This window comes from Glycine max, chromosome 20 (genome assembly GCF_000004515.6).
Source record: "Glycine max cultivar Williams 82 chromosome 20, Glycine_max_v4.0, whole genome shotgun sequence".
NCBI lineage: Eukaryota > Viridiplantae > Streptophyta > Magnoliopsida > Fabales > Fabaceae > Glycine > Glycine max.
In genome coordinates this window covers 18,989,340-19,061,428 of record NC_038256.2, presented here as the reverse complement: position 1 = coordinate 19,061,428, position 72,089 = coordinate 18,989,340, and the positions used below count along the sequence as shown (strand labels likewise).

At 37.2% G+C, this 72,089-nt stretch overlaps 3 protein-coding genes and 1 pseudogene across 3 annotated transcripts; 2 read left to right on the top strand and 2 right to left on the bottom strand.

The window, feature by feature from the left end:
- Positions 1-15,444: 15,444 nt before the first annotated feature.
- Positions 15,445-16,910, bottom strand: LOC100305459 (disease resistance protein). The gene is made up of 2 exons (NM_001248755.1): positions 15,891-16,910; positions 15,445-15,780 (listed from the first exon to the last, which is right to left on the bottom strand). The coding sequence occupies exons 1-2, from the start codon at positions 16,908-16,910 to the stop codon at positions 15,445-15,447; spliced, it is 1,356 nt and encodes a 451-aa protein (NP_001235684.1).
- A 6,510-nt stretch (positions 16,911-23,420) lies between these two features.
- LOC100805444 (uncharacterized) lies at positions 23,421-34,962 on the top strand (annotated as a pseudogene).
- Positions 34,963-37,536: 2,574 nt separating this feature from the next.
- LOC100806502 (uncharacterized) lies at positions 37,537-39,301 on the top strand. Its single transcript, XM_003556724.5, has one exon. It carries the CDS (start codon positions 38,129-38,131, stop codon positions 39,074-39,076), a length of 948 nt encoding a protein of 315 aa, XP_003556772.1. The 5' UTR covers positions 37,537-38,128; the 3' UTR covers positions 39,077-39,301.
- An 87-nt stretch (positions 39,302-39,388) lies between these two features.
- Positions 39,389-46,026, bottom strand: LOC100807040 (endoglucanase 12). The gene is made up of 5 exons (XM_003556725.4): positions 45,192-46,026; positions 41,658-41,965; positions 40,555-41,152; positions 40,300-40,472; positions 39,389-39,975 (listed from the first exon to the last, which is right to left on the bottom strand). Exons 1-5 carry the CDS (start codon positions 45,592-45,594, stop codon positions 39,565-39,567), a joined length of 1,893 nt encoding a protein of 630 aa, XP_003556773.1. The 5' UTR covers positions 45,595-46,026; the 3' UTR covers positions 39,389-39,564.
- Between the last annotated feature and the right edge of the window lie 26,063 nt (positions 46,027-72,089).

Here is a 72,089-nt window from a genome sequence, read left to right as displayed (position 1 = left end):
GGAGTCTCACAATAGCATTCACTCACGAAGAAATAGAGAGATATAGCAAAAAAGGCACATTCTCGAAAAACTAACTACCACAGCATGATCCTATCCTCGCTTGTTTAGTCCTCAACCCTCCACTTCACTTTCTCTATGGATCCAAGTTCACCATCGTCAGATTCTGGCACTGGCAATCCATCCTCCAGCAAAGGAAATTTTAGAAAGAGAAAGAAGACAAAAACGGAGAGAGAGAGAGAGAGAGTGAGAAGAAGAAAGAACGAGAGAATAACAACGAAGTTGAAAAGTCTCAAGGGGACTACACTATCTTGCAAGACTCAAGCTTGTGAGATCGACTTGGGATAACTTAATGTATGCATCAGTAATATTAGAAAATGATTTATATATATCAATCTTATTAGGATACTAAGGATATAAACGATGAAATCCAATCATATGTTTTCTTGAATTAATTTAAGTCATTATTATTGTTTCCATAATTTATGTATTTCCGACGCATTGAATTCTGTTATTTTCGTATTTTTGTTATTTCCGTTATTTTCACTATTCTTTTACTTTAAGTTGTCTTTAGTTAGTTAAGTCAAAACCAATGAAATTCGATTAAATTTGTACATAACTATTGAACTAATAATCTTTATCCGAATGAATTAAGTAAACTCAAGTCCTTGTGGAGACGAACTCTTTTATAAATATCAAACCTACAATGACAATTGATACGCTTGCTGATTCAGACCGTACCCAAATCAAATAAACATTAAAAATGCAGTATCTAGGAAGTGATCCTAGGTCGTCTCCCAATGAGCAATGATCAACCAAATGTTCATAACATATAGTAATAAAACAGTAACGAATTTTGGGGGGGGGGGGGTTGTTTGTTATTATAAATTAAACCGCAAGCAAATTTGAATTAGAAAATAACATAATTAAAACATGTTGTTTTCCCTTGATTCACAAGCAAGTCTCTTATCTTAGGTTATGAGAATTTATCCTTAATTAGTTCAACCACTTAATCCAACCCTAAATTAAATTACTAAGCAAAAATTAATGTAAGGCTGTCATTATGTGATTAAGCAACACATACACCAATTAATCATGAACGAAACTGATCATTAAGCATGAACGTAAATTAAGCGCAGAGTCAATTAATCAAACACTAAGCATGCATGGATTAATAGCAACAAATACAAAGTAATTGGTGAAGAGGAAAAACTAATCAGAATTCAATAGTAATAACAAAACCTCAAAGATAGCTATGCTTGATCCTCAAGAGAAAACAATGTTGGAGACTTAGCCTTCCATTAATCAGTAGAAAATGAAATTGCTATTGAAATTTTATTCTACGTGAACAGTGCGCATAAACAGTAAAAACTGGAATTCTAAAATCCTAGAATTATTCTCCTTTTCGAAAAAACCTCCTAAACTAAAACCCTGGTGCTGTTATATAGGTCCTTAGCCCCAAAGCTTATAAATCTATTTTAAGTCCAAGCCCATAAACGAAATAAAATAAAATCTGGACAAGATAAGATAAGATTGGATGAAATAAAATCTAGATGAAATAAAATCTGGATAAGATAAGATTTGATAAAATAAAATTGTCTGCTCTCTTCAAGTCCAAGCTCAATTTTGGATTCAAGCCCAATTGCTTATAATTCTCCTGAAATTAAATTTTAAACACAAAATTAGTCAAGTAGGCCCAAATGATAAAATTGCATAATTAATTTGACAATTAAGGCTAATCAGTAATTAAAATTGTGACAAAAAGGGTTAAAAAATAGGAGAAAATAATGACACATCAAATCCCCCCACACTTAGCCTTTTGCACTCCTGGGAAAAATCACAAAGCAAAGCAAGGAACAAATACAAAGACATTAAAGAGAAACAAACAAACACAAAAACATTTACATATTTCTCAATGAATCTCAAGGAATGGGTAACATCCAACACATAAAAAGTTAAAGAATCAAGACAGTCATGAAAATCATCCAAGCATCTCAAACATGGCAAGATAGTCAATCAACTCAAGAATTGAATGAAAAGTGATAAAGCCTCACAAGATATGCATTCTATCTCTCAAGTGTCTAGACTACTGGTTACTCTCAGAGAACCCATGAAAACAAGCACCACATAGACTTGGCAAGACTCTAAAATTGACAACCACACCACAAACACATGCATATGAGGATCAAAAGGTCTTTTAAGGTTGCAATGGGGCCAAGGACAAGGTAGAGGAAAGTATGGGATAAGTAGCTAAAACCCAAAGGAATATAGGAGCAATGGGGAATAAGTGGAAACTAAGTAAAAGTAGTAAACCCCAAAACCAAAATTAAAAATTAAACATAAAAAGTAAACCCAAAACAAAATCAACCAAGTCCTCAAACCAATCCAAGTCTTCAAACCAAGGCTTGTAATGAGCTCAAAACAAAGAAAGGGGAGCATAGGCTCAAAGGGGCTATCAAAGGAATTAATTCAGGGTAGACTCATTTGGCTAGAGGCTTATAAGAATAAAATGCAATGTTGTACACAAACATAAAACCAAAATAACAAAATTAACCTAGAACCTAACAAACTTAAACTAGAAAACCTAATAAAATTAAACTAGAATACCCAACAAAATCAAAGAACAATCTTCTCCCCCCCCCCCCCCTCACACTTAAACAACACTTTGTCCTCAATGTAGCACAATCAAAGGATGAAGAACAATCAAAGCAATCAATAAATTTGGACAAGTGCAATAAAAGTAAAGAAGGAGACAGAAAAAGAAAACTCCCTAAGTCATGGCGGAAGAAAAGTAGGGTGAAGTAAGGAGGTCTCCTCCACCACTACATCTACTAAGGAGGGATTTGTGAGGAATGGTTTCAGCCGGTGTCCATTGACCAATCCACTTTGACCTCAACTTACCACTCATGAGTTCGAGCCTAGAGTTATACAATAAAACTTTTTGTCCAACCACAAAGTCCTTCTTAGCTATCAAGCTATCATGGAACTTCTTGGTCTTCTCCTTGTAGAATTTGTAATTCTCATAGGCTTCTAAATGGATCTCATCTAGCTCACTTAGTTGCAACTTCCTTTCCTCTCCAGCCTGGTCCATAGAGAAGTTGCAAGTCTTTACAACCCAGTAGGCTTTGTGCTCTATCTCTACAGGAAGATGACATGCCTTGCCAAAGACAACTCGATAAGGAGACATTCCTATGGGTGCTTTGTAGGCAATCCTATGCACCCAAAGAGCATCATCTAGCCTGGTGCTCCAATCCTTTCTATTCGACTGCATAATCTTCTACAAGATCCTTTTTATCTCCCTGTTTGAAATCTCAACCTGCCCATTAGTTTGGGGGTGGTATGGTGTGGAAATTCTGTGCACGACCCGATACTTTTTGAGCAAGGCATATATGGATCTGTTACAAAAATGGGTGCCTTGATCACTAATGATGGCCCTAGGGACTCTAAACCTGCAAAACATATTAGATCTAACAAAATCCACAACAACCTTAGCATCGTTAGTTCTGGTGGGTTTGGCTTCCACCCATTTTGAAACATAATCAACAACAAGGAGAATATAAACAAAACCAAAAGAGACAAGGAAATGCCCCATAAATCTATACCCCAGACATCAAACACCCCATTAATTCAAGGTAGGCTCATTTGGCTAGAGGCTTATAAGAAAAAAATGCCTAAATCATCTCCCAACATGCATATGAAGCAAGAAGTATCAATAAGAGTCAAGCCAAGGCTATTGTGCAAGCAATCAATGTGGCAAAACACACCAAATAAAATAGATGATGATGGCTCAAATTCTCACCAAGGGTAAATCTATCACTTCTAATTCGAACTTTCAAAACTAACTTGACATGCAGAGAAAAACAAGGATTTCAATTCACAAAATGCCACGAAACTCCTATTTCAAAAACAATTACCCATTACCTGTACATAACCTATAATTCAAAGAGAAACATGCAATATTGTACACAAAACATAAAACCAAAATAACAAAATTAACCTAGAAAACCTAACAAAATTAAACTAGAAAACCCAACAAAATTAAAGAACAATCCCCCCCCCCCCACAGTTAAACAACACATTGTCCTCAATGTAGCACAATCATAAGATCAAGAGCAATCTAAACAATTCAATAAATTTGGACAAGTGCAATAAAAGTAAAGAAGGAGACAGAAAAAGAAAACTCCCTAAGTCATGGCGGAAGAGAAGTAGGGTGAAGTAAGAAGGTCTCCTCCACCACTACATCCACTAACGAGGAATCTGTGAGGAATGGTTTCAGTCGGTGTCCGTGGACCTTGAAGCTCTTATCTGTGGATTCACTTTTGATCTCAACTGTACCATAAGGAAAGACATTAGTCACCACAAAAGGACCAATCCACTTTGACCTCAACTTACCATTCATGAGTCCGAGCCTAGAGTTATACAATAAAACTTCCTGTCCAACCACGAAGTCCTTCTTAGCTATCAAATTATCATGGAACTTCTTGGTCTTTTCCTTGTAGAATTTTGAATCCTCATAGGCTTCTAAACGGATCTCATCTAGCTCACTTAGTTGCAACTTCCTTTCCTCTCCAGCCTGATCAATAGAGAAGTTACAGGTCTTTACAGCCCAGTAGGCTTTGTGCTCTATCTCTACAGGAAGATGACATGCCTTGCCAAAGACAACCCGATAAGGGGACATTCTTATGGGTGCTTTATAGGTAGTCCTATGCGCCCAAAGAGCATCATCCAACCTAGTGCTCCAATCCTTTTTGTTCAGCTGCACAATCTTCTCCAAGATCTTTTTTATCTCCCTGTTTGAAATCTCAGCCTGCCCATTAGTTTAGGGGTGGTAAGGTGTGAAAATTCTATGCATGACCCCATACTTTTTGAGCAAGGCATACATGGATCTGTTACAAAAATGGGTGCCTTGATCACTAATGATGGCCCTAGGGACTCTAAACCTGCAAAACATATTAGATCTAACAAAATCCACAACAACCTTAGCATCGTTAGTTCTGGTGGGTTTGGCTTCCACCCATTTTGAAACATAATCAACAACAAGGAGAATATAAACAAAACCAAAAGAGACAAGGAAATGCCCCATAAATCTATACCCCAGACATCAAACACCTCATAGAATAACATGGGTTGTTGAGGCATTTTCTGTCTCCATGAAAGTGAGCCTCTTGCTCTCTGACAAGGCTCACAAGTGCTACAAATTCTCCACGCATCCTTGAAGATGGTGGGCCAATAGAAACCACAGTCAAGCACCTTGCGAGCTGTCCTCTGTATGCCAAGATGGCCACTTGGTGTGTAAGAATGATAGAATTGCAGGACCGAGTCGATCTCATGGTCTAGAATGCATCTCCTAATAACCTGGTCACTGCACAACTTCTATAAATAAGGGTTATCCCAAATATAATGCTGAGCATCACTCTTAATTTTATCATTTTGAGCTTTAGATGCCAAGGGAGGAAAAATAGAAGCAACCAAATAATTCACAATATTAGCAAACCAGGGAGTGGGGAAGGAATCAGAAATACTATACAAAATGTACAAATGGTCATCTAAAAAATCATCCCGAATGGGTGAGGTCAATCCTACTCAGATGGTCAGCTACGAGGTTCTATGCACCGCTCCGATCACGAATCTCCAAATCAAACTCTTGGAGCCAAAGCATCCACCTGATCAATCTAGACTTTGATTTAGCCTTCTTCAACAGGTACTTTAGAGCTGCATGGTCAGTATAAACAATAACAAGAGTACCAAGTAAATATGAACGAAATTTCTCAAGAGCAAAAACTATTGCTAATAGCTCCTTCTCTGTGGTAGTGTAATTTGCTTGAGCAGCATCCAAAGTTCTGGAAGCGTAGTAGATCACCCGAGGCAGCTTATCAATCTTTTGAGCAAGGACAGCCCCCAATGCGTAATTGGATGCATCGCACATTAGCTTAAATGGGGCTGTCCAATCAGGTGCCTGAATGATAGGGGTGGTAGTCACTGCACGCTTGAGGCAATCAAAAGAGCCACTTTGCTAAAATCCTTGATAAAGCGCCTATAAAACTCTACATGACCAAGAAAAGAACGAACCTCTAGCATGCAAGAGGGGTAAGGCAATTGTGAAATAACATCTATTTTTGCAGGGTCTACCTCTATGCCCTACTGGAAATGATATGCCCTAAAACTATACCTTGTTCTACCATGAAGTGACATTTTTCAAAATTCAGCACAAGGTTAGTTTCAATGCATCTATTAAGAACTCTATCCAGACTATCCAAACATTGATCAAAAGAGGATCCATAAACACCTCTATGCAACTTTCTAAAAAATCACTGAAAATGCTAAGCATACACCACTGGAAGGTACCAGGGGCGTTGCATAGGCCAAAGGGCATCCTCCTATAGGCAAAAGTGCCAAAGGGACAGGTGAATATGGTCTTTTCTTGATCCTCAGGAGCAATATGAATTTGTAAATAACCAAAAAAACCATCAAGAAAATAGTAATGGGACTTACCTGCCAAGCGCTCAAGCATTTGATCAATGAATGGCAGGGGAAAATGATATTTTCTGGTTACCTGGTTCAGCCTCCTATAATCAATGCAGACTCGGTAGCTGTTCTACACTCTTGTGGGGATAAGCTCATCCCTTTCATTCTTAATCATCGTGAGACCTGTCTTCTTAGGGTCCACTTGGACTAGACTCACCCACTGGCTGTCGGAATTACTAGAAGAAGGTCCAACTGCATGAAAATTTTTGTTAGGAAGCTTTCTCTTTTGTGCAACTATCTCATCCTGTTTTTTAGGTGTAGAATGAAGCTTGACAGGTTCAGGTGTAGGTGCTGCTACTGGTGGAGGCACTTGAATTTGGTTGCCGGACCTCAAGGTGATGGCACTCATATTTTTCGGATTCTGCACAGTTTGTGAAGGCAATTTGTCAGAATTTTGGGACTGAGCTTGGTTCAACTGAGTAGCCATATGCCCCATCTGATTTGTCAGAATCTGAATAGAGGCTCTTGTCTCTTGCTGAAATTGCATATTCTGGATGGTCATTTGCCTCACTAAATCTTCTAAGGAAGGTTGAGGAGGGGCCTCAATTGGTTGTTGCCTTTGTTGTTGTTGTTGTTGCTGCTGCTGCTGCTGCATTGGAGGAGGAACATATGGCTTGCTTGGACCAACAACATTCTGGAAAGGAGGGACATGTTGTTGTTGTTGTGGAGGACTTGCCCATCTCAGATTTGGACGATTCCTCCAACCTGGATTGTATCTGTTGCTCGAAAGGTCATAATTATTCTGTTGTTGTTGATTTTGCTGCTGAGGGGGTCTATTATAAATGTTTGTAGCATAAGCTTTAGATTGCTCATGGACTTCAGATTGCTGCAAAGTAGGACAGAGATCTGTATGGTGATCTGCAGAAGAACATAGACCACAAACTCTTGCAACAGGTGTAAATTTCTGATTCATGGCAAGCTGAGTTACTAAGTTGACCAAGGCATCAAGTTTTCCCTCAAGCTTTTTATTTTCAGTAGATGAAGATGAATCCGTGGCCACCTCATGGACTCCTCTAAGGACAATAGCATCATTTCTTGCACTGAATTGTTGGGATTTAGAAGCCATCTTCTCAATCAAATTCCTAGCCTCAGCAGGGGTCATATCTCCAAGAGCTCCACCATTGGCAGCATCAATCATACTCCTCTCCATGTTGCTAAGTCCCTCATAGAAATATTGAAGAAGGAGTTGCTCAGAAATCTGATGGTGAGGACAGCTTGCACACAATTTCTTGAATCTTTCCCAGTACTCATACAAGCTTTCTCCACTAAGTTGCCTGATGCCTAAAATGTCTTTTCTGATGGAAGTGGTCCTAGATGCAAGGAATAATTTCTCCAAGAACACCCTCTTAAGGTCATCCCAGCTGAAAATGGACCTGGGAGCAAGGTAGTATAACCAATCTTTTGCCACTCCCTCTAGAGAATGAGGAAAAGCCTTTAGAAAGATATGATCTTCCTGGACATCAGGGGGCTTCATGGTGGAACAAACAATATGGAACTCCTTAAGATGCTTATGAGGATCTTCACCTGCAAGACCATGAAACTTGGGCAACAAATGTATTAGTCCAGTCTTAAGAACATATGGAACACCCTCATCAGGATATTGAATGCACAAGCTTTCATAAGTGAAATTAGGTGCATCCATCTCTCTTAGAGTCTTCTCACGAGGTGGAGGTTGAGCCATGTTCTCAGTATGAAAATTAATAGCCGAATGCTCAAAATCAGAATATTCAGAATCACCAGCAACAAAATGCTCAAAATGCTCAGGATGCTCAAAATGCTCAAAATGATCAGGATGCACACTATGCCTAACTAATCTATGAAAGGTTCTATCTATTTCAGGATCAAAGGGTTGTAAATCATCTAGATTTCCCCTAGTAATGCACTATATGCAACAAATAATGTGTTTCTCAACAAGCACCTAACAAGGGGGTAAAACTACAACTATACTCAAACAATATCCAAATTAGCTGAAATTTTGTGAGGAACACCCTAAAATCATGAAAATATAGCACAAAAAATTTCAAACAAAAATTCAAAGTCTAACTATGAAAACTACCTAAGGAAAATTTAGAAAAATAAGACAATAATACTTGAAAATAAAAAAAACTTAGTAAACGTCTGATTTTTAAAGTTTAAAAAGGCAATGGACCTTCAGTCAGTTGCCACGGCATGGGAAATTTTCTTCTACCCCAAATGCATATATAATAATAGTCATTCTGATACTCGGAGCAAAAGTTATGTCCGTTTTAAGTTTTGCTAAAAACAAGTTTCCAAATTTTGTCTCTCAAATTCAGCCACACCAAGTGCTCCTGGTATTTTTCACACAAAATATGAATCAAAAGAAACTACCACACAAAAAATCAGCCAAAAATAACAACTCTAACTATCAAAACAAAAATCGCCAATTAAATTTCAAAATCAGTCGCTAGTTCAATCGCTAAACACTGTTTACAGCAAACACAAAACTGAATCAGTCGCTAGTTAGCCACTAATCATTGTTCACAGTAAACACAAAACTAAAACATTTGCTAAACAAGGGATGCAACTGAAATGCAAAACAGAACGCTACACAAAACAAAACAACACACACTCACAACCTAAACGATAGAGCGACCCACAAAAAAAAAACTAAACACTATTATGAACCTTTGGCCCACTGTTCCCCGGCAACGGCGCCAAATTTGATCGAGGCTGTACCCGAATCAAATAAACATTAAAAATGAAGTATCTAGGAAGTGATCCTAGGTCATCTCCCAACGAGCAATGGTCAACCAAACGTTCATAATAGATAATAATAAAATAGTAACGAATTGGGGGGGGGGGGGGGCGGGGGGCGGGTTTGTTTGTTTTTGTAAATTAAACCGCAAGCAAATTTGAATTAGAAAATAACAGAATTAAAACATGTTGTTTTCCCTTGATTCAAAAGAAAGTCTCTTATCCTAGGTTATGAGAATTTATCCTTAATAAGTTCAACCACTTAATCCAACCCTAAATTAAATTACTAATCGAAAATTAATATAAGGCTGTCATTATGTGATTAAGCAACACATACACCAATTAATCATGAACGAAACTAATCATTAAGCATGAACGTAAATTAAGCACAGAGATAATTAATCAAGCACTAAGCATGCATGGATTAATAGTAACAAATACAGAGTAATTGGTGAAGAGGAAAAACTGATCAGAATTCAATAGTAATAACAAAACCTCAAAGAGTGTTGTGTTTAATCCTCAAGAGAAAACAATACTGTAGACTTAGCCTTTCATTAATCAGTAGAAAATGAAATTGCTATTGAAATTTTATTCTACGTGAACAGTGCGCATAAACAGTAAAAATTGGAATTCTAAAATCCTAGAATTATTCTCCTCTTCGAAAAAACCTCCTAAACTAAAACCCTGGTGCTGTTATATAGGTCCTGAGCCCCAAATCTTACAAATCTATTTTAAGTCCAAGCCCATAAACGAAATAAAATAAAATCTGGACAAGATAAGATAAGATTGGATGAAATAAAATCTAGATAAGATAAGATTTGATAAAATAAAATTGTCTGCTCTCTTCAAGTCCAAACCCAATTCCGGATTCAAGCCCAATTGCTTATAATTCTCTTGAAATTAAATTAAAAACACAAAATTAGTCAAGTAGGCCCAAATGATAAAACTGCATAATTAATTTGAGAATTAAGGCTAATCAGTAATTAAAATAGTGACAAAAATGGTTAAAAAAATAGGAAAAAATAATGACACATCACTTGCCAAAAGTCTTAACATTCACCCATGAGTTTTATTTTTCATTTAGTTTTATATTAATAAATTTAGATATGAATATCAATGTATAAAACAAAACTTAAATTTATGTAGGTGAAGAAAAATCTCCAATTAATAAGAAAGTATGTATTAAAATAGGCAGCAACACCAACATATCAACCGAAGTAAAATGAATTTCAAAATAAAATAAAAAATTCCAAGTAATATCCCATTGTTTAATATAGTGAATTGAAACATACATTTTACAGATAAGCAGAGATCCGATTTTTAGTGTATCTTTTGCCTACTTTTTGTTTCGTTCGTTTTCAAGTATTATCATATTTCTTCTGGTAAAGAAGATAAATATTTCCTATAACAAAAGAAACATGAACAAAAAAGATAACAAAATTTAAAGCAGTTAGATATATAGTAGGGTTTTCATATGTTGCATATCGCAATCAACCTTGTAACTTCTCATCTATTGTCACACCCCCAATAAAAGACTATTTTATCTTATCTTCTTTTAGTAAAGCAAAGAGTGTTATGGACTTGTGGTTTTCTGTTCAGTACCATAAAAACTAAAGTTATAGTGATCATCCCCGCAATGAAGTTTAAAAAATGAGATCATTGATTTCCCCCATGTGAAACAATCAAAACATCAAAATTTGTTTGGTCTAAGACATAACTTGTTCAACTCAACCTCCCAAAATACTTTCTCTATACAAAAGAAAAGAGAATACATAAACAAGGAAGATATATAGTAGAATAAATACTTTGATCTTGCAGGCCCCAAAAAATCATACAAAATCTCATGGTAGTTAGTTATTCTTCAAACCTTCCATGATATTTTCAATGCCGAAAGGTCTGCCATCCAAGCAGTGTCCAGAGATCACATGATAGAATCATAGAGGTTCAAAGTTAAAGGCAAATATAAAATACATACACACAAAAGAACACACAACTAATATGGTAGTTGTTTAAAGTTAAAAGGAAAATATAAAATACACCTCATATGTCGATAACTCACAAATTTAACATGCATTTGAGGAAAATTATCCAATTAAAAGATCCTCAGCAAAAAATAAACTGAAAAAAATGGTTAAGATATCAATTAGATGTTTTGACTATATCACTCCTCTTGTTCCAATCATACTTGTGTAAGTTGGACATTGGGGCCAATTTTCCTTGGTTAGGGATAATACAAATATCAAATCATGTTTAGAACCCATTAGATAATTAAAGAATATTAAAATAAAATCCCAACCACAAATACTTCCTTGTATTGCAGAAATATCATTCTTCATTGCTTTACTAATATGAACAAATCCACCATTTGCAAGTCACTTACCTACCAAAACATGTTGTAATTAATGTACAAAATGCCAATCACAACTTATCATATGCTCTGCCAAATGAATCAGTCACCCCAACTGTTGCTCAAAGATTTTTCGCAGTCTTCTCCATGAATTCATTCACCTGTCTCAACAGTTAAGGATTAATGCTTTTGAATTGCCCTGAAGGCCACTCTTTCTTCAGGTCAAAAAAATTTGTCTGCTATGTCCACAGATAAAGAAAACGAAAAACAGGAGTGCATACTGACATAATATTTATAAATATAGTTTCGTTGCTTAATCATTCAAATTATAAAAATCAATTTCTGTAAGCTAAAAGCCTCATACCTCCAAAATTAGCAACTTCTCCTCTGGAGTTCTTTTTTACAGTTCTTGCCGTAATTGTATTCAAAATGTTGTATTAAAAATTGTTGCACGGGAGAAATAGGCATGATCAGGGTTGCTGATCCAAAGCAAACAAAGTAACACTGAATCACAGTTGAAACTTTTTTTTTTTGTTAACTGTTGAAACTTTGGGGCTTATGACAACATTCTAATGAGAAAGGCATCATCCAATATAGGTCTTGTGTAGAAACTCCTCAACAAATGTAGTAGCTGAGAGAAAACAGAAACACATAGCCCTAATGTTTCAATGCCATTTGCCAAAAAAAGAAGCCTCTTGGTGCTATGAAGTAAACGATGCCATCTACTCAACAAGGGAGGCATAAATTGGACTCTCGAGCAAGTGTTTTCCTTGGATATAAACATGGAGTCCAAGGCTACATACTGTTGGACATATCTTCTAGAGAAATATTCCTTTCAAGGAATGCTATTTTTTGTGGAGAATCCTTTCCCTTCATACAACACCATCTAACAGTCACATCTTCAAATAACAAACCGATTACTCTCTTTCCCTTTTGGATATCAATTTAGATCCTCCATTAGCTTCCCCAAATCATAGCTCAGCACTGCCTCAACCAGAAACCAACACTGCCAGTAACTCCTCCACACCAAATATCCCCATCACCACACCAACTTCTCAACCAATTCCTTTTCAACCACCCACTAGAAAATCCACCAGCACATTTTAATGACTACATATGCAACATCACTACTAAATCAATACAACGAGTCATTCATCTAATACTGTAATACATGGATCATATCCAAAGTGTCCAATTATATTACTAATTCAAGATAAACCATATAATAAAATGTAGGGAGCAAATTTGCAGGAATGGAGTTTTGCGGGTATTTTTTTTGTGTTTTATTGGAATCAATATTCTTTGCAGGAAAAACGAAAGGAAGAAAGCAAACATCAGAAGGAAGAAACTAAATTTCAATCTTAAAACTCAAAATTAGGTATTGACATTTGTTTTTAGGATGTTATCAATTTGATTTTAAAATTAGGATAATATTAGTATTTTAATTTTGTTTTACACTTTAACTCGATCTATAGTTAGAGAGAGCTATGGAATAAAAGTTTCCCCTATATAATATATAAACACAAAGGTCCATTGGCCTTTTTTCGCATCGTCTCTTGTCCTCTCTACTAACTCCTCCAACTGTTTAATCAATCTCATCATCCTCCTCCTCATCTTCAATGTTGAACCCTAAGGTAACTTCATTGTTTGGATTTAAGTACACAGGAAAGCCCTCCAATACAGAAAACTAGTCCATTAGATGAGAGAACCTCATGCCTAAACAGTTATTCTACTCAATGTGAGAATCCTAACACTGTCATCTCCTTTAAGGGGCGACATTCACAATGGCTTTGCTGACGCAGATCTGATGGTAGCCCTTTTTACCTTTGACGACTTTACTCATCAATCAGTATTTGGTTAATACCTTAATCCAGCAGCCTATAATTAAGTAACCCTTTCCTTAATCAAAGCGCCAATTTGGTAAGAAGTAGCAGCATAGTCAGCTAAGAAAAGCTAAAAGATAACTAGGTTGATAAAGAAGCTAAGATATTTTCATTATGAATCTGTCAAACACAATATAAAGCTACTTTAATTTCAATGGTCAGATAATCTGAGCCTTACACGTATGTACTCTAGCAATTATTGAAAACTAAGAAAACAAAAAGGCTGCTTAGCAAATGACATCATTGAACCATTGTGGTGGATGGAGGTTGCTGCAGCAACGCTCGGCTAGTTTAGAAGGAGGAACAGGGATCATTAGACGGGAATTGGATATATTTCATGTTACTTTCACTCTTGTACACATAAACTCCCCATGAACATAGAGGCAACTTTGTGTCACAGTAAACCTGTATGGTCTTCCAATCATTACCAACTCCAACACCTACATCCTCCCATTCTTCCAAACTGAACAAACCTCGTAGGTCACACAAGAACACATGATTCTCAGGGACAGGGACATTACGAAACTTTCTCCTTTCATCCTCAATCAACAAGTGAATGCCAACATTTATACTTCTATTAGCTTTGTCAATGGCATTCACTTCCCCAAATACAAACGCTATAGCAACCGCAGGGAACTTCCCACGAGCCTTGAAATCCGGAAACCGTCCCTTGTTAACATAGTGGAACCATTTTGGAATCTCCCTTTTTGGCATCATGACTTCTAATTCATTCTTTTCTTTTTTTACCTGCGACACATCCCACAAACAAAAAACAAAATCTTAATTATTGTCTTTTAATTGTGTTTTCTTTTGTTAACAATGAAATAAAATGGGAGGAATGAATGGAAATGAAATTGTGGAACTACACCGGTCAACAGAAAATATATCTTAATGACTATGATATTTATGTGATCATTTTTCGTCAGAAAACATTTGCTCGTTATCAGCTAAAGTAGTGCTAGTAAACCTGAATCCATAAGGCGTTTGATGAAAATTGATTTAAGGATCGACATTCTCTTGCATCTACTTTCTGAACACTTGATGGCAGTATTGAAGGCATTCCTTTAAGGTCCGTACAATAACTCACGTCAAGACTTGTCAAGTTAGTAAATTTCCCAATGCTCAATGTGAGATCAGAAAATCTGTTCCGCGATACATTCAAGTCTTTCAAGTTAGGAAAAATGGCAACAATAGTCTTAAGATCATAGTCTGTCAGCCCAGTATTGTCGAAATGTAATGTCTCTAGTTTTGCGCACGTTGAAGGACTTCCTATAAACATTCTCAATGACCTTGGAAGGAAAGCACATTCTGCAAGTTTTAATGTGACCAAATTTGGCAACTTAAATAAGCTACTTGGTAAATATCGGAGTTCCTCACAACCTGTCATCTCAAGATAGGTAAGGCCATTAAGTTCCTTGATGGAATCTGGAAGCTTCTGAATAGCTGTATATGACATAACAATCTCTAATGGCTTATCCATCTTTCCTTCGATATCTGGAAAGTGTGCGAGTGTTGTGCAAAGAACAAAGGAAAGGGATTCAAGAGATGGCAAATAGATTGTTGGCACAAAACTATGGAGTTGTGTGCAATTTGAAGCACTAAGAGAAACAAGGTTAGCGAGATGTCCAACTGATTTATGAATGCTAACCAGGTTCTCGCATCCATCAAGTATCAATTTTCTTAAATTCATGGCTCTAGACACATCAGGAAATTCAGAAACCTTATCACAACCGGAGATATTCATGTAAGTCAAATGGTCAAACTGCAAAACATACATAAAATCAGATAATCAATTAACAACAGTACATCAAAATCATGTCAATTAATTGTTTTCAGATTAAGGTAATTAGCAAAATATAAACTTTTTATATACAGTTGGCTTGGCTCACATGATAAGGTAAATTAACACTAATAAAAATAGAGTCAGGAAAAGTGTAACATAGACACAAAAATTGACGTGAAAAAAAGTAAGAGGTGTTACGTGATAAGATCAAGCAATTTAAACCTTTTCATAAAATCATGAAAAATAAAAAGCAACTGTACCTGAAATGGCTTTTCCAGTAAGAGTTGAGGACTTCCATTGAAGGCACTGATTTTAGTGGGATTAAATTCTGATGGCAAAGACTTTGAAGGGTAGTTCTTCCAATCAAGTAGCCTTAAGTTTTTTGGGAGATAACGAGGCTCATGTGAAAAGCTTGTGTTACGAACGATAAGAATTCGAAGATTCTTCATCTTCTCAAATACAGTATCAATACAATTAATTTCTTTTCTATGAGGGGGGTCGAGCATTATTCCTTCAATTTCGCTACTTCCCTTTAAATCAATTATAACTGGCATTAATTAAGTATTCATAATTTCAACAAAAACTAAAATGCTTAAGGATGATAAAAATCAAGAAACAAAGTTGACAACAATATTCTTACATTATCATCTTCTAATACTTGAAGAACATCTTCATGGTGCCATAATCTGCTGCGTTCGCCAATTTTATTGTATGCTTTCTCCTTAACTATCTCTCTACCCATGTCTTGTATTAGATCATGCATCCACAGGCAATCATAGTCAACAGTTAAAAGTGATTTATTAACTAATGTTGTAATACCATCTCCTGAGCTGAAATCAGATGCATCTAGTACAGTTTTTACATAATCCAATCGTTGCCCTTTGAAAAAACATGCAACATCAAGAAAAATAGACTTTTCATGGCGGAACAGGCTATCATAGCTTATTCTAAGAACTTTTTGAACATTTCCATGTGGACTTTTTTCATATCTATCCAATGCGTCCTTCCATACATCCACATTTTTTTTAAACAAATGAGAGCCTAGTACTTCTAAGGCCAATGGAAGGCCTTTGCAACAACTCATTGCTCGATTGGACAGATCTTTATAGTTTGATTCAGGACAACTTTTTCGAAAGGCATAATGACAAAAGAGCTCTAGAGACTCTTTCTCATCTAGCATTTTCACTTCATATCTCTTTTCAACCTCACCAAGATCTAGCAAATGTTTATCTCTCGTTGTTATGATGATCCTGCTCCCAGGACCAAACCAAGCACATTTCCCTGCCAAATTATTCAACTGTTTAATGTCATCAACATTGTCAAGAACTATTAGAACTCTTTTAAAACCAAGTCTCCTTTCTATTTTTGCGGTTCCTTCTTCAATATTTCTCCAGTGGATTTTGTCGTCCTCAAGTATCTCTGATAAAAGCTTTTCTTGCAGATGTTTTAAGTCTGTCTTAGGATTTGAGGTTTCTCCAACGTTGAGAAAACTTGTACCGTCAAACTGCTTGTAAATGGAGTCATACAAAGCTTTTGCAAGTGTAGTTTTGCCAATTCCACCAGTTCCATGAATCCCTAACAGGCAAGTGATATCACGAGACTCAAGATCTAGAAGTAATTTCAATTCTTTAACTCGATACTCTCGTCCGACTATAAACATTTCTCTAGATAAATCTTTAGAAGATACTATTTTGAAAATGTCAGTAGCAAGATCATCAATAAACTTGGATTCGTCCCTCCTGAAAAAACAATGCTCTTTAAATTAAGCAACAAATTGATTTTGCCAAATTATATTTTGTGTATATTGATCAGGGTTGGGTAGTAAAATATACAGAACAAATCTGGTCCAATCCAGCTCACTTAGGATATGTTTGGGTACCCATTTGGGGACTTGAAACATACTATTGAAACTCCAAACTTAGTTTAGTACCATGTTTGAATTTCTCAAAAATTAATTCTACGACCTACTTCTAGCTGGGGACAAATTTGAGTTTGGATCATAATCGGCAAAGTGTTACATCCCTAGCAGAAAATATGTTTGGAAATAAAATTTCTGGCCTATAATAACACAGTTATTCATAGACAGAATACCCAAAAGTAAAAGTAAAATAGAAAGGAGGAAAAAAATTACTAACCTGCAGAAGTAGTTATTATATATCGGACATTTTCATGACATTCAGAAGTACACTGAAGTTAAAAGATGTTCACATGAGGTTCAAACTTCATTTTGCGTAAAACAAAAATGATGAGGAAAAGTGTATATAAAGCCAAAGACACGCCACAAATCGAAATATGAACAATCATCCTTGGCCATAAATTAACAAGAAGCAAACAGCGAAAATTAATAACAACATATATATTTTACCATTTTTACCTACCCTTCTTCCAAATATTTTCCTTTCAAGTTGGCTATTTCATTCAAGGTTGACCTCCATTTGTGCACCTTCTCCAAGTCTATTCCAGGACTTGTTTCATGCTTAGTCATGGCCACACCATAACTTCCTTTCTGATGCCTCACATCCGAGGGATTCACTTTGTAGAAGATGGGCCAAACGAGCTGGTTTTTTGACTCCATACACTCGTGGATCTTGACAAGTTCATCGAGGCACCATGAAGAATCTGCATAATTTTCAGACAAGACAACAACTGAAATCCTTGCTTCTTCAATGGCTTTATGAAGAGTAGGGCCAATTTTGTCTCCATTCTTCAGCTCTTTATTATCCATAAAGGTGTCAATTCCCTTCAGCCACAAAGCATCATAGAGTTTACAAGTAAATGTGTGACGGGTATCTTCACCCCTAAAACTAAGGAAAACATCAAACGTACACTTGGTTTCAGACACTGCACCATGATTTTCCATGATTGTAAAAGCACTGGAGTGCAGACAGAGTATTTGGTCTATGAGCTTTCACTGAATGACTCACGCACATCACAAACAAGCATCACAAATGTCCTACAATATAAGGAAAAAAAATAATATGTTGTGTTGTTTTTACTCCATTTTTATATCTTTGTATAAGTTAATAAAACAAGTAAAATAGAAAACCAGATCTTATGAGGAGCAGTACTTGTATGAATATATATTATAAATTTTCTAGTACCATGTTGAATTCTTAAGGATAAAAAAGAAAGTCTTTTTGAGTGCATAATTCTCATTTGAATGAAACACGTCTAGATCATAATCATGAAAAATATAAAAAGAATAAAACTCACGCGTTTGTACAACTACTAAAACAGTTTAAAATAATGAAAACGTGTATGCATGTGCCATTAATGTTCATGTATCTCTCCCTCTGACACGTTTGGTCAAATTCAAAGCCAGCTAAACTAATAATAATACTAATTAAAACGAGACAGGTTATATGACTTTGTACAACTAATAAAACAGTATAAAATAATGAACTACGCCTTATGAGAGTGCATGACCTGCTGATTTGAATAAAACATGTACAAGTCTAGATCATATTCATAATAAATAAATATAAAAAGAATAAAACTCATCATACTTTATGCCTTTCTACAACTACTAAAACTGTTTAAAACAGTTTATGTATCCCTCTCTCTGCCACGTTTGGCATATTTAAACCCAGATATTTTGAGTAAATTAAGCTTGTAATATTTTACACTAATTATTACATCATTAAAAGTATTATAAAAATATATTTTTTGCAGTCTAACGGCCTTAAATTATTATAACCATATATTAGGTTGATTATATTATTTATTTTAAAGTTTGTCAAATGATCTATCAATAATAAAATAAGCAAATCATTTATGTTTTATATATTTTAAAAGTATAAATGAAAGTAAATCAACGAATGTGTTTTATTAAGTGTAACTTGTTTCTTTTTTTTTTATCAGAAGTGTTAGAATAATCTGACGCATATGAATTAAGGGCCTAAACTTGATTTAATAAAATAAAGGGACCTATTGAGAAACATGGGAAGTTAATAAACTTTCGATAACTAACTTGTGGAAGTTTGTTAAACTTATGGGACGTTAATAAACTTCCGATAACTAACTTGATGGAAGTTGGCTAATAAAAGGCAAATGGTTCTGTTTCTGCCATAAGCGTTTTTCTCTAATTACCATCAAGAACGTGAGAGGAAAATAAAAGAAAGGAAAAAGATAGATTGGAACAAAGAAGATTAAAGAACTTATGTCTTTCATGGATCAAGATAAGTTCTACTTATTTTCAAACTGTATGAGGGAATCGTAGATTTTAAGATCCTTACAATATGTAATAGATTCATTGAACATAAATGTATGGAATCTATAACTAACATGTGGTATTAGAGCCATAGGTTATTAAATTTATTATTCTCCATGAATGATGTTTCTTCCACACATTGTATGAATTTGATTCCAATTGGAAAATTATTCAAACCATTTTGTTTTCTGTTGTGCATATTATAATTGTTTTCGAGTTTGGAATGCCCTGAATCCAATTTTTTGAATGTCTTGAATTGAAATTCAATATCCCTCTCTTACGCCAATTTCAATTCAAAATTGGATCAAGTAATTTGGATTAAATGTATGATAGATTTGTAATCACCAAAGTGGTCAAATCTTTATGCTTTGTTTAATTCCAAATTAGTGACAATTTTATTTTAATTACCCATAGAATGAATGCTAAATTATAGATTATTGGTTTATGGATTAATTGAAGTTCATTATTATAAGACATTTATGGATCACCCAAAGATTGATTAGATGTTCTTATAATTTATGGATATGATTGTTGGTAGTAAGTATGCATTATTAGTTTTATTTATATATCCAAAGATAATAAGTATTTCTAACTAATGCATATGCCTTACCAAATAATGTTAAAATTATTAGCATCGGTATGTTTTTTGTGTATTAATGTATCACCCAAAGGAGAACATTAGTATACATAGAATGTTTGTTTGTTATTTGAATTTGTATTGTATGTTTAACTCATGACTCAAAGTATCAATGTTGAGCATGTGTTAATTGCCGTATCCCTTCCTGTATCTTTGCATTCTCTTGGTATGTCTATTCCGGTTTTTAATTGGTTAAATTTCTCTGATTGGAGCGAACAAGTCCAATTTCACGTAGGTGTGTTGGATCTTGATTTGTCTCTTCAAGTTGAAAAAACCTGCTGTTATTACTGATGCTAGTATGAATGAAGAGAAAACCCATTATAAGTGTGACACCCTCTACCCCGACATATATATAAATAAATAAAATGTATAAAAAATATATTGGTAAACAAAATCATATGGATAAAAGATTCACATTCACTTCAATTACCAAATAAAACTTATTAAAAACAAATTCGACTCAAAATAAGGCCGTCAAAATTTATAAAAATATTTTGTTAAATCAGTGAGGTGAAATAAAATAGACTAACATCATAAAATTAATATAAAAACTTATATCTCAATATCACATCTTATCAGAGCGTTATGTCCCGACGTCCTTCAGCACAATATTCCTTAAAGCAGTTCACCTAGTCATCTGCTCCCCCGAACACAAAGTTCAAGATCATCACAGGATCCAAACACAAACAGTAAACCAAGAGTGAGTTATCACATTCCTAACTAATAGAGAAATAAGACAATTAGATATATATATATATATATATATATATATATATATATATATATATATATATATATATCATAAACCAAATAAATCTTACTTACACGTAATTCCACCACTTTGTCATTCAAAGTTCACTTTTCATCCATCAATCACACTTCAACAGGCTCAAAATAGAAGTATGTTATTGTATTGTCATGCAATGTTTTTTAATTTACACTGAACATTTGTTACCTTGCTATCGATTTTCATTCTTCTTTTTTTGCGCAAGGATGGGGATGTTGATTTAAATGTCTCTCCTCAAACACTAGATAGGCTATTGGGTTGTTTCCTTGCATTCAAAGTGAAGGTGCAACCAAGGTTCAGGAATTTTGTTGTTCTTAAATATTCAGATGAATCAGACTTGATCAATGTTGTGCTAGATATGATTCCCGATAGTGAGGTTGTGTTTTGTCAAATCTATTTTAGTTATTGTGAGTGTATGCATATATTCCATTTGTTTTTTAACTGTCGATTCATATATCATCTAGCCATGTTGCAAGATCGAGAATTCAATACTTGAGTCGACCGATCCTACAGTGCTTGAATCTGTGAGCTAACATTGTCTTTCTTTGTTTTTCTTGGTTTATGTTGCAATGATGGCAACAAAATTTAGTTGACTCATCAATCAATATTTGATGCAGCAATCTCTGTCTATTACCACTGATCATGATCGGTCAATGCTTGGCTCAAGTGAGCCTACAAAGTTTGAATCTGTAAGTTGGGGTTGTCGTTGTGTGTTTTTGCTGGTGTATTTTTGGATGATGTCAACATAATTTAGCTTACTGATCAATTAATATTTTATGCAGCAATCAGTGTCTGTTACCGGGGATCATGACCCTCTTCCCAGGATTCCATTAACACCAACTAAGCGTGTATCTTCTGATGAGTTGAATAATGAGCAAAAAAACTTTCAGATTTCACCTGCTAAAGTTTCCTCGAACAAGCTAGCCAAACATTCTTAACCTGAATGAATTATGTTGTTGAAATGTTGCCTTGGATGTTTTTTGATGATCGTATGGTCAAATTGTAATATTTACCCGTCGCAGTTTTTGTGGTTTTTAAACTCTTTGCATGGAGGACGTTGTTGGAACATTAATTTTCGTTAAATAGATTTTGTAGTTGCAAACAAAACTGGTAAATGTTAACGAGTTAAGATAACTGATAAAGACAGATTGAATGCAAGGATTATTTCGGTTCAATACAAGAATGCTGATAAATGTTAACAAGTCCAGATAACTCATGAATTAAGGTTTTTTTTTGGAGGGAATTGCACATGAACTAAAATATAAGCTGACATTTACTAATTAAAAACTCAGTTTTTTGACTACTCAAATATTGATGGTAAGTCATTAGAATCAGTAAAATAGGAAATTGCTATTGCACAACTAATTTGGAAATTTAGTATAATCAGTGCTAAGTGAGGACAGATTCAAGGCAAGGATTATTTCGATTCTATTAGAGATGAGAATAGCAAATATGACACATTGATCAATCAAAGAGAGATTGGACAGCGTTCGATATCAAAGTTTTCTCTACCCTGCATCTTTAGTTGTAGTTTTGTGTTGTAATTTCAATTTGATGCTCAATTTTTTTTTATAATAATAACTGTCGAAATGTCTAATCATATTTAATATAGCAAAAGCAGATTTGATATTTGTCATCTGTTGCTTTATGTCAATTAAGATTTGTTTATTAAAATTTACGCATGAATCTTTAGCTGTAATTTTGAATGCCAAAATAAATCTGTTCATTAATTATGAAATCCATTATATAAAAACGTCAAATCACATTTAATCCCCCAAACCGGCATTTTATATTTGGCATCTCTTGGTTGATGTCAATTAACATTTGTTTATTAATTTACAAAATATTCCATCCTTTGTTGTAAATTGCGTTCTAAATTCTTAACCTCTAAAAATGCAGATCAATCACATAGTCAATTCTATATCCAGAACTTACTCCTCTATATACAATATCTTTACATCTGAGTCTGATCATTCCTCCATGACTGATTTTTGAAACTACTTAAATTCAACTTGCATGTTTAATTTTGTTTTTATTACACAATTGAACATTTGGAATTAATTTGATGTATAATTTGATCTCTGTGTATTTCAAATCTTTGTTGTGGTGAATTGATATACCAAACAACTTCATTGATATCAACTGCAAACATGCAAAAGAATGCACATGCAAATGCATGTACCTCAGGTAAAGCCAGAATGTATAGAAAAGGTATCCTGCAAAAAAGAAAAGAAAAGGCTCAGCCTGACAGATCACATGAGGCAAGTATAGATTCCACTCTGAAAGATATACAATGTCATGGTGAGTAATTATAAATAAGATGTTTTCTTTTATAAATACATTAATTTGTTCGACTTGACTTAACTTGTCTCTATTTTTAAGTCATGACAACTGATTCATTAGAAGATATAAATTATGAATCTCCACAAGGTATGATGATAGAAAATCCTTACTCACTTTTTTGCCTAAATTTTAATTATATCTTGATATCTAACGTAAATTGTTACAACATCTGATTCTAATTCTTTCTCTGACGATGAAAATTGCGAATCCAATACTAATGAAGCTGCAATCGATACTAAAGGTAATAATTATAGCTCTGATATAACGTTAACGATATCAACTGATATCCTTTAAATTAAATTCCACTATCTCATTAGACAATTTCAGGCTATTCTGACTTGGGTGATCAGGCCATGGAATGTAGACATTGCAATGCAAAAATGTGGTATGATGAAAGAATTTCAAAAGATAGAAATACAACAAGTCCAAAATTCACCTTATGTTGTGGAGATGGGAAAGTTGAGCTTCCGTTATTACAAAGTCCACCGAAATATCTTGAACGACTTCTGTTTGATGGTAAAGCAAGTGATAGTAAAAATTATCAGTGTAACATACGAACATACAACATGATGTTTGCCTTTATGTCTGCTGGTATTAAGCTAGACAAATCAATTAATGAAAGTAGAGGACCTCCTACAATTAGAATTCAGGGTCAACCATGCCATCGAATAGGCAGCTTATTACCAATGCCTGGAAAGCAACCAAACTTTTCATAATTGTATATCTTTGATACGCAAAATGAAGTTGAAAATAGAATTAATACAATGAGGTAGTACTTCTTTTGTTTCTTTTATTATCAAATATGAAGTATTCTAATTCGGAAAGCATGTTTTGTGACACCAATGGATGTGTTTTTATATTGTTTTTTCCAGTCAACATGTTGGAATTCAACCAAAGATTGTTTCAACTTTAAGTCAAATGTTGGATGAGTACAATATCCATGCAAAAAGTTTTAGAATGGCCAAGGACAGATTGGCAGATACTCAAGTCGATAATGTAAAATTGAGATTGATAGCTACACGTGAGAAAGATGGTCGTACATACAATCTCCCAAATGATTCTGAAGTTGCTGCTCTGATTGTTGGTGATTTTGATGCAGACTCAAGAAGGGATATTATTGTTGAAACTCAAAATGGAGAATTACAAAGAATCCATGAATTACACTCTAGCTATCTAGGACTCCAATACCCTTTACTCTTCCCTTATGGTGAAGATGGATATAGACCTGATATACTTCACCGTTGTGCACCTAGCAGCAGAAAAAGGAAAAGAAATCGTCTAACGATGAGACAGTGGTTTGCTTATAGACTACAGTCCAGATCAAATGAAGCACAAACTTTGTTGCATTCTAGAAAACTATTTCAACAATTCATTGTTAAAGCATACACGATGGTTGAGTCTGAAAGACTTAGCTACATTAGGAACAATAAAAAAAACTTAGAGTTGACAAGTATTGTAGTTTACAAACATCATTGGATGCTGGAAGCAGTAAAGGCTCTTCTAAAGGAAAAAGAGTGATTTTGCCGTCAACCTTTGTTGGTAGTCCACGCTATATGGACCAACTTTATTTTGATGGTATGACAATATGGAGCCATGTGGGTTTTCCAAATCTTTTTATTACTTTAACCTGTAATCCAAATTGGCCTGAAATCCGTAGAGTGCTTGCACCTTTTGATGAGAATCATGAAACTGGCCAAATACAGGCTAAAGGCCCAAGTGGAGAAGGACGAAGGCCCAAGTGGAGAAGGACAAAGCCCCCGAGTGGAGAAGGATGAAGGCCCAAGTGGAGAAGGATGAAGGCCCAGAGGCAGAGACACTATCAAGACTATTAATTGTTGCTGAAGGCCCAAACTAATTTGAAGGCCCAAGTTAAATAAGTTTTTAGTTATAATTTATTTTTATTGTAATTTTGGCCCAAACTGTTTAAAAGGCCCATGTCTATTTTTATCTTTTTGTTTAGCTACACTATAAGTATGGGTTTTTGTTTTGAATAAAAAAACTTTTGGGCATTTTCATAAAATTGGGTGAGAGTTTCTCTCTGGGTTCCTTGTTGAACCAATTATCAGACTTATCAAGGTAATCCTTGTGGCGTCTACCCTGACTTATCTTCCTTCACCGGAAGTGGCGTCTACCCTGACTTATCTTCCTTCATTGGAAGTGGCGTCTACCCTGACTTATCTTCCTTCACCGGAAGTGGCGTTATCCAAACCTTCGTAGCCTGTATCAAACGATCCGCCCCGTAAGATTCTCATCAAAAACTTTTGGCATTTGATAAAATTTGGTGAGAGTTTCTCTCTGGGTTCCTTGTTGAACCAATTATCATACTTATCAAGGTAATCCTTGTGGCGTCTACCTTGACTTATCTTCCTTCACTGGAAGTGGCGTCTACCCGGACTTATCTTCCTTCACCGGAAGTGGCGTCTACCCTGACTTATCTTCCTTCACCGGAAGTGGCGTCATCCAAATATCCGTAGCCTGTATCAAGCGATCCGCCCCGTAAGGTTCACATCATCTGGTATCAGAGCTTCGGCTCTTGATACAGGTTCTATCTTTTCCTATTATTTTTCTTTGTAATTTGTCCAGGTTCGTGTTTTGTCCTTGTTCTGTTATTTGTTTTCTTGTTTGCGTCTTGTTGCGTTCTTGTTTGTGTCTTTGTTTCGTTCTTGTTCTTGTCACGTTTGTGTTCTTGTTGTTGTTCTTGTTTCTAGTGTCTTTCAGACTTTGTGTCAAAAAAAAAATTGTTTGGGTTCTGTTTCAAGTAAAAAAAAAAAAAAAGTTGCAGAAATTTTGAAAAAAAAAAAGAGAAGAAAAGAAGAAAGAGAAAAAAGAGAAAGTGGGTGTTTCATCTTTCAACACGAAATTGAGGCAGTTAGAGGCTTTTTTTTGGCAGAAAATCGTGTACCAAATCCCCTTATCTAGATTCTCCTCTGAATTCTGAGCGTTTTGATATATAGTGGGCCTCAAACGGACAACCGTAGCAAAAGTTATGAGCATTTGAAGTTTACTTGTCATATCTGTTATCTTATCTGTTATCCTATCTGTTATCTTATTTGTTATCATATCTGTTATCCAAATTAAATCTAATTTGTTATCCAAATCTGATCTATTATCCAAATCAAATCAAATCAATTTTTTTATCCAAATCAGATTTGTTATCCAAATCTAATCTGTTATCCAAATCAAATCCAATCTGTTATCCAAATCAAGTCCAAGTTGTTATCCCAAATCAAATCTGTTACTCTGATAATTATATTGTCTTTCCTTTTATTTTATATTACCTTGTGTGTCTAATTCGATCCATCCAGGAACTTAAGAGGGAGTGAGTGGTAAAAGGCAAGAGTGAAAACATCACACAAAAGCCTATATTGAGAGCATCAAACACGAGTGAACTACCATCAAAGAGAGAAACACGTGAGTAGAGTGTGGTGAGGTTCTGAATTTTATTTTTTTTAATTTACTGCAAAATTCTTTGTTCCTTAATCATGGCAAGAGCTGGTGACAATGGTGGTGTATATCATCAACTGGATGAATCTCAACGCTTATTTCTGGACGCGTGGACTACACAAATGCAACGTTTGTTGAACCGTAACAAAGAAAAGCCCTACAGACGAATAGCCAAATCTTCCTCATTTACTCTTAAACCTCTATCCCCTAGAGAAGTGTGTGATGACCAAATCAGAATGAGAGAAAAGAGAGAACAAGAGAAAGAAAATAGTGAGGCACCACAAAGGAATATGAAAAAGAGTGATACACCCGAGGAAAAGAGTGATACACATGAGAGAAAATTTAATTATTTTGCAGAGGCGAGTGAAGTGAGGAAAGTGTTACCTGCTCATGAACCACTCAATCTACAGTATTGCAAAGACAGTAAAATTTCTACTGATAATTCTAATGAGTTTACTATTTCTATTTCTCCTAGTGTTCAACCATTATTGCAGGAATTTAAAAATGTCTTTCCTAAGGAGATTCCTCATGGACTACCACCTTCAAGAGGCATAGAACATCAAGTTGATGTCCTCCCCAGAGCTTCATTGCCTAACAGGCCAACTTACAAAAGCAATCCCCAAGAGACTCAACGTAAGGATGCACATGCCAAAGTTGAGTATGTGAAAAGATTGTATGACCAAGTGAAGGTGCAAATTGCAAAGAAGAATGAAAGCTATGTCAAGCAAGCCCACAAGAAAAGGAAGGAAGTGGTACTTGAACCCGGTGATGATCCTGAACATTTGAGGACAAATGTTTTCCAAGAAGGAGGGAATGATGAGAATCATGAAACTGGCCAAATACAGGCTAAAGGCCCAAGTGGAGAAGGACGAAGGCCCAAGTGGAGAAGGACAAAGCCCCCGAGTGGAGAAGGATGAAGGCCCAAGTGGAGAAGGATGAAGGCCCAGAGGCAGAGACACTATCAAGACTATTAATTGTTGCTGAAGGCCCAAACTAATTTGAAGGCCCAAGTTAAATAAGTTTTTAGTTATAATTTATTTTTATTGTAATTTTGGCCCAAACTGTTTAAAAGGCCCATGTCTATTTTTATCTTTTTGTTTAGCTACACTATAAGTATGGGTTTTTGTTTTGAATAAAAAAACTTTTGGGCATTTTCATAAAATTGGGTGAGAGTTTCTCTCTGGGTTCCTTGTTGAACCAATTATCAGACTTATCAAGGTAATCCTTGTGGCGTCTACCCTGACTTATCTTCCTTCACCGGAAGTGGCGTCTACCCTGACTTATCTTCCTTCATTGGAAGTGGCGTCTACCCTGACTTATCTTCCTTCACCGGAAGTGGCGTCATCCAAACCTTCGTAGCCTGTATCAAATGATCCGCCCCGTAAGATTCTCATCAAAAACTTTTGGCATTTGATAAAATTTGGTGAGAGTTTCTCTCTGGGTTCCTTGTTGAACCAATTATCATACTTATCAAGGTAATCCTTGTGGCGTCTACCTTGACTTATCTTCCTTCACTGGAAGTGGCGTCTACCCGGACTTATCTTCCTTCACCGGAAGTGGCGTCTACCCTGACTTATCTTCCTTCACCGGAAGTGGCGTCATCCAAATATCCGTAGCCTGTATCAAGCGATCCGCCCCGTCAGGTTCACATCACCTTTGAATCTAAAACCAACAGATAGACCGGATCTTATGTCACGTGTTTTCAGATTGAAGTATGAGCAGATGTTTTTTGACTTAACAAAAAAATACCTGCTTGGAAAAGTAGTCGCATGTGAGTTTGCCATTAATATGCTTTTTAAAGTTACACATTTGTTTATTGTTTTTCATTTTTCCTTTATATAATACAACTATACAGAATTTCTATATTACTGTTCCACTATTAATACAATCAGCTAACAATTGCAGATATGCACACAATTGAATTTCAAAAAAGAGGACTTCCTCATGTGCATTTATTGCTATTCTTACATCCAGATAATAAATATCCATCTTCAGATGACATTGATCACATAATATCAGCAGAAATTCCTTCGCATGAAAATGACTCTGAACTCTATAAATTAGTCCAAAATCATATGGTACATGGACCATGTGGAATTCTCCAACCTAAGTCTCCATGTATGAAAAAAGGCAAGTGTAGCTGTTTTTACCCTAAAATGTTTCACCCTCAAACTGTTTTAGATTCAAATGGCTATCCAATCTATCGTAGAAGAAATGATGGCCGTACCATTTCAAAGAATGGAGTTATTATTGATAATAGATATATAGTACCTTACAATGCAAAATTGCTGAGGAAATACCAAGCACATATAAATATTGAATGGTGTAATCAAAATACTTCCATTAAATATCTATTTAAATATATAAAGAAAGGTTATGACAGAGTCACTGCTGTTGTTATTCATGATGCTAATGGTACACTTGAGAATGCTATCAATCAAAATGATGAGATTAAAGAATATGTGGATTGCAGGTAATATTAATTCAACATGTATACTTAAGTTACTCATTGTTTCTTTAATTATGAATTTTTTATGTCAGATATATTTCTCCATGTGAAGCTACTTGGAGAATTTTTGGTTTTCCAATACATGCTAGAAAGCCTGTTGTGGAGAGATTACATTTTCATCTGCCAGGACAACACAGTGTTCTTTATGAAGATGATGATGATATAGATGATATCCTGTCAAAGCCAAGTATTTCAGATTCAAAATTCTTAGCCTGAATGAATAGCAACAAATGTTTTTCAGAGGGTAGAAATCTGACTTATTCACAATTTGTTTCCAAATTTGTCTACAACCAAAAGGCTAGATCATGGAACCTTAGAAAGAAAGGCAATACAATTGGCAGGTTAATATGGGTTCCACCAACCACTAGTGAATTATTTTATCTAAGAATGATGCTCATTGCATGCAAAGGAGCTACTTCATTTGAGGATATTAGAACAATTGAAAATGTTCTATAGCCTACATATAGAGAAGCATGCTTTGCAAAGGGTTTTTTGCAAGATGACAGAGAATTTGTGGAAGCAATCAAAGAAGCTAAGGACTGGGGTACAACTAATTATTTGAGGAAATTATTTGTGTTAATGCTATTATCAGGTGTCATTACTAAACCTGAAGAACTTTGGAGTCAGACATGGAATTGGTTGGCTGAAGACATTGCATATCATTATAAAAAAACAACTCTGAACACAGGTTAGTTTTAATCAGTTTGTAATTTTCTATATTGAATAACATCATAGATATGCATTGTTTAACTATCTCCTTTATCATTTGTTAGAATTACTCATTGATGATGAGCAACTTAAAAATTTAACATTACTGGAAATTGAAAAACTTCTGCATGCAAACCAAAAATCACTCAGAGACTATCCTACAATGCCATATCCTGAGGGTGGAAATCCTGCATCATGTCTAGAGAATAGCTTGATATTGTCTGAACTTAATTACAACAACGATGAGGCTAGATCAGAATTCGAAATCTTTTTCTATGGATGATAGGTAATCTACCAATTCATATATTATAAATTGCATTTAACAAAGTTAAATTCCATCTGTATTTTCTAATTTTCCATCTGCTAATTCTTCATTTCTATCAAATCTCAACTTATTTTTTATTCTAGACGAACAAAAACAAATTTATCACAAAATTATGGAAGCTGCCAACAACAATGAAGGTGACATGTTTTTTCTATATGGATATGGATGTACAGGAAAAATATACATATGGAGAACATTAGCAAGTTCACTGAGATCAAAAAATCAAATTATGATTATGGTTGCTTCTAGCGGCATAGCTTCTTTGTTATTGCCAGGAGGTAGGACTGCTCATTCCAAATTTAAGATACCTGTGCCAATTTTCGAAGACTCAACATGCAATATACTTCAAGGAAGTCAGCTAGCAGAATTGTTAAATCAGACAAATATGATAATTTGGGATGAAACACCCATGGCACACAAATTTTGCTTTGAAAGCACTTGATCAAACTTTAAGAGACATTATTAAAGAAAAAAAAATCCCAATAAAACTTTTGGAGGCAAAGTTATTGTATTTGATGGAGATTTCTGACAAATTCTGCCAGTCATTCCAAGAGGAAGTCGTTAAGACATTATAAATGCAACAATCAATTCATCATATCTGTGGCCTTCCTGTGAAGTCTTAACACTCACCAAAAACATGCGTTTACAAGGAAATGCCCAATTAATTGATGATCAAGAAACTACTAAATTTGCAAAGTGGATTCTAGATATTGGAGATGGAGTTATTGGGAATCAAAATGATGGATATGCTACCATTGAAATTCCTGAGTACCTACTGATTACTGAATATAATGACCCCATTGATGCTATAGTCAAATCAACATTTCCAGATTTATATCAACATCACAGTAATCCTGAATTCTTCAAATCTAGAGCAATATTAGCTTCCACCAATGAAACAGTTGAAGAGGTCAATGATTATATACTTTCCTTGATTCCAAGTATTTATGCACATCTGCAATTTACAAAAACTAAGGTTTACTCAGTATTTATTCTTTATTTAACTTTGCATGCTACCTCAAATAAATATAATAGGTGAATAAATGGAATACTTAAGCTCTGATTATATAGAAAAGTCAGAAACCATTGGCAGTTGGCATTTCCAATCAATCACAACTGAATTTCTCAATTCACTAAACACATCTGGTCTGCCAAATCATCGTATCAAGCTAAAAATCGATAGTCCTATAATGTTGCTAAGAAACTTAGACCAAACGCAAGGACTTTGTAATGGTACTAGATTAATAGTTACTAGACTAGCCAAACATGTCATTGCAGCTGAAATCATTTCTGGCAAAAATCTTGGCGATAATGTTTACATCCCAAGAATGTCAATGTCACCTTCACAATCACCATGACCTTTCAAGCTTTTAAGAAGACAATTTCCAATCATGCTATCTTATGCAATGACGATTAACAAGTCTCAGGGCCAATCACTTTTTATGGTTGGACTTTATTTGCCAAAACCAGTCTTTAGCCATGGGCAATTATACGTTGCATTATCAAGGGTCAATTCAAGGCAAGGATTAAAAGTTCTTATTCATGATAAAGACCAAAAAAATATGACTTCTACTACTAATGTAGTCTTCAAAGAGGTTTTCAAAAATCTTACAAGGTAACTCTAAATTTTCAAACAACAAATTGTACTATCTATTGGCAACAATTCCAAACTGTTATCTTACTTATATACATTCTAACATACAGCCAAATATGATATCATATATTACAATGTTAAATTTTACATTGTCAGGTATGCAATCTTAATCACCACATTAATATCTTCCATTTATAATTTCATTAACTTAATGTTATATTACTTAGCAGTTTATCACAACTTAACATTTGCTTTGACATTTACATGTACAAATTTTCTTTATTTCTCTGCGAAATATAGAAATTTAAATTGTTGAAGTTCAATGATGAAATATCTAGCGTTCATATGCTACTGCTTATATGATAATTATGCTTTAAACAATATTTTTAAAAAATCGTTCAAACCAATCGTCCAAATGTAGCACATCATGCTGCATATACTGCATTCGTTCAAACCAACATCATTCTTATTTTACACAAAAAAACTACATTTAAAAAATCCAGTTATCCAAGATGACATAATCACCTTTAAATAATTCCCATATATATCCTTCAGACATGATATCATAAAAAAAGACCATATCATACCCCTTCTGCAATACATTAAAAACGAAATGCTAACAAGCAATTCTAGAAGTTGGCCCAATGCTCATATCTTGGCCCAAGATAAATTTACACAGTTACTGCCCTACAATACCAACGGTCTTAGGCTTCTAATTCGAACAAAAACTCTTCATCTACTTCGTACCTCTTCAATTCACAATTATTGATATCACATTTAATCACAACCGTGTGTCATTGGAAAGAAGCAAATATTAAATACCACACTAAAGGTCTATCATCTACTTTCTTCTGCAAATCCTTTTTCATTTCTCTGTCCAAACTCTACTTTCACGCCATGCACAAAATGAGCACCACATCTTCAATCGCATCAACTGAGGTAAATCATTTCTACTCTTCTCTTCACGACACCTACCTTTTTGTTGTGTTTATTGTCATTTTCATGGGTTTTTGGTTTGTGGTTTTTCTGCTATGTGTCTGATGCACGTGGTTTGGGGGTTTTGTGCAACGCCGTTGATTTTTGTTGTGTCATTTTCCTTTCTTTCTTTTTCAAGTTTGAAAACAAAATTGGATTTGAAGGTGTCAGGCCCTCCTTGGTCGTTTCTTTTCTAACTTTTATGTGCATGGCTTGGTCGTTTCTTTTCTAACTTTTATGTGCATGACTATCATTTTCGTTTTTGTTTTCCACTTTCCTTTTGTTTTGTGGTTGTCGTTGTTCTGTTTTTTCGTTTAATGTCTTTGCCTTTGATTTGGTTTCGGTTTGTATGTGCATTAGTCCTTTCCGCTGTTTTTCTTTTTTGGTGTTTTGTTTACAAACCTTTATATTGTGCATCCCTGTCATTTTACAATTTTCCTTTGGTTGACAAGTTTCTTTTGACATTTGATTTTATATCCCTGTGATTGCAGATGAAAAATGGCATCATCTGACCACCACTGATCATGCAATTTATCGCTGCCTTCAACAATGACAAGGTCATCTTTTTTCTCAATTCTTCCATTACTATTATTGTTACATATACATGCATTTATATTTCCCACTTTTTTTTCCAGAATACCATACAACTTCCAGCCTTCTATCATACACAATGGGCACCAAACTATCCTGAGTTTGTTCATCTCAGATACAATAGAGCCATTTATGAAATACAAGTCAGACAACACAAAGACAAAGTGTATTTAGCAGATGGACTCCAAAACTTCCGGAAAGATTTGAAAATCTATGAGTCAACCACCATCAACTTTTTTGCATGTGACCATCACTCTGTTTTTGACATACATTTCATACCACCACTGGAGCGGCAAACTTGCGGCAGGCAGAGACATTCATCCAGAAAGCACATCTGGACTCTTCAACTTACTCAAGAAATGCTGGATGATCCTGAACCCTTGCTAACCTGACTTTCATATCTTAATCTCTTTAAACACATTTTTACCATTTTAACAATTTTACTTTTTCCAAATTACAGAAACTCCCCCATTGTACAGAAGTTCCTCTTAGAGCTTGCGGCAACCACATGACAGTCTTAAGGCGGCATGGCCCCCCACTGCAATGGAAAGTTGAAACGATGAATCCTGCTATTGGTAGAAAAGGTGTTGTCCAACCATGGTATGATTTTCTTGAAGAAATGGATTTTGATGATGGAGATGAAATCTCTATTTATTATAGGTATTATGAAAAAATTTGGGATATCATAATTAGGAGGCAGCATGATTGGGAAGATAGTGACAGCAACTAGGCTGTCTTTATCATTTTGCTATTAATATTTTGCTGGTGCAACAAACAATGCTTATGTTTTGCTGTTAATTGTCCATGAACAACTAGATTAATGTTTTGCTATTAATTTCCATTTCCCTATTAATCAGCTTTATCATTTTGGTGTTCATGAACAAGTAAAAAACGCTAACGAAACAACAGTATTACACTAAAAATATAGTGTAGAATGAAATATATAATCATCTTCCTCAAATGTAATTACACCAATTAGTTTTAATATTTTAAATAAATGTTTATTTTTTGTTTTTTTAAATAGCCAGCTGCAATCATGAAGGAGGAGTACATTCCAACTATGTCAGCATTCGCTACCTCTATCATCCTCGGCTGACTAAAATTATATTCATGAACCAAAAATTAAAAAAAAAAAAAGATATGGGGGACTTGCGAAAAAAGCTGAGGAGGAGCCTATATATATTGTAAGCAAAGCTCCCCAAAGCCCTCCCTGAGTGGTCTCGGAATAAACCCCCACACGCTGCTGGACCTGGATGACAAGAGATGGCAAAATTCTTAAGAACTACAAACTCCTGAATGGAGGACTTCATAGTGCTCTTAGTGTAATTTTCTGTCATCGTTATGGCAGCAGATATAAGGGAAATAGCACTCAAGGGAGAAATTTTGTTACTTTGAAACCTGGCTTGATTTCAAGCATCCCAGACTGCCCGGATAGTATTGATGATACCTGCAACGATAACATCTTGCAACTGCTTGCTGGATGTGGAGTCACTGCAACGAAGCAAATAGGAGAAAGAGTTCAAGTCCAAAGAACATTGAATTTTCTCCGCAAGCCAACTCCAGAGGCTTTTAGCAAAATCACACTCTAGGAATAAATGAGGCGAAGTTTCAGAGTTAGCATGACACGAGCTGCATTGGGAGGCCGTGTTGCAGCCACGGGAAGTTAGGATCTCATATGTGGGCATGCTGCCATGCAACAACCTCTAGAGCAAAAAAGAGACTTTGAGGGGGGATTAATATAATGCTGCATTCCAGATTTTGTTACACCAAGGGAGAACAGTTCTGGTGTTTCTCATGAAATCAAAAGCAAGTTTAAAAGATAGAGTTCCTTTGTCTGATTCATGTCAAACCAACTCATCTTTTCTAGGAATGTGAGGAATGACCAGATTCAGAATTTCCGCTGCTAGGCTCGGGAAAGCCTCAGCTAGAGCTGAAGGGATGCACCAATGACCTTCTAAAATGAAGTCCCCAAAGGCTTTAAGAGAGACTTCGAATGTTGGGAGCTATGTCTAAAGTTTCTGTTATGATTTGGGATAACAATTTGTCACACTAAAAATTAATAAGCATGCCATCTCCTAGCAACCGAGAAGAATGTTGTTTGACCAAGCCCATCTTGTATTTGATACTGACCATATAGAGGATTTAACATAATGTTTATTTTTATTTCCATATTTAATATAAAAAAACTATATCTAAAATCTACAAACCTGTCCAAAATTAAACATTATAATTTCGGGTGACTCAATTTGATACTCCAATTTCTTTTATGAATATTAATTTTTAATTGGTTCATTACACGAAAAAAAAAATATTTGCTTCATAACAAATATTAAAAAAAACAACTAAAAAACTACGTCAGTAACAATACTAATTTAAATTAAATATACAGTGTTTTTATTTAATAAAAATCACACTATTTATGTTGAATATATTTTTCATAATAATTAAATCAGTAAATAAATATCAGCTTATTTTTAATTTTATTTAATTTTATATAAATTATGATATATAAAAAATAATTTAATTTTAATTACATTAACAATATATATAAATTAAAAAATATCCCATGCAATGCAAGAATTTAAAATCTAATATACATATATATATATATATATATATATATATATATATATATATATATATATATATATATATACACACACACACATTATTTTATAACTTAGATATATACATAATTTTAATAAGAGGTGTTCACAATAAAGTGATTCTTAAATAATAATTTTTTTCTAGTGATTTCAAGTTAGTTTAGTTTATTTCTAATTCTATTTTTAAGTAGCATTTTCATTCGTATGTATAGAAAATAATTAGATCGTCCTTTAAGTATGTTAGAGAATCCACAATGTGTGATTTCTTAAATGGGTTATTTATCTACAATGTCACATAGATTTAAGCATTCAACACAAAAATTCACTCTAATGTTAATGTTAAATTGAGTGTTTAACTTAATTATATGAGTCTTACAATTTATTAATTTATCTTTTTCAAAGCATAAAAAGCATTTTTTATTCTTAACAAAGCATTAAGAAACAATGCTTATATAAGCACCAATGTTTCTACAAGCAATGTCAAGTTTTGTGCTCCAATAGTAAATTTTGTTAAGCAACATTGAAGAATCCTTGTAAGCAATGACGTTAAAGATGACCTTATTTAGGATTCAATTTCTAATCATATTTAAGAATATACGCAATTTTATTATATATGCTGTGTTAATTGTATAAGTTAATTATCAATTGAATATACATGGATGTCTTAACTGATTGCATAGAATAATTAGACACTAATTAACTCATTAATTGAATATATAGGGTCTTAATTGGATAAAAGGATAAACATACTTTTAGTCTCTTTAAATATACAAAATTTCCTTTTAAAATTGTCAAAATTGGGTCCTTTATTTTAAGAATGTGTCTGATTAAATGTCATTTACTAATTCTGTCAAAACAACCGGTGGTGATGTCATGTTAGCACTATACAAATGGGCATTTTGATGATGTACGTAGAATTCATATGATTGTCATGTGGCATCTATAATGTTGTCACATGGCAATTTATTTTTTCATTCATAGAAAATTTTCAAATTGTAGTTTTAGTCCCTGTAAAATTTTGATTTTAGTCCATATAATATTCATAAGTTTGATTTTAGTCTCACTAAAATTCAAAGTTTGGTTTTCACCCCTATAAAATTCGAAGTTTGATTTTAGTCCTTACTTTATCATGGCTAATTATTATGCACAATTAGAGTAAAATATTTGTGCATGGTCATCCAGTCCAAAATTATCCTTAATGTGATTTTTGCAGTTAACAAATTTATGATATATTGTGTATTTTTTTTTTTTACATTTTACATATTCCAGAATGATGTTTATTTTCTATTATACATGTAAAATGTATATGTAAAATCATTTTATAAAAAAGACAAAGGTATATGTTATATCATGAGTAAAATATTTGTACACTGTCATCTAATCCAAAGTCACCTTAACGTAATTTTATGGTCAACAAACTTATAAGTGAATTTTTCTACAGTGCAAAATTGCTTTACATATTCAATTATGGTGTTTATTTTCTATCATATATGTAAAATGTATTTGTAATATCATTTTATCAAAAAGACAAATGTACTTGTTGTATCATGAGCGTGATCATAACTAAACGTCCTATTTTTTCTCTACCTATAACAACAGTTGGCAGAGGTTCCATATATTGGGTAAAAGAACTGTTGAGACTTATAAAGAGGTTATTTCCCCTCCTTCTCTTTCGGTTACATCTCTATTTCTAGCTTCTTGATGGAGACTTTTTCTCCAAAGAAAAAACAAACTTTCATGTCAATAACTTTTTCTTTGCCAAGAAATTCTGGCAAATGAATTTCTTCTCAAATCACCAACACCATTGCAGGCACATCTAGCTATCAAATATTTCAACTTTCTTGTCACCCAATATCTCTGATTGTTCTGCATAGTTGTTAATGTTGAATGAATTCCTCCTCAAATTTTTCAAATCTTCATCAATGGGTATCTCCAATTAATTCCTTTCAATATATTGAACCTTACAAGGTGAGGTCCAGTCTTTCCATAATTGATAATCCATCCCCTCAAGGAGGATAGACCAACAAAAAAATTTAGCTTCAGAACACACAAAAAGGGAAATTAGAAATTGAATCATTTTATATAACTTCTTTTATTGTTTGATGCCAAAAAGGGGTTTGAAATTTGAATCCCCTAGGAATCATGCATTATGCCTTTCCAGCTTACCTTTAAATCACAACCAGTGTCGAACTCGATCCAAGGATCATCTTTAGTGGAGAGAGTATCAGAGGAGCTATTGCCTTTTCCTAGCAAAAGTTCTCAAAGCACTGTGACATTCATCTACCAAGCCAATGTTGCGGGGTATTCGAGACATGTGTCAGTGTTGTGGTGCAAAAATCTCATGAACCACACATTAAACCTCAAGGTTGATAGCACAAGAGGAGACTTCAGTTACACTTGCAAGATACAGGTTAAGCCATGGTATTTTTGGAACAAAAAAGGGTACAAATCATTCGAGGTTGATGGCCACCAGGTGGAAGTCTATTGGGACCTCCGGTCCGCTAGATTTGTCGGCAGCAGCCCCGAGCCGGGTAGCGATTACTACTTGGCAATGGTGTCAGACGAAGAGGTTGTGTTGTTGCTGGGGGATCAGAAGAAGAAGGCCTATAAGAGAATGAAGATGAGGCCAAGCATTGTTGAGGCACTGCTATTGGTGAAGAGAGAAAGCGTGTTTGCCAAGAAAAGTTTTGCAACAAAGGCCAGGTTTGATGAGAAGAGAAAAGAGAATGACATTGTGGTGGAGAGCTCAACATTTGGGAACAAGGAGCCTGAGATGTGGATCAGCATTGATGGGATTGTGTTGATTCATGTGAAGAACTTGCAGTGGAATTTTAGGGGGAATCAAACAGTTATGGTCAACAAGCAACCTGTGCAAGTGTTTTGGGATGTGCATGACTGGTTGTTTAGTGTGCCTGGCTCAGGGCCTGGTCTGTTCATTTTCAAGGCAGGGCCTGTGGAGGTTGAGAGTGAAAAGGAAGAGAGAGTTAATGAGGGTTGTGACAGTGATAATGGTAGTTGTGCCAGTGGCTATTATTCAACCCTGAGTTATGCTCCCTCTGAGTCTTGCCTTGTGCTCTATGCCTACAAACTTGAGTAATGTAATAGTGCAGACGCCAAATGTATAAATATAATAATGGAGTGGGAGCAAAGAGTAGCAAGGATGTAAAGTTAGTTCTATCTTTCTTTTTTCTCTTTTTCTTGATTGTCATGGATGCTACCGATATTATAAAAGGATGCCAATTGCTTTTGCAAAGTGAATTGGAAGATTGGTTAATTAAAACTTGGATGCTGCATGTGATTAAAATTTGCAATTTGGCATGGTAGTTTTATCAATTTTTATGGTATCTACTTCTATATAAAGCTTTATTCTTTTCAATATGCCTTCACAGGACTAACCAAATTACGGTTTTGCAAAGGAAAAGGTTATAATAATACTAATAGAACATAATATTTAAGAGGATACAAGTGACTCAGTCATTTATAAACATACATGCATGAGTAGTAAATTGAAATTTGAAAGTGTCAAGACCACTATAGCAAAATAAGAATTCAATACAGAGAGGCTTTGGTTGGTTTGAAGTAATTTTATGTTTTGATTGGTTTCCAAGGTGGTGGTGGAGGAGGATTTTGTGGCCCAAGTGGTGGAATGGCTGAGAAAATGGTGTTCCTGTCAATGCCACTGCCTGTGGTACTTGTTAAGGAAATTAATGCAGCAACTAGTCCTGCATTTCCGGCTAGGGTTGGCTCAGTGAAGTTGTAATTCTTTCTCGAGTCACGGAATTGGTCAAAACGGTCTGGTCCTCCAACCATTGCTCCTGTGATCGTGTTAGGATTCGGGTTAGGAGTGTCACGCCACTTCCAACCCCCGGTGCATGAGCGATGTTTGTGATCATTTGGTATGGATGCTCCTCGATGATGAACATGCTTAGGAAATTTGTTTCCAAACCCCACTATGTAGCTCATTTTCATGGGATTTTTACCCAAGATGTACTCAATCTGTTCCATTAGAAAATAAAAACACACTGTTAATTATTTACAATTAATATGAAAGTTAGAGGCTGAAACAGAATAAAAAGGCTTGGGATGTTCAACCAGGATCATTCTTTCTCTTTGGTTTGAAAAAAAAATGTCACCTCATTTTTCCTTTATTTCCAAATAATTTGTATAGGAAACTAGGTGAAAATAATGTAGCTAGTATCTATGTAATTATTGTCAAAGCAAAGACTTGTTTTCTTTTGAAACCAAATAGTCCCTTGGAGTACATTCATTCTAACAAAGCAAAGTAAAATGCATGAAAATGGAATTGAATGGAGAAGGTACCTGAGAGGTTGCGAATGCCTTCAGAGCTGATATTGGGAAATAAGTAGAACCGCATTGCCATCCAGGGACATCAATCTCTAGCATATAATCAGCAAAAAGTGATGCCATGAAAGCAGCATTAGCTGCATATTGTAGAGACTGAGGTTGTCCATGGTTCAATTGGATTAATCCCCCTGCAAATTTCATGCACCTCATCATATTGAAAGTTAAGAGATTAATTGAATAAGCAATAAAACACATGTCTGGGTTAATTACCTCTGGTCCTGTTAAAGACTTTGTAATGATGAAGATAAGAGCACATGGTAAGACTAGTGACATTGTGGTACATCTTCAGCATGTCCTCGTACGGGTATCCCGGATTCAAAAACATTCTGAACCGTGTCAGCAACAACATCGCAGCCGGTAACTTGTTATCCCAGCTCAAAACACTAAAATCAGGAGTCAAGAAATATGCCTTGGAATTCTTGAATATGGATGGATTGGTGGCCAAGGAAATGTAAGTACTATTTCCAGTGGCATAGTACAACCAAGCAGCACCCCACATGTACTCATCATAGTAGCCAGAGGAGTTATAGAAGGGTTCAATGTAAGGCTCCCCGCGACTATACGGCTTCCTCTTACCGCTATCTCTCGCGAAGTCGAACACGGTTTGAGCACCCTTGATGAGTTTTTTGGAGTAGGCAACATCATCTTGGAAAACTATAGAGGCTGATGCTAATGCTGCAGCCATTTCCCCTGCAAGATCAGCACCTTGATGTATGGATATGGTGCGACGTTGATACTCCATGTCTTCTGGCCTTTGCCAACAGTAGTGATCATCTGGTGTGGTGGAACCATTTAGACTCCCGCCAACCTAACATGAAATGCAGATTCTATTCCTTTCAGCATCCAAATTTGTGTTCATTGTGATATCAAATATGCTTTCTCTTCCTACCCTTTGTTTTCATGTTTTGCTAAAGTAGGACAAATAAGAAAACATTTGTTGAGCACAAAAGAAATAGAGAAATTTGAAGCGACCAAAAATTTATGCTGGTCTTAATGGTGAGGGAGATTTGTATAAAAGCCCACATCGAACGTTCACCCATTTAGTCCTAAACTACGCTATGTGGGAGTAAGTTGAAAACTAGACTTCATGAACACTGTTTTAAATTGAAAATTTATGCCTTCTCCATGGTACTTAATGATTAGCCATTGATTCCATCCAGATAGCTACATTTCCTAAACACACACATCAATTTTATAGCCCATACTCTTCACTACTTCATCTATACCTACTTGATGAAGAGAATATGGAGAAAAATGAAGAAAGAGAAGTGGAGTGTGGAGAAGAAGAGTTAGTGCTATTAATTATTATATACCTGGCCATAAATTTTGTCAATTTTGGTGGCAGAATTGTTGAAGGTCAAGAGCAAGTAATCAGTACCCCACTTGATGAGTTCTCGAGTATGTGCATACTCATTAATAGCCATATACTTTTGCTTATACTCAAGCACACTCCAGCTTAACATTGTCATGGCAAAAGCCATGGGAAAGTGAAACTTTGTGTTGTCCCCAGCATCATAGTAACCTCCAACCAAGCCTCCTTTCACATCAGTAGTGTCGTTTCCATCATTTAACCCTGAGTTCCCTCTCCATGGAATGCCATTGCTCTTAGGCAATCTCCCAGCTTCACCACCACAATTAATAATATATTAGATCATTCAAATCAGAACTTGGTTATTATAATAACTACTAATAAGGTCTATAAGGATGAATGTGGGCTGGAAAATGTGGATTTCAAAAAATGGACTATATAGGGGTAGTTGATAGTTTAATTTGGTTCAACATCTTATAGCTCTGAATGTGGGATCATTAGAAAGCAAAAGCGCCTCCGAGTTATTCTAGTCTCCAAGTTTTAAGCTTTGCTCCATCTTGTATTGATCAGTTGATTATGAACGAGAAAGCATATATAATTCAGTTTGTCAATAAAAAGGTCTATAAGAATGAATAACTTTCTCTTAATTTAAGGTCTTGTATCTCAGAGACACTAGCTAAGAAATTAAAATAAAAATATTTATTATAAAAATTATAAAAAATTATTAAAAAAGAATTATAAATCGTTTAATTTTACGCATTCTAATAAAAAAATTATTTTTAGTTTCATAACTAGAGTCCTAAAGAAACTGATTAACATTTGTTTTATTTACTTAGTTAAATTTTCAGGGAAAATAAAAAAATTAATTTAAACTTAACTTTCATGAAAAAAAAAAAAGTTTGTATAAAAACAAAAGTTGGAACTTGAAACTAAAAGTTTGTGGGAGTGAAGGGTGATTGTAAATGTAACTATGTAAGGACTATTAGGTATGCTACACCCTTAAAAATAAGGTGAAAAATTAAGAGATGAAAATTATAGTGTGGTTTTTATATAAATCCTGTTCGCCGATATGTCATGCACGTGAAATGGTCCTGCCCAGGATATGAAAACATGATAATTTCTTTCATTCACAAATATTAGGTGGGGCCTGACAATTTTGGTATGCTTCCCTCTAAATTTTGTTAAATATTGAGCAGGAAGCAAAACTAAAGGGAAAATATTTTAGGCTTTGATTCCAATTCTAATAATAATAATAATAATAAAGAAACTCTTCTTTTTTTCCCCTCCTCCCCTCCATTTCTTTTCCTTCTAAACCAAACATACCGAATAAGCGTATATTATCACTTTCCTTTCAATGACTGGTCATTAGTTAATTTGTTTTGCTAGGTTTTTAGCCCATAAAATTTTAAAAAAAAAATAATATTAATATTAAAATACCCATCATTATTTTAAGAAAAACAAACAGATCCTCATCTCATAAAAAAATAGTTGAATAGATAGCCTTCCAAACATAAAATGTATATTGGATATATAGGAATTGATCTGATTAGAGGGCTGGATTATCAATGAAACACACCTTATATGTAATATTTATAGGATATATAATTTAACATCACAATCAAATACTTTGTAATAGCATAACAAAAATTTATAAATAGAGCTTAAAAAAGGTTCCGTGATCAAATTTGAGTCTATATGTAGCAGGCGGGGGGGGGGGGGGGGGGGGGGGGGGGGGATTTTTAATTAAGCTAAATTTTAAAAACCCCAAAAAAATTTTTTTAGGAAAAAAAAAACCTTTTTAAAAAAAAATTTTTTCTTTCCAATTTGTTTGGGGAAAGGGGAAAACCCCCCCAAAATTAACCCCTTTGGACCTTATGTTATCTGACTTTTTTAAAGCAAGCAACTCCCTTCAAAAAAATATTAAATCTTAGCTGTTGATGGGGAAATAAATTATTAATATTAATATTAATTATATGCACATACATAATAAATCAGTTTAAGGTTGTCAGTTTTTCATCTCGAGATGCCCCAATCTACTTTTTCATTTTGTTTCTTGGACTGAGTCATTCATTCTTCTAGAACATGTTATTTTGTAACAAAAAAAATTATTATATAAGTTATTCAATCAAATACTTATAAAAAAATTCAATCAAATTATGATATATTAAAAACCATAAAAAAACAATTATATTATCCATAAGGAACTAAGTACATTAAACTTTAAACATAACCTATATAATTATTAAAAAATGAATCAATTATCAAACATTTAAAATTAAATTTAGAATTGTACCATAACAATGTAAAATATTTTAGCTAGAGTAAAATGTATATAATATAAGTGGTCGCGATCATTGGGTCTTAGGTTGTTTGGCAATTACCTTACCAAATCAATGGAAGCGGTCAAATAATGGCGACATACATTTGCGCCCAAAAAACAAAAAAGCCGTCCATTGATATAATATTTTTGAATCAGTAAAAAACTAGATCAGAGGACCACTTTTAATTCAAAAAAAGAAAAAAAAAATCAAAAGCAACTAATTAATGTAGTGAAAAGACGCTTGAAAGCTGGTCTTTGACAATAATAACAAAATATGATGGTGCTAGTTAAAAACATTTTTTTCCAAGAATTTATCGTTTATTTTTAACTTTTTAGTGAGTTTTTTAAACAATTGTTTTAAAAAATAAACAAATCTAAACATACACTTATAATCAACAGTTCAACACGTAGTTATATTTAATGAACTTGCAGCTCTTAGAAGAAGTTGACGTACCAGAGCAAAGCTTAAACAAAACAGCTTCAGTCCATTATTAGTAAACTACAAGGGTTTATCCCTTTCAATTATCATAAATAATTATTGAGAAGAGTAGCATTATATGTTGACATTTACTTTATTTTACTTACTAGTTCTTCTTTTATCACATTTTTTATATAGGTATATAGCAAAAATATTATTTTTCTTAACATGTGATATAATTAAATAAAAAGTCATATTTCACCATCAATTATATATGATAGCCACGTTCAAATGCACGCGTGTGAATATGTACGGGTATGACTGCATGAAGAATTGTGATTAGTTTTGTTATAAACAACTAAATATGGACTAAATTAATATATACAACATAATGTTATATCATTTACGGAGAAAAAAAATACAGACTATATAAGTGTATTATCTTCTATATATTGTCAATTTTTTATTTACTTTTTTTTTGTATATATATCAATTGTCTAAACCAAATAGAACTAATAAAAAGTGATATAATAATTAAATATACCAAATGATCACACTATAAAAATTTAATTAATATATAAGCAACTAAATTTAGTGACAAAAATTACTTTTTATATCGTTAATATACAAACATACGCCATAAAAAAATTTAGTGATTATTGTTTTTTTAAATAAAAAATATTTTCACTAATGTTAGTTTTTCTTGTATTGTGAAAAAAAAATATTGTATATATATGAAAGAATTGCATATGAAATGGGATATTATATATACAGCAGATGATGAGATGTGTAGAACATACATTTTTGAGCATTGAAGAAGAGGAGTGCTTTGTGGAGGGCAAGGGTGTAATTATCCGGTGGTGTAGGTGGAGAATGGTGCTTGGGCAAGGACTTGACGATGATGATGGGGAGACCAATGACAATGAAAGCCAAGAAAATGGAACCAAAAAGCCACTTCAATGCCTTGTGGCTGATCATTATGCACCCAAAGTCCACATACTTGGTCTTCTTACTCTTCTCACCCCTCCCCAAAACCCAGCTTTGTAGAGTTTCATCCAAATCTTGGCTTTGTGGATGGTACCTCTCAAGTAGTGCTGCCCTATCCCACTCTTTGTTGTGGTTGTTATTAGCCTCGTACCCTGAAACCTCTTCACCACTTGAGCTCATCTCAAAGGACCCTCCCCAATTATTTCTTGAATGCATGGTGTATTATCTTATATATGATAATGAATATGATGATATGGGATATTGATGGCTATTCTTGATTATGATCGATGATCACAAAAATACTAATGATATGTTTGGAAACACGTTAAAAATAGAAAAATCATGTTTGGAATGTAAAACTTATAACTATTAACTTCTGAAAATTATAATCCAAACATGAAATCATTTACGCTATTATAAGTGGTGGGTTTTTATACAAAAATGGATGGACAAATATAACAACGGAAGGATATTAAATTGCATGCTATAGTACTGACCCAAGAAATGGCATGAATGAAAGATGATAATCCTAGACTATATATAGTGCCAATTCTAGACGGCTATTATATATGTGTGTGGGTGTGATGTGAATTAGGGAATGAAAATACATATGAATATGTTTGAGAGAGAGAGGGGAGGGTTGGCTTCAAGAATTAGATAGATTCTTTTCATCAATATAAAAGGAACATTTTAGTCATTCTTTAGTTTCCATCAATTTGCGTGTTCTGACTTTTGAACTTTAAAGTATTCGTGTATTACCAAAAACAATTGAATAAGTAAATGAAGGAGAATTTCTTATAATAGGAATTATACAATTGCCTAGATCCCACATACGGTCCACTCGTCCAGCTACACAATATCACCTGCCACCACAAAAATGAAGACTGGAAATTAATTATATTATATATGTACATAAAATTTAAACGCGTTAATTGGGAACCTCCGATTGATTTCATATCGACTAATATTTGCATATCGACAAATTAATGATCTGGAAGTGATGCTCTTCATTTTAACATTTTTCAGCAAGAAAAATTTAAGTTGTCTAGTCTCGTACTCAAATTAAGGAGACGTATTGTTTCATTGTATTGAAAAGAATAACAGTATAATTATTAGTTATTTGAAATTTTTGGATTTTAGAAACTATTTTTTTTCGATATTGGGATTTTAGAAACTTTAGATAACAGGTCTACAACATTGCATAAAGCTGAAATGGAATTAATTACAAACCATTTAGTATGCATTTGTGGAACACAAATATATAAAATTATATTATGGATCCCGGATCCCAAAGCCAAAGCACTCCAGCCGTCATGGAATTTTAGAGTGTGTGTGATAGGTGATAAAAGGGAATCATCCTTATTTATAGAATTTGATTGGACCTAAGGTCTCAGGTCCAATATTAGAGGTTCAATTGTTACATTGTGGTTAGTTCAATATATTTTTTTATCAACATTAATCAGTCTCATTGAAACGATCTTGGTCGTATAGTGAATAACCCTCTAAGCATTAAGCCTTATGGTGTAAATGCTTAAAGGTAAATTATCCTTAAGAATCAGTCTTTATAACATCCTACAAATTTAACCTTGGGAAGGGAACCATATCTAGTAGCTCAAGGGACAAATATTTGTCTTAGGATACTATACTTAATTATAAAGGATATTTTAGAGATGCTTTCATGTTCTAGGAGAAATATATTAGGTTAGTTTTAAAACTATTAGAAGTTTTAAATTTTCCATTAATGTATATTCATATTATTTGTAATTTAAGAGAAACATATATCAGCTTATAATATATATTTATTATATTAACTTCTATTGATTAAATTAGGTTTCTGATAATTGCCAAATATTCTTTAATTCTACACATGATTTGAGGCAATTATCTAGTATTCTTTTATACATTGAGTCTTGTTTTGACTTAAAGTTAGGATAAAATAAGAAATTACACATAGATACCTTAGGTTGTTAAATTGCTAGTATTTCTTATGTTTTTATGGAGTTTTGCAGGAATTAAGTCAGAAATTATAAGTGGGGATTTGATCCCTTAAGCGTTGCTTGTTATACGCTTAAACCAGCCAAGACAGGTTGATTTAGAGAAGCCACTAACATGCCTCACTCAAGCGAATCTCCCTAGGTACTTAAGCGAGAGGACTTACAAGTTGATTGATGAAGCCTAGTTTGCTTAAGTGTGTCCTATTATGTGCTTAAGTGAGCTAAGTCAGAGAACACACTTGAAGCCACTAGAAGTTCTCGCTTAAGCCTAAGTCTTAAGGAACTTTAGTGAGAGACACAAATCCATCAATGATACGAAGACCTTGCTCAAGCGCAACATTCTGTGTGCTTAAGAAAAGGGAGACAATAGCCAGGCCATTAAGGATCAAAAGGCCTCACCTAAGTGAGCCATTAATTACCCACACTTAAGCAAGGAGGTCATGCCAGGCCCAAGCCTGTAGCAGTTTATAAAAACCCCGTGCACGAATGAAGAAACATCTTGGCATGAATCAAAACAATAGTTCTGTGAGAGAGAGAGCGAATCATTTTCTAGGCTTTTAGATTGAATTCATTTGTATGATTTCTAGGAGCAATTGTACTCACATTATGAGCATTTAATCTTCTCATCTGGCGAGGTTGGAAAATGGCTAAACCTAATCTCATATAGTTCTCCTTTTAATACAATTGTTTATGCTTTTATTATTCTTCATCAATTCTTAATGCTTGTTCTAGACTGATCGCCTATTGCTCGATCATAGGAACCATTAGCTTAATTAGAAACCACTCTTTTGGTTCTTGAAATTGAGAAAAGTAGTTAATTGAGATTGTCACTAGAAATAGGTCAATACTAATTAGGCTTTGTTAATTCTTAATCGATAATGTTGGTTATCTAGATTAATTTGCCAAGACATTGGGAATTAATCTAAATAATTTAGGCTCTTCCACCTAAGACATTAGGGTTAAAATATATTTGTGAATTGGAAATAAATTGCACGAATAACTAAATTAATTGTGTTTTTTATATTGAAAGAAGGGAAAACCAAGTCTAACCTTGACTATTCAAACCTCTCGATTCTCACAACAATACTGCATTCATTTTGTGCTATTCCATTTAACATTACTCTTGTTCTTATAGTTCTTCTTTCTTTCTTTATTTATTTACTCTTCATTATCCTTTAAATATTCAAAAAAAATCTTTGAGAAAATACTCTTACAAAACCTTAGTCTTTTAAGTCAAATTGCATGGATAAATACTAGTCCTTTGAGACACGACTTGGGCGAAAGTCCTATTACTCTTTCAAAACTTGTGGTTTCACTTGACCATAAGAAAAATCCCTAACAGTTACCAAAGATAAAGTAAATATACTAGTAGTGTTTTATTTAATTACTGCCTCAGTTCCTACATATAGGATCCAAATACCTAATTGATCGATATTAAGAAAAATGGTTAATTTAGTTGATAGCAATAAATTGGTCTTAAATTTATAACTTTTCCAAAATTATCCTTGTGATTAATACTCTTTATCTTCTAATTGTTTGTCAATACATTCTCTCTTTGATTTAATGAGGGGTATTTCTAGTCTAAAAATAATTAATGCAAGAAACATTATAGATTGTGTCTTATGAAAAGGAACAAATATCATTTCAAATTTGGATCTTATAAATAGGAACGAAGGGATTTAAGAGCCTAGTGGGACCAACTAATAACATGATGTGAATCCCCCTTGTCTTGCTTCAATTGGGATCAATTCTAGGATGGGATTCACACACCAATTGAGCCAGAAATGTATCGTTAACTTTTATACGTTTCTCAGCCTATAGAACTAGGATTGGAACGGTTCCAAAATGAGGTGAAAGAGGACATTCTGAAACACATTTTAGGCACAAAAAACACTGAAATGGGTTAAGTAAAACAAGAGATATGCAAATAAGAATTTCAGACAAAATTTCAGAATTAGCAATGTAGAAATTAAACAAGGAAATAGAAAATGTGAAAGGAAGAACAAGATAGGCACCACAAACAATAATGTTTGATAAGACTTGAGGATCGCCACAAGAATCGAGCAATTCTTGATAAGATCAAGTGATTCAAGGAAAAACCCCAGCAGAGACAATTCTCATGCTTCAATGTTAAAACCCAACAAAAGTCCCATGTCTATTCAATTCAAAAATGGTTTATACCAATCAGTTTTCATGCACTTGATGGAAAATAAAAGAAGAAATAAAATAAAATCTCAACATTGTAAACATAACTAAAATGCCTAAGTGGTTAAGTGAGGCATAACTAAGCTTGATAAAATCTCAACATTGTAAGCTTGATGACCAATTCTCATGCAGGCCTCTAGATGTTGGGTCCCCTCATGCAATTGGATTGCCCTTAAATTAGCTATTGTCATACCCTAATTTCGTCCGGGGACCATCCGTTGTTGGGATGCAACCCTCGTTTGACCACTTCGAGGTACTTGGCACCCATCGTTAGGCAATTCATGAAGTTCCGTGACATGCCGAAAGTCAAAAGAAAACATTGTTGCACAATCCGTGAAGTTCCGTGACATGCCGAAAGTCAAAAGGAAGTGTTAGTGCGCAATCCGTAAATTTTCGTAACATTCCGGAAGGCAAAAAAGGGATGATTACGTAATCCGTAAGGTTCCGTAACATTACGGAAAGAAAACAAGTATCGTTACGTAATTCGTAAGTTTCCGTAACATTACGGAAAAAGAATCAGCAAAAAAAGGCAAGGGGTGTATTTAGTAAACAGGGGGTGCAAATAGCAACCAGGCCCACTTGGGCCTTCAAGGAAGTTCTCCAGAAGGCGGTGCCTTTTGGAGAAAGCAACCTAGCTCTCCGGGGCAAGCTGGGTGGCAAGCTTCTCCTTCCTTTTCCTATAAATAGGGAAAGGAGGGAAGAACAAAAATGTTCAACCCTCCTGGTATCTGAGATTCACTTAAAATTAGTGAGAAAAATTGTTTTCGTGAAGAAAATCAAAGCCGAGGCGCTTCTATAATGCTTCCGTGACGTTTCCGTGGGTGATTTCACGAAGATTTCAACCGTTCTTTGTCGTTCTTCATCATTCTTCGGTCTTCAACCGGTAAGTTCCTGAAATCGAATTTTTCAATTCATTCTATGTATCCTTAGTGGTCCTCATTTGTTTCGCGTTCTTTTATTTCCATTTCATTTACTTTTCGTAGCCCCTTTTGACGTGCTTTAGTCATTTATTTAAGTCATTTTCTCGCCTAATCAAAAATAAAATAAATTTCCACCGATCATTCATATTGTAACATCCTTTAATTTCTGTTAAAATGAATTCCGACCGTTCGGTCATGCCGTAACCACGTTTTAAACCAAAAAAGAGGCAAAATAATAATATAATAATCAAAAATATCTTTTAGTAAAATAAATCAAAAAAATCAATTGGACGTTTTCTTTAGAATTTCCCTTTCTTAATCGAATCGACTAATAACCAAAGTGAAACTAAGGCTAAAATCAATTCATAAATCAAACTTTTGTCATCACCTAAAAAGCCATTTTTAAGGCCCAACGCCTTGAAATGGTCTTGTCCGCTTTTATTGGTTAAACATGGATTTCTAAAGGTCTAAAATCAACATGTAACTTTATTACCTCTTTCAAAAATAAAGAGATCATTAATGGTCCAATGCCTTAATGTTTTCTCTCTTTCCAAAAAAAATCGAAAGATTATTTAATGGTCCAACGCCTTAAATGACCTTTCATTCAATAAAAACATATCTTGCAAAAAAAAAAGGATAAAAAAATAAATTTAACCAAATGCTTTGTTCTCAAAGAACTACATAGGTCTGATTTCCTTATCACAATTGAGGAATACGTAGGAGCAAGGGAAACACCCTCGTCGACCACAAAAAATAAAAAATAAAAGGCATAAAAAGACATAAGAACGTGAAAATAGAGAAGATAACATAAAGTCATATTTGCACATTTGATTAAAGGTTGCCGTCTCTTGTGACGGACGTATGGGGTGCTAATACCTTCCTCGTGCGTAAATACAACTCCCGAACCTTTCACTTAAAGTTTGTAGACCACGTCTTTTTCAGTTTTTCTGACGTTTTACTCAAATAAACGTTGGTGGCGACTCCACGCGTATTCCTTTCTTGGAATACGCACCCGTGAGTCTCGCGTCGCCCTCCTGCCGAAGGGTAGGTTGCGACAGTTGGCGACTCCGCTGGGGACTGCTTTTAGAGAGTTAGGCCATTTAATCTTGTGCAATGTTTTATCATGACTTTCTCCTTTGTTGGTTTCCCTTTATTTTTCTTATGTTCTTGTATATATAACTCTTTGATGCTTTTAGTGCATTTTAAAAATGTATGCATGAGGTAAATATTTATTCATTTGATGCACACAAAACACCAACACTATTTGCACATACGGTGAGTTGAAAAAGGGCCCTATACCCGGGCTCGTGGGAACATAAGGAGTGGAGGTGAATCTGTGATCATGCTAGATCTCTGACTTGCTTGATTACAGTGAACCCTCATCTAGAGTTTTTCTCTTTGATAACATATTGTTGCTAGTAGTCCATACTGCTGCAATATGTTCTTTGAAGGGGATGATACCTCTAGAGACCATCAAGTGAGATATGACCACCTTGGGAAATATCACTAAAAGCCCTTTTAGCTCCCTCCCATGTAGGTCCCTAAAATAGGGGTACGAAGCAAACACACTGCGTGCCATTTTTTCACACTGCCATGCATGTAGTCAAATGTCGTGTACCCCTTTGATTATATTTGTTTGTGAATATTGTCGTACTATGTACATCCTCGTGTTGTGCCTTTTGCATATGCATCATGCATGGGTTCTGTCTTGATCCCTTCTCTTTGGAAAACCAACGGAGGGTCCGTGTCACCTTCTTAAATACATGCGTCGGGCACTATGCTACCCCAAGACGTTGTATCTAAGAAGGAGACAATTTCCCGGGCTCCCGTATTCATAAATTGCATCTGTATCATATGCATTTCTTCATGCATTAATCCATTCCACCCATGATAGATGTCGGGGTTTTGATTCGCACCGATTTTGTTTCACTTTAGTAAAACATGGGATCAAGTCAAATGCCTTCGCTTAAAAAGAGGTTCTATCAAGTCAAGGTCAAGAGCCTAAGGATCACCAGTCTAAAAGAGTTAGGGCAGTTGATGGGTCAGCTCCAGCGGCAAGCTTTTCGCAAAGCTTACGGTAAAATCTGGGACCTAGCCATGGTAGAAGTCTCCACAGAGGCCATTGCCTCCCTCGCCCAGTATTATGATCAGTCATTGAGGTGCTTCACCTTTGGGGACTTCCAGCTATCACCCATGATAGAAGAATTTGAAGAGATCCTAGGATGCCCTCTAGGGGGAAGGAGACCATACCTCTTCTCAGGGTTCTATCCCCCATTAGCTAGAATTTCTAAGATAGTCCAAATCTCGGCGCAGGAATTAGACCACAGAAAGCAAGTCGAAAATGGGGTGGTTGGAATACCGAGAAAATATTTGGAGGCAAAAGCAAGAATCTTGGCAGGTAAAGGTGAATGGGCCCCGTTCATAGACATTCTCGCACTATTGATCTTCGGAGGAGTCCTCTTTCCGAATGTGGATGGGTTGGTGGACCTAGCAGCGATCAACGCTTTTCTCGCCTATCATGACCACAAGGAAAACCCGGTTGTCGCTATGCTAGCTGACCTATATGACACCTTCGATCGAAGGTGTGAGAAGAGCAGTACGAGGATTGTTTGTTGTACTCCAGCTCTTTATGTATGGTTGGTTTCACACCTTTTTCATCAAGAGGTAAGGCATGTTTGCCCGCTAGAAAGTCACCGTTCATGCACAGAGAAAGGAGGTGCAAATTGGGACCAACTCTTAGCAAAAAAAGAAGGAGCATCTATCAACTGGTTCCCTCGATGAAAAGAAGGAAGAATCAGAGTTCTTATTTTGTGCGGAGGATTTCTGAATGTTCCCTTGATGGGGACCAGGGGTTGCATCAGTTACAATCCCGTTCTTGCTATAAGGCAACTTGGCTACCCTATGAGAGGGGCACCATTAGAGGAAGAGATCACGCCTGTCATTTCACGAGGTTTCAATAAGACCAACGTGGAGACACTTCAGAAGGTTTGCAAGGCATGGGAGGTGGTGCGAAAGAAGGACAAGGAACTCAGGGGCAGTAAAAATAGACCCATCGGTGGCTACCGTAAGTGGTTGAGAGCCCACGTGCAAGGTTTGGATTGGCTCCCACGTTTGAGAACTGCTAAAAGGGAGGAAGTTAAGGCACTGGAGGAAGATGAAGAGGTGCAGGCCCTTAGGATAGAACTCGAGCAAGCTCAAACAGTCAAAGAAATGTTCAAATTAGCAGCTCTAAAGATCCGAAAGGAGAATGCCGAACTGAGAGATATAAATACAGCTACCACCAAAGCCTTGGAACAAGAGACCAAGAGGGCTCGTAGGGAAGAGCACGGCCGAAACAAGTTCCGAGGGTCCAGAGAGAGGAAAGGGACCAATCACGAGTGGACAGTTTGATCTTGAAAGATGAGTTGAAGGTTTGCTCAAGGTCCAAAAGAAACTTGTCTCAGCGGTTATGCGAGACAGAGACCAACATGTTAGCCATCATCAGCAAATACCAAGAATAACTAAATCTAGCCACGACCCACGAGCATAGAGTGGCGGACGAGTATGCCCAAGTGTACGCGGAAAAGGAGGCTAGAGGAAGGGTGATCGACTCATTACATCAAGAGGCAACAATGTGGATGGACCGATTTGCTCTTACCTTGAACGGGAGTCAAGAACTTCCCCGATTGCTAGCCAAGGCCAAAGCAATGGCGGACACCTACTCCGCCCCCGAAGAGATCCACGGACTTCTCGGCTATTGTCAGCACATGATAGATTTAATGGCCCATATAATTAGAAACCGCTAGGAAACTTGTATTGTCACTCAGATCTTGACTAGTTATAACTTTTTGAATAAAATGAGTTTATCCCATGTTTTTACTCCAAAAGTCAGTGCAAATCAAATCACTCCTGCATTTTATCTCTAGCATGCATTCATTATTCTTTACCTACTCCTCATGTTTGGTTTTTTAGGAAATACACCATAACTAAATGCGCCCCAAGGCATCCCTACCGCACCAGATCCAAATCTAGAACGATGGGTGATCAAGAGGAGACACAGGAACAGATGAAAGCCGACATGTCGGCTTTGAAAGAACAAATGGCTTCCATGATGGAGGCCATGTTAGGAATGAGACAACTCATGGAGAAAAACGTGGCCACCGCTTCCGCTGTTAGTTCGGCTACCGAAGTAGACCCAACTCTCCTAGCTACCCCGCACCATCCTCCCCCAAACGCAGTAGGACAAGAAAGGAGCACACTGGGGCACAACAACAACCCCCATTTGGGATACAACCGGGTGGCTTACCCTTATGGATTACCACCTAATTACACGCCGCCAGTCATGCATGATGATGTGGGTCATGTCTCTTCCCCCATCCTCAAAGGGGAGCCTCCTCGACAACCCGGCGAGGTCCATGAAGATCATCGAGAGTATGCCCAAGGGAATGTCGATTTCTACCCCCCGATCCCCGTCGAGGGTCCGGCGCCCAACACATTGCCTCAGCCCAACCTCACAGCACAACCAATATTCTTGTCCACAGAAGGACCACCTTCGGCGGCCGAAGAAAGAAGGAAACTCGATCTCCTCGAGGAGAGATTGAGAGCTGTTGAAGGCTTTGGTGACTATCCGTTCGCAGACATGACAGATCTTTGCTTGGTACTGGATGTTGTCATCCCCCCCAAATTCAAAGTGCCTGATTTCGACAAGTATAAAGGGATGACTTGTCCTAAGAACCATCTCAAGATGTATTGTCGCAAGATAGGGGCGCACTCTAGGGATGAAAAGTTGTTAATACACTTTTTCCAAGATAGCTTGGCTGGAGCCATGGTTGTTTGGTACACTAATCTAGAAGCTTCCCGCATCCGTACTTGGAAGGACCTGATTACTGCTTTCCTAAGGCAATATCAGTATAATTCCAATATGGCTCCCGATCGCACTCAGCTACAGAATATGTTTAAGAAGGAAGGTGAGACCTTTAAAGAGTATGCACAATGGTGGAGAGACCTGGCAGCACAAGTGGCCCCTCCCATGGTCGAAAGGGAGATGATTACCATGATGGTAGACACCTTGCCAGTGTTTTACTATGAGAAGTTGGTAGGCTACATGCCTTCCAGCTTCGCGGACTTGGTATTCGCTGGGGAAAGAATCGAAGTAGGGTTGAAAAAAGGGAAGTTCGATTACGTTTCCTCCACAAGTGCCAATGCTAAGAGAATCGGAGCAACTGGGGCAAAAAGGAAGGAAGGAGATACCCATGCCATCACTTCGGCACCCGCATGGGTCAAGCCCCTACAGACCTCTCATGGTACACATCAGTACGCGCAACATCATCCGAGCTTTTCAACTCATGCCGGGAACTCCTCCAATTCAGCGCCCGTACAACCTAGAGCGCCCGCCCCCATCTAGAGGGAGGCTCCCCAAGCTCCGGCTCCAACCACGACTCGCCCGGCCGGCAATGCCCACTTTGGTGCTGGTTCCAACACGATGAGTAACTTTCCCCCGAAGCCAATTCCAGAATTCACCCCGATCCCAATGACGTACGAAGACCTCTTGCCGTCCCTCATCGCCAACCAAATGGCCGTAATAACTCTCGGGAAGATCTACCAACATCATTTCCCAAAATGGTATGATCACGACGCAACTTGCACGTACCATGGGAAAACCCTGGGTCACTCCACCGAAAAATGCCTAGCCCTTAAATACAAGGTCCAACATTTGATAGACGCCGGATGGCTGACGTTTCAAGAGGATCGGCCCAACGTAAAAACAAACCTGCTCGCCAATCATGGTGAGGGAGCAGTTAACGCCATTGAGTCGGATAGGCCGCGCAGGTCTAAGTCTTTAAAGGACATGGTGACCCCTAGGAGGTGTATCTATGAGGCCCTACAGAAGGGAGGTGTAATTCCCCACGGTGGGCATGAAGAGGATTCTTGTTTGTTGCATCCCGGCGAGCTACATGACATGGAAACATGTTTAGCAGTGGACGAATTGTTGCAACGAATGATAGATCAAGGCCGACTGGAAGTCGGTGATGAGGGGAGGGAAGAGCAGCATATATGTATGCAGTTCGTAGATGAGAGAAGTTTTGGAAGGCTTAAACCTTTGGTGATATATTTCACCAAGGACGTAGCTTCACAAAAGCCCCGATACCCCTCAACAGCTAAACCTATTCCTGTCCCATACCAAAACAGCCACGCAGTCCCGTGGAGGTATACACCTCCGAGTGAAAGGAAAGAAGAGGCCACCGACATCAGCTCATTGTCGGCCAAGGTAACCAATATCACGGGGCTGAGCGGTGTGACCCGCAGCGGTCGTGTGTTTGCACCTCCCGACCTGCCGACACAACCCGCAAACGTTAAGGGGAAGGCAAAGGTGGTGGAAGAAAATGACAAAACGACCCCCACTCCGAATGAGGATATTCCAGTGAAAGGTCTTCCGGAGAAAAGGGATGGTTGTGGCAAGAAGGAAGTGTCTCTAGAGGAAGCAAGTGAGTTTCTCCGTATTATTCAGCAGAGCGAGTTCAAGGTCATTGAGCAGCTCAACAAAACCCTGGCCAGGGTCTCTCTTTTGGAACTACTCATGAGCTCTGAGCCTCATCGGGCTTTGCTAGTAAAGGTCTTGAACGAGGCTCATGTGGCTCAAGATATCTCTGTAGAGGGCTTTGGGGGACTCGTCAATAATATCACCGCCAACAATTATCTCGCCTGCGTCGAAGAAGAAATCCCTGCTGAGGGGAGAGGGCATAACAGGGCTTTGCATGTATCAGTCAAGTGCATGGACCACGTCGTAGCCAAGGTGCTCATCGATAATGGTTCCAGTTTAAACATAATTCCCAAAAGCACTTTGGAGAAATTACCATTTAATGCTTCCCATCTAAAGCCAAGTTCCATGGTAGTCCGTGCCTTAGATGGCATCCGCCGAGAGGTTAGGGGAGAGATCGACCTCCCTGTACAGACAAGGCCCCCATACCTGTCAGGTTACCTTTCAAATAATGGACATTAACCCCGCTTACAGCTGCCTTTTGGGGCGCCCGTGGATCCACTCGGTGGGAGTTGTTCCCTCTACACTCCACCAAAAATTGAAATTCGTAGTAGAGGGGCATTTGGTTATCGTATTGGGCGAGGAAGACATCTTGGTGAGTTGCCCGTCCTCTATGCCATATATGGAAGCCGCAGAGGAGTCATTAGAAACAGCCTTCCAGTCTTTTGAGGTGGTAAGCATTGCCTCTGTAGATTCCTTCTCTGGGCAACCTTGCCTGTCCGATACGGCAGTAATGGTGGCCCGAGTGATGTTGGGGATTGGTTACGAGCCCGGAATGGGTTTAGGCAAGGACAACGGCGGCAGAACCAGCCTGATAAGCGCCAGAGGAAACCGTGGGAAGTTTGGGTTAGGCTATAAACCCACACAAGCGGACATAAGGAAAAGCGTTGCAGGAAGGAAGGGCGGAGGTCAAGGCTCGCGATTGGGACAAGAAGTCGAAGGAAGCCCGCCTTGCCACATCAGTAGGAGCTTTATAAGTGTGGGTCTAGGACACGAAGGCCAAGTCGTTGCGATATGCGAAGATGATTCTCCGAGTGGATCGGATTTGGTACGACCATGCCCTCCTGGTTTCCAACTAGGAAATTGGTGAGGGGAGGAGCGCCCGGATATTTATGCGACAAGCATAATGTAACCCTTTGTGGCTTTTAAAACTCTACCGTTGGGCTTAGGCTTTAGAGTTTCCTTTTGTTAAGGCTTTATGTCTTTTGTTCCTAAATTTATAATACAAAGCTCTTTCTTCATCTATTCCTACGTCTCTACCCATTCTCATTCATTTGCATGTTTATTTCTTTACGTTTAAAACGCCAGATCCGACGACGAGTCCCTCGAAGGTACTAATACCTGGGACCCGACCATCGATTTCGAGCAAGAAACGAATCAGACGGAGGATGAAGAGGACGAGGATGTGGGACTTCCCCCGGAGTTAGAGAGGATAGTTGCCCATGAGGATCAAGAGATGGGGCCTCATCAAGAAGAGACAGAACTAGTGGACTTAGGAACCGACAATGGGAAAAAAGAAGTAAAGATAGACACGGGTATGACCACACCCATCCGTGAAGAATTGACAGCCCTGCTAAAAGACTACCAAGACATCTTTTCTTGGTCGTACCAAGATATGCCCGGTTTGAGTTCTGATATCGTACAACACAGATTACCTCTAAATCCTGAGTGTTCCCCGGTAAAACAAAAACTGAGGAGGATGAAGCCCGAGACATCCTTGAAAATAAAAGAAGAGGAAAAGAAACAATTTGACGCTGGTTTTTTGGTTGTCGCTCGGTACCCAGAATGTGTTGCCAACATTGTACCAGTCCCTAAGAAGGATGGGAAAGTGCGAATGTGTGTGGATTATCGGGACCTGAATCGAGCCAGTCCCAAAGAAAATTTTCCTCTGCCGCACATCGATATCCTCGTGGATAATACGGCCAATTTCGCTTTGTTTTCCTTCATGGATGGGTTCTCCGGTTACAATCAGATAAAAATGGCGCCGGAGAATATGGAAAAGACTACCTTCGTCACCCTATGGGGGACGTTCTATTATAAGGTGATGTCCTTTGGACTCAAGAACGCCGGGGCGACTTATCAACGGGCTCTGGTGGCTTTGTTCCATGATATGATGCACCGAGAAATCGAAGTCTATGTGGACGACATAATTTCCAAGTCTAAGACTGAGGAGGAACACCTTGTCAACCTGCGGAAGTTGATCGAAAGGCTTAGGAAGTATCAATTGAGGTTAAACCCCGCTAAGTGCACCTTCGGGGTCAAATCCGGGAAATTGCTAGGTTTCATCGTGAGCCAGAAAGGGATAGAGGTGGACCCCGAAAAGGTGAAGGCCATCCTTGAGATGCCGGAACCCCGTACCAAGAGGCAGGTCCGAGGTTTCTTGGGACGTTTGAACTATATTTCCAGATTCATATCACAGCTCACTGATATTTGTGAGCCGTTGTTCAAACTCTTACACAAAAACCAAACTGTCCGCTGGAACGAGGATTGTCAAGAGGCGTTTGGAAGGATCAAACAGTGTCTCATGAACCCTCCTGTGCTTATGCCGCCGGTACCCGAAAGGCCTCTCATCTTGTATATGACAATTTTGGACGAGTCGATGGGATGTATGCTGGGGCAACATGATGAGTCCGGGAAGAGAGAGCGCGCTGTCTACTACTTGAGTAAGAAGTTCACGGCCTGTGAAATGAATTACTCCCTGCTTGAAAGAATGTGTTGTGCTTTAGTCTGGGCATCCCACCATCTAAGACAATACATGCTAAGCCATACCACCTGGTTGATATCCAAGATGGACCCGGTTAAGTACATCTTTGAAAAGCTTGCTCTCACAGGACGGATCGCCCGGTGGCAAGTCTTACTATCCGAGTTTGATATAGTTTACGTCACCCAAAAGGCGATAAAAGGAAGCGCCTTAGCAGATTATTTGGCTCAGCAGCCTCTCAATGACTATTAGCCCATGCATCCCAAATTCCCAGATGAGGACATCATGGCCTTGTTTGAGGAGAAACTAGATGAGGACTGGGACAAATGGACCGTATGGTTTGACGGAGCATCTAACGTTCTAGGCCATGGCATTGGAGCAGTATTGGTCTCTCCAGACAATCAATGTATACCTTTCACAGCCAGGCTGGGGTTTGACTACACCAACAATATGGCTGAGTATGAAGCGTGTGTCTTGGCCGTCCAGGCAACAATTGACTCTAATGTCAAACTGCTTAAAGTATACGGGGACTCAGCACTGGTGATTCACCAGCTGAGAGGGGAATGGGAAACTAGAGACCCCAAGCTGATACCCTACAAAGCCTATATCAAGGAGTTGGCTGATTCCTTTGATGAGATCTCCTTCCATCACGTTCCCCAGGAGGAAAATCAAATGGTGGATGCACTTGCTACTTTGGCGTCCATGTTCCAGCTAACACCGCACGGGGACCTACCATACATTGAGTTCTGGTGTCGTGGCAGACCCGCGCATTGTTGTCAGGTGGAAGAGGAATGGGATGGTAAGCCTTGGCATTTCGATATCAAGCGATTCGTTGAAAGCAAAGAATATCCACCAGGGGCTTCCGACAATGATAAAAGGACATTGAGGAGATTGGCGGTCGGTTTCTTCATGAGCGGGAGCATACTATATAAAAGAAACCATGACATGACTCTCCTGCGATGCATGAATGCCAAAGAGGCAAACCACATGATTGAGGAAGTCCAGGAGGGTTCGTTTGGAACGCACGCCAATGGGCATGCTATGGCCAGGAAGATCCTGAGAGCAGGTTATTACTGGCTCACCATGGAAAGTGATTGCTGCATCCATGTAAGGAAATGCCATAAATGTCAAGCGTTCGCAGACAATGTCAATGCTCCGCCACATCCTCTGAATGTCATGTCCGCCCCTTGGCCTTTTTCCATGTGGGGGATAGACGTCATTGGGGCCATCGAACCCAAGGCTTCGAATGGTCATTGCTTCATTCTCGTGGCAATAGATTATTTCACCAAATGGGTCGAAGCGGCTTCCTACACCAATGTCACGAGGGGTGTAGTGGTCAGATTCATAAAGAGGGAGCTGATTTGTCGGTACGGACTCCCTAGGCAGATCATTACTAACAATGGCACCAATCTGAATAACAAGATGATGCAGGAAATGTGTGCGGATTTCAAAATCCAGCATCACAATTCCACGCCCTACCGACCCAAGATGAACGGATCCGTGGAAGTAGCCAATAAGAATATTAAGAAAATTATTCAGAAGATGACAGTATCATACAAAGATTGGCATGAGATGTTGCCTTTTGCCCTGCATGGATACCGAACTTCGATACGAACTTCTACTGGGGCAACACCGTATTCCTTGGTTTATGGAACAGAAGCAGTACTCCCATTTGAAGTAGAGATCCCTTCCTAGAGGATACTAGCATAATCAGGCTTAGAAGAATCAGAGTGGGCTCAAACACGCTACGACCAACTTAACCTTATTGAAGGTAAGCGCTTGACAGCCATGAGCCATGGGCGCCTGTATCAACAAAGAATGGAGAATGCGTTCGACAAGAAAGTGCGCTTGCGAAAGTTCCACGAGGTGGACCTTGTGCTAAAAAAGATGTCCCACGCTGTTAAAGATAATCGAGGGAAGTAGGCCCCGAACTACGAAGGACCTTTCGTTGTGAAAAGGGCTTTTTCCGGAGGGGCCCTGGTGCTTACCAACATGGATGGCGAGGAGTTACCTTTACCCGTGAACTGTGATGTTGTCAAGCGATACTATGCTTAGAATTTGGGGCAATTGAGGATATAGCTGCATGTTCTTATGTGTGTTCTTCTGGGTTTCCCCCAGGGATTCCTGTCTGCTGTAATTTTCTCGTCACAGTCTTTTAAAAGAAGAGAACATGAGTTTGAGGCTTCAGTCCTCACTTTGTGCTTTAAACCATGTGCAGTTTGTGATAACCTGAGCCTTTTCGCTCAGTCTACGGGATGCCGCAAGCGCTTAATTAAAACTGAACCTAACCAGCTTTCACTAAAAAGATTGTTGCATTTGAAAACACTAATGCATACGTATACGCATGCATATTTTGTGATAACAGGGGCAGGATCATCTTAGGCAATGGTCAGATGTCAGGACGAAGCTAAAGGCAGAAACCAATCAAGGTAAAACCGTAACGCGGTCACAATTTGTCGCGCAATGTCGTTTCCTACTTTCAGGTACTTAGGGACTGACACAAGTAGAGGCTAGGGTCACGACCGATAGATCGTCGTCCCTTGCCCAGCGCTGGACAAATGGAAAGCGCCGCTGCAAGGCAACCTAGTATCCTTTAAATTCCCAGTGATTATTACTGTTGTGTCTTTAAAATATTGGATGTTTAATCTACCATGAGGGGGTTCGAGTAAGTGAACGCCGACCCGTAGGAAGCCGCACTTATTTGATACCCCAAAAAAAATGCAGGTTAGCTCCCCTGGGCGAGTTGAGCTCGCCTGGTTGAGCAACCACTGCACGAAGAGGGTTAAAAAGGGGGAGAGGGAAGGTTTCTGCACCCAAAACCTCTCCCCCTTCATTCAAAAAACAAAGGCTCACAGAATTCACGAGTTTTGCAGCCCTTAGGTCACCATTTTTCACATTTTTTGATTCCATTTAGCTTTATTATTCATCTCCAACAAGTAAGTACCTCATTCTTGGGCTCTCTAGCTTTCCATTAATGTATTTTAGTGCTCTAAGATGCATGTATTTGCTAAAAAATGTGAGGGATTTATCCTTGAATTGTTGCTTGTTTTTGTTGAATTGAGGGGTTGTAGGGGATGGCCCTAGGCCTATGGTGCATTCTGAGATAATGGGGCATGCCACATTGCCCCCATTCCCTTGATTTTCATGCTTAAACATGCGCCCACCAAGTGTTCGGTGAAATGCCTCAATGGCATTTGCGCATGGTTTTGTGAAACTTAGCTTGTGAAACAAATTATGCACGCATGGCTGCCATTGTGAGTGTGTGGGCAGTTTTGTAGAAGCTAGACTAAGGTGCCAAAAGTATGACTTATGCCTAGGAATCTAAGTTTTTGGTTTTGAATGTAAAAGATGCATGAATATTAGAACATGTTTGAGAGGTTGAATTTGCTGCCTCTTGAGGAATACCTTACACCTAGGTAGCATGAAAAGTACCTTTCAATAGTATGTATGTATGTGAATATATAGCATGAAAAAAAAATGCCTTGTGGAGTGTGTGAATATATAGCATGAAAATGCCTTGCAAAGTGTGTGAATATATAGCAAAAAAATGCCTTTAAAAAATTTGTATATGTTGGATAGGTAGCAAAAATGCCTTTGAAAAATTTGTATATGTTGGATAGGTAGCAAAAAATGCCTTTCAAAATATGCACATTTGTGAGTAGGTAGCATAAGGAGCCTTTCAAAAATGTGCATATATGTGGGATGTAGCATGAAAATGCTTGTCAAAAACATACATGGATGTGTGTCATAAAATGCCTTTCACCAAAAAAGATTTGTGTGTGTAAATGCATGTATATAGATATGTGTCATAAAATAGCACATGCCCCAATGTGATTGCTTTGTAAAGTGCATGTTAACACTCGCACCATATAAGTGTTGTTTGGCTTTTGTTCGTAATGATTGGTATTTCCTTGTAAATTAACTTTCCAAATGTTTCTCCTCGTAGGAAATGGCTCTGAAGAAGCTTTCCACGAAGAGATCTAGGAGGGACGCCGCGGCTGAAGGGACCAGTGCCGCTCCCGAGTTTGATAGCCACCGTTTCAGGAGCGCCGAGCACCAGCAGCGCTTCGAGGCCATCAAAGGATGGTCGTTCCACAGAGAGAGACGCGTCCAGCTCAGGGACGATGAGTACACAGATTTTCAGGAGGAGATAGCTCGCCTACGTTGGACGTCGCTGGTCACTCCCATGGCTAAGTTTGACCCTGATATAGTCCTGGAGTTTTATGCTAATGCTTGGCCCACAAAAGAGGGGGTGCGAGACATGTGGTCATGGGTGAGGGGTTAGTGGATTCCCTTTGACGCAGATGCCCTTAGCCAGTTCCTGGGTGACCCGTTAGTGTTGGAGGAAGGCCAGGAGTGCGAGTTTAGTCAGAGGAGGAACAGGGCCGATGGGTTTGACGAAGAAGCCATTGCCCAGCTATTATGCACGCCGGGTCAGGATTTCGCCCGGACCGCTGCAGGGAGGCGGGTGCGGATCATGCGCACCAGCATGACCACCTTGACCCAGATGTGGATGACATTGCTGCTCAGCAATGTCTTGTCTAGTGAGCATAACTCCGATCTCCCTCTGCCGAAGTGTCAGCTGGTGTATGCCATCCTGACACGGATGAGCGTCCATGTGGCACAGTTAATTGCTGACGCCATCTATTTATTTGCAGGTATGCCACCCACCAGGCACCCTCTAGACCCTGATAAGTCTAACAGGGCCCTGGAGTTTTCGGCATTGATCACGGGCCTTTGCCACTCATTCGGGGTTCCCGTCACTCCTAGTAAGGTGATCCGACCGCCAATCACCGAAGCCTTCATTGAGAAGTATTGCATGCCTAGGAAGGTGCAGGGTGATGCACCGCAGGCCACAAACGCGCCACCACCACCTCATCAGGCTGATCCCGTTGGGTCATTAGGCATAGAGCGGTATCTACAGCACTTGGTTCGCCAGCAGGCGGCCAACCACCGGGGGCAGGTGCAGATACATGATTGTCTCTACCAGCTCAGCCTTAGTCAACAGGGCCAGGGTTTCACTCCTTTTGCATGCCCTACTCTAGATCAGTTTAGGGCTGAGGTCGCATGGCCCGGAGATTTGCCCGAGGCCCAGGCAGGGGAGGCACCTGTAGGAGCTCCCGGCGATGCAGAGGAGGCCCGCATGGATGAGGAGATGACGGACTTGCTCGGTTTCTTGGGAGGAAGCGGAGCTATGTGACCAAGGTCACCCCACTTTTTTGACATTTTTTCTGTTAGTTAGATATTGACATCTTCTGTTATTGTCTATATTGTTGTTGACACCATTATTTTTTGTTTTGTTCATATGGTTACTAACAATACTATTATTATCGTTCATTTCTGTTAGAAATTTTTTGCGTTATGGCTCTCAGGTATTTCGTCACCGTTTTTGCGACTTACCATTTCGTGCGTTTTTCGTTTACCTCGTGGTTAGACGTAAGTAGGTAGTATGCGCCCCTGTCCGCACGATCTTTTAGAAAGAGGAAAGAAAATGAATATATGATAATAACTTAAAAAAGGAAAGGTAAAAAAGAAAAAAAGGAAAGAAAAAGAGAGCAAGTAAGGAAAGAAGGAAGAAAAAAAAGGAGAGAGGAAATAAATGAAAATAAAAAGTTGTCTAGCTAGAAAACAACATGCTTGTAAAAAGAGGTAACTTCCAACTTTTCTTTCACTGATTATAACTAGTTTTTGGAAAAATGTGAATACACCTGAAGAGTGAATGCTGTGAAAATTTTCCCGAACGCCCAAAAATGGATTCGGATGAATGCACAAGTTGATAAAAGAACATATTTTGGGAACACTGGGTTGACTAAAATAGAGAAAATAAATACTGAGCCCTAGCATCACATGACCCAAAATTTTTCGACACTTGAGTGTCCACATAGGTGCATGCATGACTAGTTTTGCATAAAATTTCCTAATCATCATTGCTGCATTTGTGTCATGGAAATAATGTGGGACATCCCCTTTATCCCCGAACCGCTAGCCAAACCCTGACATATATCATGTCCAGCCGTTCTACAAGCCTTGAGCCAAAATCCCAACTTACCATAAACCTTGACCCAGGGTGAGAATGTCAATCCTTGCCCTCGGAAGAAAACAAAAAAGAGAAAAGGAGAAAATTCCCGATCAAAAGAATCGGAAGAAAACAAAAAGAGAAAATTCTCAATCAAAGATTGAGAGAAAGCAAAAAAAGAAAGGAAAGAAAATTCTCGATCAAGGATCGAAAGAAAACAGAAGAAATATGCAGAAAGGTCTTTGGACCAGACGATATCTGAACAATACAGAATTGTCACCAAGTAAACAAGAAAAGAAAGGAAACCACGACCTAAAGTGGTCCTCTCCCTTTGATTGCCAACCAAAATCCTGTGCGTCGGTGACTTGTTCACCTCACACTAAACAAAAACAGAAAAGGAAAAGGTCAAGAACACTCAAAGCCAAATTTCCCACAAGAAACACCATTCCCAAGAAAAAGTCCTATTGATCCATGATCACGCATGTAATCTTTGATTTGATAGGAAATGATTTACAAAATCAAGTCATGACACATCTATGGTTCGGAATTAGGATGAAACACTTACTCGTGTGAGATTGATACAATTTGAGTGATTTTCTTCTATTTTTGTTGAACCCAGTGTTTCCTCTAAATGGTCATTTAGAAGCGAAAGGCTAACATCCAAAATCTCATTTATGGTTATGAGAAGATTTCATCAGCATACTCTCCTTCCCCGATAGACACATTGTTTTTCATCCAAAAAGCATATGTTGCTCTGATCAATTGGAAGTTTTGTCTCTTTACTAAAGCATGTTCACATTTTACTGAAGAAAACACTGAGACTATTTTTAGTCTCACAGTTATCAAGAACTACGTAGGTCTGAGTTCCTCATCACAAATTGAGGATACGTAGGAGCAAAAGCACTGCTTTTGTCAACCACCCCACCTTTTGTTACCGTGACCCAAGAGTCTGGTGGCATGTGGAGCCACATGACCGTGGGATCCCCATATTCGTATTCTATTGTTTTTTATGTTTCATCATTTATCATTTGCGTGTTATTTTATTTCTATGACTTGAGAGACTAACGTTTGTTTTTGTTGTTTCGATTGTCATTTGTTTTGTGCATACATTTTGTTTGGATTGTTGCGTTAGTGCTTATTTCGTTATTGTCGATAATGTTTGTTGAAATTCCGGAACTGTGTAGAGTTTTCATTTAGGAACGTCGTCCTAAAATAAACAAACAAACGTCGTGATAACACCAAGAATAGAAAAAGAAAAATGTCATATATGTATATAAAGAAAAGAAAAGAAACTTTTTGTATATAAACAATGTGTGAAAAGAAATTCTTGTGTGTGAGCAGTGAGTGTATATAAAGAAATTTTTTGTATAAACAACGAGTGTATATTGAAAATGGAAAAAGAAATTTTTGAAAAGGAATAGAGGTTTTATATAGACCATGTTGATATAAAGAGAAAGAGTTTTTCAAATGCATGTGTATATAGAGAAAAAAAAGTTTTTTTCGTGTATAGGAATGTAGGTGTACAGAGAAAAAAGCTTTTCTCATAGATAGCGATGGATGTATAGTTTTTTCAAACACGCATAATAAAAATGAAACAAAAAGGAAAGAGAAAGAAAGACCTCGAAGGTCGACATGTTATGGTCATAGGAAGCACAAATCATTCGTAGAGAGCAAACATATCTTTTGGAAACAAGAAACTGACGCTAAGAGTTTATTTTCCAAAATAACCGAGATAAGAACGGATGGATTCGTTGAACCAATGAAAGAACATAATTTGGAAATGTTGGGTCTACTTGCATAAATCCCAAGCCTTAGGCGGCGAGCCTGATGACATGCGGGAACCATTTGGTCCCGCACTTTTCAGCTTTTGTCATCCAGAGGTGGCGGGCCCAATGACATGCGGGAACCATTTGGTCCCCCACTTTTTAATTTTGTCATCCAGAGGCGGCGGGCTCGATGACATGCGGAGACCAATTACGGTCATCCGCACGCTTTTGCTATCTGTAAGACTCAATGAGTGATAAACGCGCAGAGACAAGTTATGATCATTCTGCGCCCTTTGTCATTCAGGAGCAGCAAGTTGAGTGATAAACACGCAGAGACAAGTTATGGTCATTCTGCGCCTTGCCACCCAGGCTCGATCGTGTCCGAAGACACGTAGAGACAATTTATGGTCATTCTGCGCCTTGTGTCAACCAAGAGGAACGAATTCGACAGTATCAGGATGATGTGTCGGCACTGATCACTTTCAAAATTTTTGCAGGTTCCGCTGGCAGGGAGATTCACCGGCCGAATGGTGTTTCGCTCGAACGAAATTAGTGTCTTATCTTTACTTCCCTTTTATCTCCAATAAAAGATAAGTAAAGAGGGGCAACTATCATACCCTAATTTCATTTGGGGACCATCCGTTGTTGGGATGCGACCCTCGTTTGACCACTTCGAGGTACTTGGCACCCATCGTTAGGCAATTCGTGAAGTTCCGTGACATGCCGAAAGTCAAAAGAAAGCATTGTTGCACAATCCGTGAAGTTCCGTGACATGTCGGAAGTCAAAAGGAAGTGTTAGTGCGTAATCCGTAAATTTCCGTAACATTTCGGAAGACAAAAAAGGGATGATTACGTAATCCATAAGGTTCCGTAACATTACGGAAAGAAAACAAGTATTGTTACGTAATTCGTAAGTTTTCGTAACGTTACGGAAAAAGAATCAGCAAAAAAAAGCAAGGGGGTGTATTTAGTAAACAAGGGGGTGCAAATAGCAACCAGGCCCACTTGGGCCTTCCAGGAAGTTCTCCAGAAGGCGGTGCCTTCTGGAGGAAGCAACCTAGCTCGCCTGGGCGAGCTGGGTGGCAAGCTTCTCCTTCCTTTTCCTATAAATAGGGGAAAGAGGGAAGAACAAAAATGTTCAACCCTCCTGGTATCTGAGATTCACTTAAAATTAGTGAGAAAAATTGCTTCCGTGAAGAAAATCCAAGCCGAGGCGCTTCCGTAACGTTTCCGTGGGTGATTTCGCGAAGATTTGCAACCGTTCTTCGTCATTCTTCGTTTGTTCTTCATCGTTCTTCAGTCTTCAACCGGTAAGTTCCTGAAATCGAACTTTTCAATTCATCCTATGTACCCTTAGTGGTCCTCATTTGTTTCACGTGCTTTTATTTCCATTTCATTTACTTTCCGTACTCCCTTTTGACGTGCTTTAGTCATTTATTGAAGTCATTTTCTCGCCTAATAAAAAATAAAATAAATTTCCACCTATCATTCGTATTGTAACATCCTTTAATTCCTGTTAAAATGAATTCCGACCGTTCGGTCATGTCGTAACCACGTTCAGAACCAAAAAGGAGGCAAAATAATAATATAATAATCAAAAATATCTTTTAGTAAAATAAAAAAAAAATCAATCGGACGTTTTCTTTGGGATTTCCCTTTCTTAATCGAATCGACTAATAACCAAAGTGAAACTAAGGCTAAAATCAATTCATAAATCAAACTTTTGTCATCACCTAAAAAGCCATTTTTAAGGCCCAACGCCTTGAAATGGTCTTGTCCGCTTTTATTGGTTAAACATGGATTTCTAGAGGCCTAAAATCAACATGTAACTTTATTACCTCTTTCAAAAATAAAGAGATCATTAATGGTCCAATGCCTTAATGTTTTCTCTCTTTCCAAAAAAAATCGAAAGATTATTTAATGGTCCAACGCCTTAAATGACCTTTCATTCAATAAAAACATATCTTGCAAAAAAGGATAAAAAATAAACTTAACCAAATGCTTGTTCTCAAAGAACTACATAGGTCTGATTTCCTTATCACAATTGAGGAATACGTAGGAGCAAGGGAAACACCCTCGTCGACCACAAAAAATAAAAAATAAAAGGCATAAAAAGACATAAGAACGTGAAAATAGAGAAGATAACATAAAGTCATATTTGCACATTTGATTAAAGGCTGCCGTCTCTTGTGACGGACGTATGGGGTGCTAATACCTTCCTCGTGCGTAAATACAACTCCCGAACCTTTCACTTAAAGTTCGTAGACCACGTCTTTTCCAGTTTTTTCGACGTTTTCCTCAAATAAAACGTTGGTGGTGACTCCGCGCGTATTCCTTTCTTGGAATACGCACCCGTGAGTCTCGCGTCGCCCTCCCGCCGAAGGGTAGGTTGCGACAGCCATTATATGGTGTAAAGCTTCTTTGGTCTTTTTGGTTCTTGCTCTTGTCATTGGCCCTCCTATGCCTTGTATTAGGTCTTGGGCTTCCTTCTGGGCTTGGGCCTGGTCTTTGATGTCCTCATCATTCCCTCTTTCTTGAAAAATATTTGGCCTCAAATCAACTAAATCATCACCTACATCAAAAAGAGATAGACCAGCCACATTAAAACAACAATTTAGTTCCAATCTTACCCCACAAAGTTTGCTAAACGTGACAAAGAAATTTGGAATCTCGGTCACTTACAATACTTCTAGGTAAAGCATGCAATCTTACCACGTCCTTGAAGAATGAATCAAAAACATGACAAGCGCCATCTACCTTCTTGCATGCTATGAAGTGAGCCATCTTAGAAAACTTGTCAACCACCACAAAAATTAAGTCCTTTTCTCCCTTGGACCAAGGCAAACCTAGAACAAAATCCATTGAAATGTCAATTCAAGGATGTTCAGGAACTGCCAATGGAGTATACAAACCATGTGGCATGACCTTGGATTTAGCTTTCTTGCAAACAAGACATTTATCACAAAACTTATGCACTTCATGCTTCATGTGAGGCCAAAAGAAATGCTTATGCAAGAATTCAGATGTCTTTTGTACCCCAAAGTGCCCCATTAAGCCCCCTTCATGTGCCTCTCTAACAAGCAAGTCCCTAATTGATTTCTTAGGCACACAAAGTCACTTGTCCCTTAACAAATACCCATCATGCCTAAACAAAGGTGCAGATAACCATTGGGTATCTCTGCATGCCACCTAACTCACGGGTCAGGGCGACAGAACTATGAGGTGGTCGACAAAAGCAGGGCTTTTGCTCCTATGTATCCTCAATTGCGATGAGGAACTTAGACCTACATAGTTCTTCAGGCAGTGTGAGACTAAAATAGTCTCGGCGTTCTTTCACTAAAATGCGAACATGCTTTAGTAAAGAAACAAAAACCTCCAATTGATAAGAGCAACATATAATTTTTGGAGAAAAACAATGTGTCTATTGGGGAAGGAGACTATGCTGATAAAATTTTCCCATAACCACAAATGAGATTTTGGATGTTAGCGTTTCATTTCTAAACGACCATTTAGAGAAAACACTGGGTGTCACAACCTACCCTTCGGCGGGAGGGCGACGCGAGGGCTCACAGGTGCGTCTTCCAAGGGAGGAAGGCGCACGGAGTCACCACCAACGTTTATTCAAGGAAAACGTCAGAAAAACCGGAAAAGGTTTGGTCTACGAACTTTTAAGTGTGAAAGGTTCAGGAGTTGTATTTATGCACAGGGAAGGTATTAGCACCCCACGCGTCTGTCACAAAGGACGACAGCCTTTTAATCAAGTGTGCAAATATGACTTCAAAATGTTTCATTTTCCCCTTTTTATGTCCTTTTGTGTTTTTATGCCTTTTTTATGTTTTTATCTTTTTGTGGTCGACAAGGGTGTTTCCCTTGCTCCTACGTATTCCTCAATTTGTGATAAGGAAATCAGACCTACATAGTTATTTGAGAATTGAACGTTGGTTAAATTGTTTTTATCCCTTTTTTGCAAGATATGTTTTTACCGAACAAAAGTCGTTTCAAGCGTTGGACCATTAACGATTTTTTGATTCTTTTGAAAGGAGAGAAACGTTAAGGTGTTGGACCATTAACGATCTCTTGTTTTTTTTTTTAAAGTAGCGACAAGGTTACATGTTGATTTTATGCTTTCGAAAGTCCACGTTTAACCAAATAAAAAGCGAAGAGGACCGTTTAAGGCATTGGACCTTAAAACGGTTTTTTAAGTGATTTTTATGGACAAAGCTTGATTTGTGAGTTGATTTTAGCCTTAGTTTCACTTTGGTTATTAGTTAATTCAATTAAGGAAAATCCCAAAGAAAAACGTCCAATTGATTTTTTTTATTGAAAGATATTTTGATTACTTTATTATTATTTTGCCTCTTTTGGTTTTTAAGCGTGGTTACGGCGTGAAAGATCGGTTGGATTTTATTTTAATAGAGATTAAACGATATTGTCGCAACCTACCCTTTGGCGGGAGGGCGATGCGAGGGCTCACGGGTGCGTCTTCCAAGAAAGGAAAATGTGCCGAGTCGCCACCAACGTTTATTCGAGGAAAACGTCGGAAAAACTGGAAAGGTGTGGTCTACGAACTTTAAGTGTGAAAGGTTCGGGAG

Excerpts from the sequence above, each read along its gene's own strand:
- LOC100305459 (NM_001248755.1), bottom strand. The coding sequence starts at position 16,910 with ATGTTTATAGTCGGACGAGAGTATCGAGTTAAAGAATTGAAATTACTT. Across the intron at positions 15,781-15,890 it reads AAGTATTAGAAGATGATAAT|GGAAGTAGCGAAATTGAAGG; the intron begins GTAAGAATATTG and ends ATTGATTTAAAG.
- LOC100806502 (XM_003556724.5), top strand. The coding sequence starts at position 38,129 with ATGCCTTTCCAGCTTACCTTTAAATCACAACCAGTGTCGAACTCGATC.
- LOC100807040 (XM_003556725.4), bottom strand. The coding sequence starts at position 45,594 with ATGCATTCAAGAAATAATTGGGGAGGGTCCTTTGAGATGAGCTCAAGT. Across the intron at positions 41,153-41,657 it reads TTGACAAAATTTATGGCCAG|GTTGGCGGGAGTCTAAATGG; the intron begins GTATATAATAAT and ends ATTTCATGTTAG. Across the intron at positions 40,473-40,554 it reads AGTCTTTAACAGGACCAGAG|GGGGATTAATCCAATTGAAC; the intron begins GTAATTAACCCA and ends TGAAATTTGCAG.